This window comes from Mercurialis annua, linkage group LG8 (assembly GCF_937616625.2).
Source record: "Mercurialis annua linkage group LG8, ddMerAnnu1.2, whole genome shotgun sequence".
Lineage (NCBI taxonomy): Eukaryota > Viridiplantae > Streptophyta > Magnoliopsida > Malpighiales > Euphorbiaceae > Mercurialis > Mercurialis annua.
The window spans coordinates 13,880,524-13,952,612 of NC_065577.1; the positions used below are offsets into that span (position 1 = coordinate 13,880,524).

At 36.7% G+C, this 72,089-nt stretch overlaps 3 protein-coding genes, 1 long non-coding RNA gene and 1 other non-coding gene across 6 annotated transcripts; 2 read left to right on the forward strand and 3 right to left on the reverse strand.

Annotated features, from left to right (window-relative positions):
- The first annotated feature begins 20,817 nt into the window (after window positions 1–20,817).
- LOC126659864 (exocyst complex component EXO70B1) lies at window positions 20,818–23,193 on the forward strand. The gene has a single exon (XM_050353187.2). It carries the CDS (start codon window positions 20,962–20,964, stop codon window positions 23,014–23,016), a length of 2,055 nt encoding a protein of 684 aa, XP_050209144.1. The 5' UTR covers window positions 20,818–20,961; the 3' UTR covers window positions 23,017–23,193.
- A 335-nt stretch (window positions 23,194–23,528) lies between these two features.
- On the reverse strand, window positions 23,529–26,846 carry LOC126660062 (uncharacterized). Of its 2 annotated transcripts, XM_050353390.2 has the most exons (6): window positions 26,502–26,846; window positions 26,353–26,406; window positions 25,464–26,211; window positions 24,282–25,372; window positions 23,651–24,203; window positions 23,529–23,563 (listed from the first exon to the last, which is right to left on the reverse strand). In XM_050353390.2, the coding sequence occupies exons 3-5, from the start codon at window positions 26,206–26,208 to the stop codon at window positions 23,652–23,654; spliced, it is 2,388 nt and encodes a 795-aa protein (XP_050209347.1). In that variant the 5' UTR covers window positions 26,209–26,211; window positions 26,353–26,406; window positions 26,502–26,846; the 3' UTR covers window positions 23,529–23,563; window position 23,651. The 2 variants fall into 2 exon arrangements, with proteins under 2 accessions (XP_050209347.1, XP_050209345.1); XM_050353388.2 differs by having other exon boundaries at window positions 26,353–26,846.
- Window positions 26,847–38,579: 11,733 nt separating this feature from the next.
- LOC126662436 (small nucleolar RNA R71) lies at window positions 38,580–38,686 on the reverse strand. Its single transcript, XR_007635809.1, has one exon. It is a non-coding gene; the product is annotated as a small nucleolar RNA R71 (small nucleolar RNA).
- Window positions 38,687–52,884: 14,198 nt separating this feature from the next.
- LOC126661671 (uncharacterized) lies at window positions 52,885–56,528 on the reverse strand. Its single transcript, XM_050355528.1, has 7 exons — window positions 56,484–56,528; window positions 56,026–56,077; window positions 55,762–55,815; window positions 55,074–55,219; window positions 54,032–54,987; window positions 53,405–53,902; window positions 52,885–53,317 (listed from the first exon to the last, which is right to left on the reverse strand). Exons 1-7 carry the CDS (start codon window positions 56,526–56,528, stop codon window positions 52,885–52,887), a joined length of 2,184 nt encoding a protein of 727 aa, XP_050211485.1.
- An 8,605-nt stretch (window positions 56,529–65,133) lies between these two features.
- LOC126661213 (uncharacterized) lies at window positions 65,134–67,978 on the forward strand. The gene is made up of 3 exons (XR_007635553.2): window positions 65,134–65,423; window positions 66,355–66,439; window positions 67,698–67,978. It is a non-coding gene; the product is annotated as an uncharacterized LOC126661213 (long non-coding RNA).
- Window positions 67,979–72,089: the final 4,111 nt, after the last annotated feature.

A 72,089-nucleotide genomic window follows, 5' to 3' on the forward strand; every position in this document is an offset into this window, starting at 1 on the left:
GACTACTTCACCAAGTTATTCGAAGCATAATCTTACACCAACATTGGATCCAAACAGATGGCTCAATTCATTATGGAATTTGTAATATGTAGGTATGGAGTTTCTTGTCACGTGGTAACCGATAACGAGGTCCAATTCCATAAACATACTAGTGAGCTCCTAAAAGAGGACAAGATTGATTATCACAAATCACTCCTCTACAGACCACAGGCTAACGGAGCAGTCGAGGATGAAAATAGGAATATCAAGCTCATGCTGTCGAAGATGATCGAGAATTATAAAGATTGGTCAGAAAGTTACCATATGCATTGTGGGCATATCAGACCACTAATCGACCGTCAACTGGAATGTTGCCTTTCTCTCTAATATACGTATGCAAGGCTGTGATTCCAATTAATATTAGTTATGAAATCACTACGGGTCTTATAAGAATCAAACATTCCAGAAGCTCAATGGTCAAAAGAGAGGTCTGCCCAAATCCTCTTACTTGGGGAAAGACACTGAGGCTCTCTTTCACAACCAGATGTACCAGAAAAGGATATCAAAGGCTTTAAACAAAAAGGTCAAGACAGAGAGATCAAGGCCGGTGATCTCGTTTTAAAATATACATGCTCTCTGAAAACTGATCCCAAAGGAACGTTTAAACCAAATTGGGAAGGCCCATACTTGGTCCAGAAAGTGCTAAGAAAAAGCGCAATCAGAATATCAGACCTGGAGGGAAATGAATTTGCAGAGCCGATCAACAATGAAAAGATAAAGCTCTTCCATGTCAAAAAAGGGATCTCGATGAGTAGAAAATCTGTAAAGGATGGCTTAAGCAAAAAGGTAAGGACATCTTTGATAAGGTTGAAATTAAAAAAGACGACTTATGAATAAAAGGGGGGGAGAGAGAAAAAACAGTCAGTTACGAAAATCCACAAGAACTAATTGATAACAGGGGTACGACCACTTGAAACCGAAAGTAGCTCAATTTTTACAAGCTATTGAATGAATTAGTTGAATGGATCTTTTATCATACATGCATAACATGATTATTGACCATCGCATGTTCCAGAAAGAACAGACAAACAATCATAATTCTTAAAAGCATAACATTTGAGACAAATGAACAAACAATTTTTTTTAAAACTTTGCAATTCAAATATCTGCTAATACATTTTCCAACAGCGCTGTTAATAGTTGACTGAGCATAAACTATTATAAAAACACAATACATGTCCCGTCCAAAACCATAAAGCATAATCTAGAGACTAATACAAGCAGTTAAGAGTCTTTATTGAATCATCCATTAACCTGACCAGAAAACTGAATGCTTCAATGAGGGAGCAATACAGAGTCTAGAATAGAGAAACGATAAAGTCAAAAGAAAAATGGGGCCAATTTTCGCAAATTTTGACGCTGCAAGCAGGCAACATGCCTCGACACTACCAGAATATCCAGAATAGGCAACGTGCCTCCCCTATCTCAAAAACAGAAATCTGATAGTAAGGGACAAACCAGATGATAGGGGACATCAAAGTCCTCACCAGAATCAAATCAGGGGGCATAAGATCTCCGTCATCTAGAAACGAGGGGCATCAGATCTCCATCAATATAAAACAGGAGGCATCAGATCTCTGTCAGCCAGAAATAGGGGGCATTAGATCTCCTTCAATAAGAAGTAGGGGGCATTAGATATCCATCAATCAGAAACAGGGGGCATTGGATCTCCATCAACTAGAAACATAGGGCACATGTCACGACCCAAATTCATGAGCCGCGACTGGCGGTAGGGAATGGGAGTGGTGGCTCCGAAACCCGTAGCAAGCCTGAAAACACGTATAAATTATCCGCTCATTAAAGCGTATTTTATAAGCCTTGGGTGAGCGGCCCCGGAACCCCGCTCCGCTCAAACTCATTAGGCAAGACATTTCATAAATGAGCGACCTTGGAGCTCATCATCGACTCTGAAATTTGAAACAAAACAAATAAACAGATTGTTCGAAATGTTCTTAATGCAGAAAAGAAACTGCAGCTACATAGCATGATAATTTAGGAGAACGGGTCTCCGAGTGGCCCGAACATGGGAGGGGTCACTACTTCAGTGTTATTGGTTACATCATGGATGCTAAGGTTGAAGAGGGTCACGAGACTTGTGAAAAACTAAGCTGACTTTCCTATGACAATCTAGTCTTTCTGCCTCATCTTGGACTTTACTGAATTTTCTTGTTCTCTCGTTTTCAACAGCATTGACTTGTTGTTTTCATTTAGGAAGACCTAAACCTTGTGGCATTCACTGGTAATGTCATGTTCATTAGTCGTGCCATTTCTTTTCTCTGCCAGCAAGCCATAAGCTTTTCTAAGAAGAGTGCGCTAGGTGGTATCTGAGAAAGGAGAGGGGAACTCCATGATTTCTTACTTCCTTCCGTATTTCCGACATAATATGGATGATTCATAGCATGAGTTAGCGTGTAGACCATATGGGGGGACACATTCGGCGCAGATCTTGATAGTGACATTGCTGATCTTCTATCAGGTACATATTCAGCGGATGACTGTTTTATTGATTGCTTCGAACGTAGAGTTCCAATTATTTGGTTTTAGTGTGATGATATGGCAGCTCATCTGATCCTTTGGTAGATATAAGAATGGGTCTTTTGGTGGGTCGATCATCCGTAGCTTCTCTTATAGCAGAATCTGTAGCAGTAGAGGACTTCCCGTATGGCGTCTTGTAGTTTTGAAATTTTCAAGACCGACCAAGGTCTTCCCTAGAATCACAGTATAGGGATTCGCTACTTCTTCCCCTTGTTTCATGATCCCTGAGATCTTGATGTCTGCATGTCCGTTACCTGAGCATAGTAGGAATTACGCGTAGAGGCATATGTTGATTATTCTTATCCGGCTTTCGCTTGTCCGTTCTAGGTTTTAGACTCTAATGATGACATTCAGGAGGTGTAGATAATTCCCTTCTCTCAGTCAGTCCATGTTGTCAGGCAAGAGATTGCACTAGGGACTAATCATCAAATTAATGCCTAGTCTATTGTCAGTTTTCCCCATGTTTGCTTTGAATTCTTCCAAAAGACGGCATATTTCAACGTCTTTCAATCTGAAAACATGGGCCTTTAGATCCAAAAAGTTGGCGCGTGCATGCAAGAATTCTAGATTGATCCTGCTGTGGAAGATAGATCTGACGGCTCTTAGTCGGAACCTGCTTTACTTTGCCCATTCACTATTAGATAAGCTTTTTAGGTATGGAAAGAGGAGTCTTCGACTTTCTTCAATTTCTATGTTCCCATTCTTCTTTTCTACTTGGCGTTGGCATTCGCTGAGCACACAGGTGATCCATTGCTGGTTGTTGGAAGGTCGATTAACAATCACGGTTCTGAGCTGAATATACTCGTTTTGATATTCCTATTGAACCTCAGCTCGTTTTCTAGTAGTGAATACGAGGTCAGTGTTTTGGCTGGTTCTTGGTCCGTTTTAGGAGCTCATGTGTCCTTTGTACCATTGCTTCATTTCATCTGTTCGTCTCTTGATTGAGTCCATGACCTCTTTTTTTTCATCTGGTTAAGTTGAGCTTGAGTCGTAGGAGATGCTTTTTTGGTTGCGTCTAACATTATGACTCTGCAGATTGTTCAAGTGAGTCTATCTGATTAACTTTACTAGAGAGCAGTAGAGCTAGTTCCATTAGTGGCTGCATCCACAAGGGTTAGTATATGGTGCTTCACATTTAAGATACATGATATGCATGATATGAAAATTCATGATATGAAGAGGTTATTTTTTTTTAACAAATAGCAGGTAGCAAGTAGCAAGTAAACAGTTGATATCACGGAGGCAAATTGTTCTTATAAACATTATTTCTCCACAAACGTGTTCCAGGCGAGGTTTGATTCCTAGGTGTTTTGGTATGGACCCTCGCATAGCAATATAAGAGTCGACGTATACCTGCAAGCTCTCTTCTAGCAATTCTAAGGCAGATAGATGACATTTTGTCAATATAACGACTTTTTATCCCTTTATGGAAGGCATTTAAACATGTAGAGTCGACGTGGAAGTCTGTTTTGAAATTCTGGAAATTGATTTAGCGACTTATTATAGTGAAAGGAGTTTTCGCTAGATTTGTTATTAGAGGCTTGATCAAGCAAACAATTTTTGACTTGATCAGATCTAATATTTAGGCATGGCCTAACAGGATGGTTTGAAAAGCTTGTTTTGAAAACTGGAAAATGTTGTTGGGACTGACCTAAGACTGGAATTGAAGTAGTAGTTCTCCAAAATTTGGAATTAGAATCGTTACATTGACATCATGCCTCAAATACAAACAATATGTTGTTTATTTTCTTAGAGGGTAGTGTCTAGGCTGGAATGCATGTGGGCTAAGTCGGTAGGTTTTGATAGTAACCGGATTAAGGCTCCCTCATAATGATATACCTTTCATAGGTCTCCCAATCACGAGTACAAACGCCCGAGATACTATGCTGTCAGTGATACTGCTGTTGGACCTTAATTGATTCAATCTCTTCTATTTTAACCATGACAATTAACACCAAAGGTTCTAACACTCTAATTAAGTGTGTAGGAACCCCCGGAACACTCGGAAAGCAAATCGGACATCTCTAGCGACAATCGATCACCAAGCTGTCTAGAGGAAGTTGGCGGGCGCCAACATTAGTTCGCGGGAGCGAACTTAATCAGACATGAATAGGGGCTGAAGCTCGCGAGTGCCAGATTCAACAAGTGTTGAGAGCGAACTTTAGTTCGCGGGCGCGAAGTGTACCTCGCGGGCGCGAAGTTTAAATCTCAGAAAGTTGAGTTGCAACGGTCATTTATTACACCCAACGAGGTGCTGACACTTCAGCAGAGGACCGTTGAGAACTTTGTCCAAGGTGCCGTTCGCGGGCGCGAAGTGTAGTTGGCGGGCGCTAACCTTGTCTGGCAAGGCATTCTTGAAAAAGTTGATTTGTTACTCTTTTGCTTCACACAAAAGGAGTAACGGGAAGAATTGTTTGAAGGCCTATATATATCATACTATTGTGTATGGAAAAGGGTTGACAAAAAAAGCATTCAAAACTCTCAAGCAATCTTCAAATCTTGTCTGAAAAACCTTTGTAATTTGTTGGTTTAAAAGTGAACCCTAGAAACTCTTGTTGTTGTTTGGTTTGTAGTTTTGCCTAGAAAAACTATAGGTTGTTGTTGTTAGTTGTTGGTTTGGGTTGAGCCTTTGAAAACCTAAGTTGGGAGTGAACTTGTAAAAACTCCAAGTTTAGTGGAAACCTCTAGTTTGAGGGAAGTGGATGTAGGTGAGTGTGTTAATCACCGAACCACTATAAATCTTGTGTGTTCTTCTTTCTCAAACCTCCATCAGGGTAGTTTTAATCAAATCCTTAATTCGCAAAAGTTTTTAGTGGCAACTATTAAACCCCCCCCCCCCCCCCCCCCTTCTAGTTGCTATTGGGTTACAAGTGGTATCAGAGCTTGGTGCTCTAGTTGTGCTTAATTGCAAGAGTTTGAAGATCCAAATGCAATGGAAGGGTTTCTCAACAATTCCATAAGACCATACTTTGATGGTACCGATTATGCGTATTGGAAGCAAAAGATTGAGAAGTATCTTGATAGTGAAAATGTGAATCTATGGCAATGCATAAGGAAGCCATGGGTTTGTCCTACAAATCTTGTTGATGGTGTTGAGGTGAATAAGCCAAGAGATGCTTGGACTCCCCTTGAGGAAATTGCCTACTTGAAAAACAATAAGTGCATGTCCACTCTCTATCATGCACTCTCTAGAGAAGAAGGAGGAAAAATTCTTCATTGTCAAACCGCAAAGGAGATATGGGTTACTCTTGAGAATCATCATGAAGGAACTAGTGAAGTGAAGTTCAAGAAGATTCAACTCCTAACTCAAGAATATGAGATGTTCTTCCACAAGGCCGGAGAGAAGGTGACCGAGATGACCAACCGACTTCTCAAGATTGTTGAGGCATTAAGGAAGTATGGGAAGCACTACTCCAAGGCGAATGTCAATAGCAAAATCTTGAGGTCTTTGCCAAGGAGTCTCTATGAGTCAAAAGTCACCTCCATTGAGGAAGCAAATGATCTCACAAAGCTCAACACCGATGAGCTAATTGGTAAGCTTCTTACTTTTGAAATGTACATTGAAAGGGAAGAGCCTAAAGAAGAAAAGGAAAAGGTGCTAGCTTTGAAGGCCAAGGAGACCAAGGTCAAAGAAACTAAGGCAAAGGAAGCTAAAGAGTCAAGCTACTCTAGTGAATTGGACTCGGATGATGGGAGTGACAAAGAAATGGCTTTGTTCACCAAGAGATACAACAACTACATCAAGAGGAAGCAAGACAAAAGCAAGAGAGAATTTCACAAAAGACCCTTCAAGAAGGAAGATGTGAAATGCTATGAGTGTGGCAAGAAAGGCCATATGAAAAATGAGTGCAACAACAATGAGAAGAATCCACAAAGATCACATAGGAAAGATAAAGAAGTCAAGAAAAGGGCTTACAAAGTGACATGAGATGACTCTAGTGAAGAGGATGAGGACTATGAAAGTGAAAAAGCCAACATTTGTTTCATGGCCAATATAGAGGAAGCCTCTTCCACTAAGGTACACAATGACTCCTCTATTTCCTCTTCTTCTATTGATGATCACTCTACCCATGATCATGAAAGTGATAGTGGGGATGAGAAGGTGGAAATGATGAAAACTATGGCTAAGAAAGTCAATAGCTATAAGAGAAAAATTGTGAAAAACAAAGAAGATTTTTCCTTACTTGAGGCTAAGATTAATGATTTTCAAAAACAAATTGTTAATTTGAATTTACAAAATGAATCCTTAAAAAATTCAATTTCTCTACTTAATACTTCCAATCTCACTTCTCTCAACTCTTTGAAAGAAGAGAATGAGAAATTAAAGAAGGAAGTGATTGAGTACAAAACTTCTTTGACTAAGTTTCAAAAGGGAAAACGATCTTTAGATGAGATGTTGACTTTTCAAAGACCTTCTTCTTCTAAGGAAGGATTGGGTCTTGTGGCTAGTTGCTCATCATCTCCATCCTCTAGAACCACCTTCAAGAGAGCTAGAACGATACAATCTTCTTCCATAGATGTGGAGTTCACAAAGGAGACAACACCCTCTAGTCCTTCTATGACTAAGATGGATGTTGATCCTCCACAAGCTAAGGCCAACACATCTAAGGATGATAAGCTTAAAGTTACCAAGTCAAGCATTCCAACAAATGCTAAGGCTAAGGACACTAGACCAAGCATTCCCAAGAATACTAAGCCTAGAGGTCCCAACCCCAAGGGACAACCACCCAAGGGTAAGAATGCTCACACCAACCCAAGACAACCTCACACATGTTGCTCTTGTGGTAAGGATGCTCCTTCAACTCATTCTAAAACATGGAGACCTAAGCCCAAAAAGGCTAAGTCAACCATTAGATGTTTCTATTGCATGAAGGTTGGGCATACAAATGGAAGGTGCTATGTGAGGAAAATCGACTTGAACTTGATTCACTTGGATGATTCCAAGACTAACCCTCAAGGACCCAAGAACATTTGGGTACCTAAAAGTTCTTAATTTCCTTGTGTGTTTTAGGGCAAAGGAGTAGCCATCAAGGAAAATCGACCTTGGATTGTAGATAGTGGGTGCTCAAGGCACATGACCGGAACTTCAAAGCTATTCACAACCCTTCAATCAAAGGATGGTGGCTATGTAACCTTTGGTGACAATGCAAAAGGAAAAGTGGTTGGTATTGGTAAGATTGGTAAGACTTCAAACTCATCTTCTTGTATTAGAAATGTTCTATTAGTTGATGGTTTGAAGCATAACTTGTTGAGTGTAAGTCAATTATGTGATAGTGGCTTAAGAGTCACTTTTGACTCTAAGGCTTGTTACATTACTCAAGTGAGTGATAACAAGACCATCCTTAGAGGAGAAAGGAGTGAAAATATTTACATAATTGACTTAGACTCAACTTCTAACAAGAATCTCAAGTGTCTTATGTCCACAAAGAACGAGCCTTGGCTTTGGCATAGAAGGCTTGCCCATGCTAACATGGAGTTGATAGACAACTTGAGAAAAGGAGAACTTGTGATTGGACTTCCGGATATTAAATTCGAGAAGGACAAAGTTTGTGCTTCATGTCAAATGGGGAAACAACACAAGTCATCCTTCAAATCTAAAAAGGTGGTAAGTACATCCAAACCTCTTCAATTGATTCATATGGATTTATTTGGACCATCTAGAGTTGCTAGTTTGGGTAGTAAGCACTATGCCTATGTCCTTGTTGATGATTACTCTAGATATACTTGGGTTATTTTCATGGCTCATAAGGATGACACTTTTGATGCTTTTAAAAGTTTTTCAAAACTTGTTCAAAACAAAATGGGATATTATATTATGAGTATAAGAAGTGACAATGGTGGTGAATTTAAAAATCATCTTTTTGAAAGCTATTGTGAAGACCTTGGTATTTCTCATGAGTTCTCGTGTCCTAGAACTCCCCAACAAAATGGGGTAGTGGAAAGGAAGAATAGGTCCCTTATAGAAATGGCGAGGACTATGCTAAATGAATTTAAATTACCAAGCTATTTTTGGCGGAAGCCGTCAATACTTCTTGTTATGTGCAAAATCGTGTTTTGAAAAGATCCATTTTGAATAAAACACCTTATGAGTTATGGATGGGAAGAAAACCCAACATTTCATATCTAAGAGTTTTTGGGTGTAAATGCTTCATATTAAATACAAAGGATAACCTAGATAAATTTGCTTCAAAATCCAATGAAGGCATATTTTTTAGGTTATTCTACATGTAGAAAAGCCTATAGAGTATTCAATAAGTCCACTTTGCTTGTTGAAGAATCTATGCATGTTGTTTTTGATGAAAACAATACACTTGATGGGAAAGGTATGGATTTTGTAGATCATTTTGGATCACTAGACATTGAAGAGGTTGATCCCACATTCAACAAAATGGATGATGAAGATAAACCTCAAGAAAGTGCACCAATGCAAACAACACTTGAGGAAGACTTTCCACAAGAGGAAGATCTGCACCCGGAACTCCCTAAAGCGACAAGAACAACGAAGAACCACCCAAGAGAGCAAGTACTTGATAGATTCCAAAGAGGTATATTCACTAGATCTCAAGCCTCTAACAACCTTGCATTTCTCTCTCAAATTGAGCCAAGAACCATTGAAGAGGCTATCAATGATGAGTGTTGGGTGATTGCAATGCAAGATGAACTCAACCAATTTGAGAGGAGTAATGTTTGGGAATTAGTCCCTAGGCCTAGCTTTGGTTCTATTATATTGGCACAAAATGGGTCTTTAGAAATAAACTTGATGAGGATGGAGTCATTACTAGAAACAAAGCTAGACTTGTTGCCAAAGGATATAGCCAAGAGGAAGGTATCGATTATGATGAGACCTTTGCCCCCGTGGCTAGATTAGAGGCTATTAGAATTTTGCTTGCATTTGCATGTCATATGAATTTTAAACTTTATCAAATGGATGTAAAGAGTGCTTTCCTAAATGGTTTTATTCAAGAAGAAGTTTTTGTCTCTCAACCTCCGGGTTTTGAAAACTCTGAATTTCCTAACCATGTTTTTAAACTTAACAAGGCTCTCTAGGGGTTGAAACAAGCACCTAGAGCTTGGTATGATAGGCTTAGCACATTCCTCATCATAAACGGTTTTACTAAGGGTAAAGTGGATACCACTCTTTTCATCAAAAGAAGTTTTAAAGACATTCTTGTTGTGCAAATTTATGTTGATGACATAATCTTTGGTGCTACTAATGAGTTGCTTTGTGAGGATTTTTCAAAGTGCATGACAAATGAATTTGAAATGAGCTTAATGGGAGAACTTAAGTTCTTCTTGGGGCTTCAAATCAAGCAAAGTAATGAGGGAATATTCATCAATCAAGCCAAATACACTAAAGAATTACTCAAGAGATTTGGCATGGATGGATGTAAGACAAGCAAAACCCCAATGCCCACCAATGTTAAAATTGACAAGGATGAAAGTGGTAAGAACTTTGATGAAAAGAAATATCGAGGTATGATTGGTTCCTTACTCTATCTTACCGCTAGTAGACCGGATATAATGTTTAGTGTTTGCCTTTGTGCTCGTTTTCAATCTTGTCCGAAAGAGTCTCATTATTTTCATGTCAAAAGAATTTTCAAATATCTCATGGGCACACAACACTTAGGTCTTTGGTATCCTAGGAATAACTCCTTTGACCTTGTTTCTTATTCGGACGCGGACTATGCCGCTAGTGTCATAGATAGAAAAAGTACATCGGGAACTTGTCAATTCCTAGGCAATTGCCTTGTTTCTTGGCATAGTAAGAAACAAGTGTCGGTTGCCTTGTCCACGGCCGAAGCCGAATATGTATCCGCGGGAAGTTGTTGTACCCAAGTTCTTTGGATTCGACAACATCTCAAGGACTATGGAATTGTGGTTGATCATATTCCTTTGAAATGTGACAATACTAGTGCGATCAACTTGTCCAAGAACCCGATCCAACACTCTAGATCCATGCACATAGATATTAGACACCATTTTATGCGTGATCATGTCCAATTGGGAGATGTTGTATTAGAATTCATTGATACAAACAATCAATTGGCGGATATTTTCACAAAACCCTTAAATGAGGAAAGGATGTCTTTTATCTTAAGAGAAATTGGTATGATTGATGGGTCTACCTTATTGTGATTTGTTTGCTATGTGATTTAAGCATCCGAATTTATGTTTTCTTTGGTTCTATGGCTGTTATTTTTCATGCTATTTATTGTTCTCTTATTGTGATAACATGATTAAATGATTGGACCTTAGCTAGTTGATTCTACTCATGAATTAAACTGAATAGTCCCTCATTTCACATCAAATGTGTTCCAACTTTTAAAAATCAAGGCTTAATTCCTTTTAATTGAAAATTTCAATTTTGTCAATTTTTTGTGTCCAGACAAACCTCGCGGGCGCTAACTCTTGTTCGCCCCTGCGAAGTTTGATCTTCAAAAAGGAAATTTTCAGCAGTGAGAGTTTGCGGTCGCGAACCCTAGTTCGCGGGCGCGAACTCCTTCGAATTTTCAAAAAAAAAAATAGCCGTTAGGTAACGGTTTTCAATGCATTTAATGGGTCAAACTAGCCGTTAACTAGCCGTTGGAGTCGTTTTTCATGCCTATAAATACTCCCCTTTAGTAGTTCTCTTGTTTACAACTTTCTACAACATTTCTAACACCTTTTGCTACCAAAATCACTCATTTTTCTCATCAAATACTCTTGTTCATCATCATTTTTCACTTGGATCATTGATTCCCCTTCGCTCATTGAGAAGAAAGACACAAGGCAAGAAATCTCAAGGCCCTTCTACTAGCCAAAGAGAAGCAATTCCACCACAAGTGGAAATTCCAACACATGATCAAGAGACCTTGAACTTAAGGATTAGTAAGTTCCATGAGAGGCCCGTTTTGCCTAGTCGCTACATAGATTTTACGGGTTTAGAAGCAAGCAATGTGAAAAGAGATGTTTTGGAACTAATTGACAATCTCGGGTGGAGGAAATTTGTCTACTCTCATCACCATGATGGGTATGAAAATTTGACTCGCGAAGTACTCTCTTCACTCTACATCATTTGCAAGGAAGATGGAGAAGTTGGTTATTTTGGGGTCTCCTTTCGAGTTCAAGGAAGGCTTTACCGGCTATAAAGAGAAGAAGTTGATGATGCGTTTGGCTTTGAATGGGGGCATCCTACATGTCCTTCTCATGTTCGGTTCAACTTTGAAGAATTTTGGGGCGAAATTAGCACCATCACACCATATCGTTCCAATTCCGCAACCGCCAAGACATTGAAGACCCTACCATTATTCATCCTTCATCGCATCATCACTCACTCCATTCATGCAAGAAGTGAGGGCAATGAAAAAATTTCCAAGAAGGATGTGTTTTTCCTCTATCTTGCAACAAAAGGTATTAAATTTTCTTGTGGCTTCTACTTTATGAATTACCTTTTTGATCTTGATAATAGAGGGGGTCACCTAAGGGTTGCCTCCTTTGTGACGTGCCTAGTCAAAAAGGCCAAAGCCCTCACTTCTCAAGTCAAGAATGCTAATCCTCAACCTTTTCATTGGAAATGTGCTCCCTTGGACCAAGAGCATTTTGAGCATTCTTCTAAAGCCATCTTGGTTCGTGACAACTCCATTCAATATTTGTTTGGTGAGAATTCCATTGGTGGTGGAATTGAAAGGCTAGCAAGAAAAAGAAGGATCTCCTCTACTAATATTGAGGAAGATGTTGAGGAAGCCGCAAGGGCAATGAGGCAAGAAGAGCGTGAATCATGGCCACATATGGATCCCCATGCCTCATCAAGTAACCCTCCACCTCCTTTTGCAACCATGTCTCAAGCTCAAATGTTTGAAACTATTTATGGACAAAATTTTCATATGATGTCAAGGATGACAATGCTTGAGGGGGAGGTCAATACTATCAAGGAAGGGATGACATATCTCAAGAACAAATTTGACTCTCATTGGTCATTTTCGCCCTCCACTTCACCTCCTCACAATGAAGACCCCGATGATGATGAAGATTGAACCTACCAATTGCATACTTTCACTTGCATGTCATGTTTTCTTTTCATAGTCTTTTTGTGTTGCTTGTTTTTTTAAGTGTGGTTGGAACACACATGTGTTTTCTTATGTTTATCATAATGTCATTGTGATTTTCATGTCGTATTCAAACTTGTGCAATTTATGCTTACGTCGTGTCTATTTTTGCTTTTTGATTTTGCCAAAGGGGGAGATATCTCAACTTGACTTAACTTTTCTCTTTTTGTATTATATGCATCAATTGAGGGGGAGACAAAGTTTAGTCTAAGTTTAGTCTTCAAGTTATTTTTTTTGTGTTAATTGTCAAAGTCAAAAAGGGGGAGAATGTTGGACCTTAATTGATTCAATCTCTTCTATTTTGACCATGACAATTAACAACAAAGGTTATAACACTCTAATTAAGTGTGTAGGAACCCCTCGGAACACTCGGAAAGCAAATCGGACATCTCTAGCGACAATCGAATTTTTCGATCACCAAGCTGTCCAGAGGAAGTTGGCGGGCGCCAACATTAGTTCGCGGGAGCGAACTTAATCAGACATGAATAGGGGCTGAAGCTCGCGAGTGCCAGATTCAACAAGTGTTAAGAGCGAACTTTAGTTCGCGGGCGCGAAGTTTAAATCTCAAAAAGTTGAGTTGCGACGGTCATTTATTACACCCAACGAGGTGCTGACACTTCAGCTGAGGACCGTTGAGAACTTTGTCCAAGAAGCCGTTCGCGGGCGCGAAGTGTAGTTGGCGGGCGCGAACCTTGTCTGGCAAGGCATTCTTGGAAAAGTTGATTTGTTACTCTTTTGCTTCACACAAAAGGAGTAACGGGAAGAATTGTTTGGAGGCCTATATATATCATACTATTGTGTATGGAAAAGGGTTGACAACAAAAGCATTCAAACCTCTCAAGCAATCTTCAAATCTTGTGTGAAAAACCTTTGTAATTTGTTGGTTTAAGAGTGAACCCTAGAAACTCTTGTTGTTGTTTGGTTTGTAGTTTTGCCTAGAAAAAGTATAGGTTGTTGTTGTTAGTTGTTGGTTTGGGTTGAGCCTTTGAAAACCTAAGTTGGGAGTGAACTTGTAAAAACTCCAAGTTTAGTGGAAACCTCTAGTTTGAGGGAAGTGGATGTAGGTGAGTGTGTTAATCACCGAACCACTATAAATCTTGTGTGTTCTTCTTTCTCAAACCTCCATTAGGTTAGTTTTAATCAAATCCTTAATCCGCAAAAGTTTTTAGTGGCAACTATTCAACCCCCCCCTTCTAGTTGCTATTGGGTTACAACTGCTCCGCATAAGACGTTATGGACGTTGGAGTGCAACGCCTAAGTGTGAGAGTGGTTATGAGTATCGGGGCTGGATAGGGACTCCTAGAGAGTGGGTGAGAAGAGAAAGTTCTAATGCAATGCAACTGGTGCGAATATGTCTAGTAAATAAAGCTGGTGATCGATAAGGCACAAGCCGTGTGGTTTAGGTCCATGATAACCGTTTCTGAAAACAATTTTGAAAACGTCTTTAGGTTTTATGTTTTAAAAACAGTTAATTTTAATCCCTAGTGGAGTCGCCACTGTGAGTGAAGCGGGGTTCGGGGGCTGCTTGCCCAGGCTTATTGCTGAAGTTTTGATCTAGAAATGGTTTAAAAAATGGAGCCGCCACATAGTTAAATTACAAAATGCCTTTTCTACCGACTAGATAACCTTACTCGCCTCCGGGAAGATTATTGTACATCCAACCAAAAGACCAGGTTCGTGGATCTCCCCGAGACTCGTGTACTTTACTTATTAGTACCTGTTTTATTTACTAGAGATATTCATTTTATTCTCATCTTGACATTTGATAGCAGTACATAGGATATATTGCTGGAAATAAACAAGTTTTGAAAGTAGTAAACACGTTAGATGCTCATATGACTCGATCTGGATTGGACATGAAAAGCAAGTAGCTGGTACTCCTAAGCATACATCTAAACCTGGCGTTTTCTAGCAAATAGCATAAGTCATGATGGTATGGATTGATTGCATGCATAAAGCATAAACTGGGAGTCTAAGTTTGATTGATTTTATTATGTGATGTTGAATGTCCTATACAACCATTACTACTTTTTCGTGGTATACCTACGATGTCCAAATTACAGGCTAGAATTGATTTGATTTTCCAATTTTAATATGGTTAGTCCTTTATCCTGTTAATATTGTTTTGAGATGCTTTTTGGAAAGAGATAAACAATTTTAACATGCTCATGAACAAATAGTATGCATATAAGGTTAAAGATACTTTTGAATCTCGTTGACTTTTGAGTGACTTCCACTCGCGTGGGTTTGACCGTCGGTGTGGTCAGAACTGGCTATCGGTTTGAACGCGGTTGATTCCGAGTTCTGGTAAACCCATAATCTGCTATTAAAGTTTCTAGGTTTACGGGACTCAATCTCACGGGCCCGGTTTATACATTATGTTACATTTCTTGGCTCATGGGCCCAATTTAAAGTAGTTCAAACCCACTTTAATGTATAAAATTAAACTACATTATATTCTCTATGTATGGGTTCAAGCACGACCTTATTCCGAGCCCGAACGAGCCAGAAAACGCGTTTGGAAGTCTTGATAGGAGTTTAGAACATATGGGAAGCGATTCTAGGAAGTAAGGAACGACATACATGGCGCCGGTGTGACTGCCAGCACCGGCAGTGTGGGGTGGCGGCGCCGCCACTTTGTTCTGGTGGTGCTGCCGGTCTGATTGGCGGCGACAGAGGCACTACGGGCAGCATAAGTAGTTTTTAATAGTAATTTTTTTAGCATTTTCAGCTCGTTTTATGTCAGTTTTTCATGCAAATTAGTTAAAAACGCATAAAAAAGAACAACGAATACAAATACAGCGAGTAATAAGTATTTGGAGGTGATTAACAATATCAAAATTAGCAAATTACAGCAGTTTATAGCTTAAGCAAACTTTGCCAAATAAGATAAAATCAGCTAAACATTCGTCCTAAAAATGTAATTGTCAGGGTTTCTAGAATTAAGCATTACAATATATTAATCTAGCCATTAACATGCTTTTTCATCGATTTTCATTTCAATTTGTTAAAATATTAAAATTGACTAATATGTTAATTTTATGGCAAAATTAGCAAGTAATCTAAACATACAATCTAAGCATTCAAATTCAACAAACATGAATAGGACATTATAAAAGTGATAAAAAGGGTCCTAAGAAGTACCGTTCTGAGTCTTTGGCTCGCTTTCTAGCAAAGTGGATGCATAATCTAGATTCGAGTCTGTGCAAGCTGTGTTCTTAGAGAATCGAATCGTAGATAGGTGTTTTGGGGACTGGAATCTAATGCGATTTGGTATGTGTGTGGAATACTCGGCTAGGATAAGGTTTTTATGGGGGGTGGGGGTTCGAATTCTGGCTTTAGGATTTAAGTGTTTCTGGTCCAACATTTAGCTAAGCTCACTACAAAAATTATAAATTTTGGCAATAATAATTTTGCAGCTAATTTTTGTTTGCTGCTAAAAAACATTTGACAACAATAATATTAAAATTTGCTTCCATTAGTTAGTTATAAGCAGCATTTTACAGCAAATGTTATTGCCAATTACTTATGACAATATTTTATTAGCAGCAAGATGCCACAATTTGTTTTGCTATTTATTAATAGCAACAATTTTAGCATCATGAGCAGCAAAAATATTTGCTGCTAATTCTAGTATTTCTAATAGTGACTGGCTAGTAGGTGTATTTAAAGGGGTTAAGACTAACCTAGGGTTTTTTTAGAGATTAACATAGTACTAAATTAATATTTACCTAGTTAGAGTTTGTTTTAAAGGTTAAGAAGTTTTAAGTGATATATTATTAGAATTAGGATTAGGTTTATATTATTTAATTTAGGTTTTATAACGAGATTCTGATTTACACTTGGTGGCTAAGTGAAAAGGTGTTAAAAGTCAATTTTGTTACTTAAAAGTGTCAAAAAAGGCTACTAAAACCCTACAGGTTTAGGTATGGTTAATTTTGGTCTGTGAAACTTACAAATTGGCCCATAAACTTCAAATATATTGCAATTAGTCCAATTTCTAAACTTAAACTACAATTGCTTTGGATTTATATACTATTTGCGGCTAATTACGTTTTAATCCTTCAAAGTTGCAGCTATGCTCGGATTACGTCTGATTAGATTCCAACAAGCAAATCGATAGCTCGTCACGCAGACAGATTTCTCTGGAAATCATCATTGGACACTTTAGCCTTTTATCACTTTTTACTTGTCCAAAAAATATGTGTCCACAATAGAGTTTTTCTAGGTTTACGTGCTTGATTTTTATATTTTTGGTCCAACCTTTAGTTAGCCTGTCTAGAGGTTCTATCTATAAGGGTCAAATTAGTGTTAGTCTTCCTATAGTCTAAGTTAGATCAGAATTCTATTAGCTAGAGTTTTAGATATACAACAATAGGGAAAGAGTGTGAAGTGATGAGATGGGTTATGTTAAAATTGAGCTAAATCTCCATTTTATTAATTAATTTCGTATTAAAGCTTGATGGCTAAGTAAAGTGTGTTTAAAAACTGTTTTTAGTGCCCGAAAGTGTTAACAAATGCTTCTAGGACCCTAGGGGTTTGAGTATGGTTCATTTTCACTGTCAAACTTGCAAATTGACACATAAAGTTTTAAGATATCGCAATTAGTCCTGATGGAATAAGCCCACAAAATACCAAGGTCAGCACAAAACCCATATCGATTAAGGCAAACAAGGAAACTAGTGCGTCTATAAATAGATCAACCCCACACCAATACAAGGGGCGGACATACAGACACCTATTCACATGTATGAGCTAAACAAACACTACTAAGATATAATTCTGTAAACTATAACATCACAACAACTATCATTTGGCGCTGTCTATGGGAACCTGTTCTCAAAACAAATTTAATGATAGGGGCGGGGAGCGATAAGAGCAACACATGACCCATGACACAATTAACATTAACATGCTCAATAATCAAATTAAGATGGACGTGTCTAAAAGAAACCTACCTACCAAAAGAGAAAGGGCTAAGGGGGATGAAAATCATGAGCAGAGCTACAAGCGAAGGAGAAAAATCCTACCGGAAGTTAAATGCCACACCAGTCTGACCCCCACGGAAGATGAACAAGATAGAGAGGTCGTGCTAACGGCGAAGATCGGAGGGCGAGAGGTCTGGAGAGCATCGATATACCCGGGAGTAGCTGTCAATGTCATCTCCAAGAAGGCCTATTGGGTGACTGGAGGACGCCAGATCCGGTTGAAACAATTACCCAAAAATGTTTGAGGAGCGGGAGTTGGAAGACTCCGTACGATAAGAGCAACAAATATCCGAGTAAGTCTTGGTGGTATAGAATGATAGGAAAGGATAGTAACCTCCCCTTTCCAAATCGTAAACAGAAACCTCCCACACGACCTCATATTGGGGCGATTGTTCCTCTACGAATCAGGAATGGTGATTGACACGAGGAACGGGAGGGTGATGATTCCTACTGAGGAATGAACGATAGCGACCGCACAGCCAGGACCAAGCTACTCCACATAGACGAGATACTGGAGCTACCATTTAAGAAATCAACGGCCGAACCAGTAGGGAAAATGAATCCTTGGGAAGTTCATACCGGAAAAAGCGTGAAAATAGGCATTGGCATGAAAGAATCAACAAAAACGGAAATCCAAAAAGTACTTAAAGAGTTTGAAGGAACAATCGCCACAAAGGCCGCAAACATCAAAGGTGTAGATCCGACGATAGCATGTCACGAGCTAAATGTCGGCACAACCATGAATTCAATCCAACAGAAGAAACGACGACAGAGAATAATAGCGGAAGAGGTAGAGAAACTACTTAGAGCAAGATTCATCAGCGAAGTATCCAGACTGGTTGAGCAACGTAGTCCTGGTGAAGAAGGCAAATGGAAAGAACCGCATGTTCGTCTACTTCATAGACCTAAACAAAGCATGCCCAAAGGATTGTGTCCCCCTGCCTAACATTGATCAGTTAGTCGATTCCACCGTGGGATACGTGATGTACAGCCTGGCATATACTACACAAGAATACAACCAAATCCCGATGAAAGAGGAAGACCAAACAAAAACAAGCTTTGTTAAGGACGAAGGAACTTATGGCTACACAATGATGCTATTCGGACTAAAAAATACAGGGGCAACATACCAGTGACTAATGAAGCACATGTTCAAGGAGCAAATCGGCAAAACAATGGAGGTGTACGTCGACGATGTAATCGTAAAAAGCAAAAACGAAGAAGAGCATCCTAAAGACATATGCACGACGATGAAGATACTCGACAAGTTTAAATATGAAGATAAACCCTGAAAAGTGCACATTCGGGGTAGAAGGAGGAAAATTCTTGGGATACATGGTATCAAAGAGAGGACTGGAAGCAAACCCAGAGAAAATCAAGGCCATCTTGGAAATGACCCCACCAAAAAACCAAAGAGAAGTACAGATCCTCAACGGAAGAGTAACGGCTCTGCGCCGGTTCAACTCGTCATCAGCAAAAAGATGTCTCCCGTTCTATAATACGGTGAAGACAAAGATATTCAAATGGGGAGAAGAATGCGATCAAGCCTTCGACAACCTGAAAAGTTCCTGACAAAGCAACCATTACTAAGTCGACCTAAAGAGGAAGAAACCCTATATCTTTACATTTTTATATGCAAGGAAGTAACTGCAACGGTCCTAGTAAGAAAAGAAACGGGTCAACAACTACCGGTGTACTACGTAAGACGAACCTTGAAAGACGAGTAGCTCAGGTACCCAGAAATTAAGAAAATGGAACTAGCATTGACAACAATGGCAAAGAAACTGAGGCCATACTTCCAAGCACACCCGATAGACGTGCGAACCGATCAACCCCTACGACAAGAACTTCAGAGGCCGGAACTTTTCGGAAGAATGGTCAAGTTGTCAATACAGCTGGGAGAGCACGACATCAGTTATCAACCAAGACAAGCATTGAATAAGCCCACAAAGTACCAAGGTCAGCACAAAACCCACATCTACTAAGGAAAACAGGGAAACCGGTGCGGCTATAAATAGATCAATCCTACACAAATACAAGGGGCGGACATACAAACACCTGTTCACATGTATAAGTCAAACAAACACTACTATGACATAATTCTGCAAACTCTAACATCACATAGAAAATAGGTTTCTTTTAAACACTTCCTCTTCCGAAATAGTAAGACATCATTCTCTAGAGTTAGACTACAATTTCATTTGATGTTTATACGCTATTTATGGCTAATTACGTTTCAATCCCTCAGGTTCGCAACTACGCATTGATCACGTCTGTTTGAATTCAAACAAACGAATCGATAGCTCGTCACTTGGACGAATTTCTCTGAAAATCATCATTGCACGTTTCAGTCCCTTGCCATTTTTTACATGTTCAGAAAATAGGTGTCTACAAATATTATATTAATATTTTCTTTAATTTCAACTTTATATAAAATATGTTATTCTCAATAATTTTTATTAAAGATGTAACCAAAAATTTAAAATAGATAGATTGAAATTGGTTTAACCTATTTTATGGTCTCTATACTTTTAATTTTTTCTTTACTTCGTCCTTAAATGTATATTTATTTAATTACCGGTTTAATTTCATCCATTGTCCCCAATTTTTGAGATTTTTATTACCATAATTCCTAAATTTTATTGTCGGTCTATAAAACCCCTGAATTTTAATTTCACGGCTTGTAAATTTCCTTTGAAACATGACTAAAATATATACTGCTAAAACGTGTAATTAAAAAAAAGCAATTAACCATATTCAATCCAAATAAAATTAAACCTAAAACCATCTAGCCAAATTTAATATGACCACCCACTCATCCTCCGTCACACACCGGCCGGAAACCACCTCCGGTACCACCGATTTGATCAATATTTTTTTCCAACTCAAGGCTCCTCCTCCTCGGAGATTATATTGTTCTTAATTTAATAAATATGGAGTAGGGTTATGAATTGTGGACTGGAAAAATACCCTACATAATATTATTATACTTTTTACTTAAAATAGAAAGCACCCACAACTCTTACAAAAACTCGGTCAAAGTTTAACTAATCAAAACTATTTAAATCTAACACCAACGTTTATGTCCTTGCATTCCCTTCAAACTCTCTAGCACAACGACCATTTCAATACTCTAAAAATAATAAAAATAATAGAAACAAACAAAAAAACTAAGAAATTACAAAAAACATTCCCTTCTCTTCGCGGTTTTCTGACCATCATCTCCCTTTCTTCAATCCCCGCCTTCTCTTTCCTTCCTAAAAATCATAACTTTTCGTTTTTGTTTGTCTGGTTCTTCTTGTTACGCCATAACAATGGATCCTAACATCTCTGAAAACAATCCCCAAGATAAACATTTTTCAAGAAAATGTTCCAACTCTTACACCCATGAAACTAACATAATTGCAACAAATTCTGATTCTAATCATGATCTTGATTCTCTTCTTGAAACCGGTACTCCGAAACATGATGATGGATTGAAAGAATCATCCGTAGAGGTTGAAGGAGTTCATCAAGAGATTGATAATATCGGAACGAATAACGAGTCGCTGCCTCCTGAAACCATTTTCGGGGACGTTGATCAGTTTCTTTCAACTCTGTCTGAACAAGAGAATCCATCTGAAGGGAATGACGCGGGCCTAGAAAAAGCCGAAAAGGAAGAGATTCCTATATTCATTGAAAACTTTTTGGATCTTGTTTCTGAAAAGATTGATACACATGAATCTAGTGATGGGAAAGTTAAATGGTGTAATGAACCGGAGGGTGACTCGTCTTTTCTTGAAGCTGTAAATCGTATTTCGAAGCTAACTAATTCTTTTTCTAAATTGAAATCGGATCCAACTCATTGCGCGCTGGTTAACCGCATTGGTGTAATTCAGCAAAGAGCAATGTCTTATTTGGAAGATGAATTCAGGTTGCTTCTTGAAGACTATAAAACCAACGTTGGTAGCGCGCAAGATCACAACAGAGATGGCGAAAGTAGTGAAATGCCCGTAACGGAATCTGAGGAATCAGTCGATGACGAGGAGGACAGCTTTTTAGGATATTCGGATGAGGTAATTGCTATTCTGAATAAGATTTCTAAGGAAATGATAGAGGGAGGATTCGAATCGGAGTGTTGTCAAGTTTATATGATCACAAGGAGGCATGCTTTCGACGAGTGCTTGAACAAGGTGGGATTTAAGAAGATGAGCATTGATGAGGTGCAGAAAATGCAATGGGAAGCATTGGAAAGGGAGATCCCTGCATGGATTAACACTTTCAAGGAATGTTCTAATAGATACTTCCCGAAAGAACATAAGCTGGCGGAGGCGGTTTTCGCGGATAACCCATCAATTTCTTCCTTTCTTTTCAGCAATCTCATTCGCGGTGTTATGATTCAGCTCCTCAACTTTACCGAAGGGATCGCTATGACAAGTTGCTCGGCGGAAAAGCTATTCAAATTCTTAGATATGTATGAGATATTGCGCGATAGTATTCCAGCCATGGATGGTTTATTTACCGAACAATGTGAAAATGAGCTTAAACCGGAAATGATTACAGCAAAGTGCAGGATTGGGGAGGCTGCAATTAGTATATTTTGTGATCTGGAGAATTCGATCAGGTCCGATTCTGGAAAAACCACAGTTCCTGGTGGTGCAGTTCATCCTCTAACTAGATACATGGTGAATTACTTGAAATTATCAGGTGAATACATAGCAACACTTGAACAAGTCTTCAACGAACATTCAAAAATAGAAAGCGAATCTCAAGATAGCCACAGCAATAATGGTACCGAGTCGGAAAATGATCATTCTCTATTCTCGGTTCAATTAGTGAGACTTATGGATCTGTTAGACTCAAATTTGGAAGCGAAGTCGAAGCATTATAAGGATATAGGATTGGGTAACATTTTCATGATGAACAACGTACACTACATCTACGACAAGATCAAATCTTCGTCGGAGATCCACCAGGTCTTAGGGAACACTTGGAGTCGCAAGAAATCATCAGACATCAGAAATTACCATAAGAATTACCAAAGAGAGGCATGGAGTAAGTTACTGAGTTGCTTAGCACAAGATGGGTTACAGGTGAATGGAAAAGTACAGAAACCGGTGCTGAAAGAAAGGTGCAAGAACTTCTATATGATGTTTGATGAAATCCACAGGACACAAAGCTCATGGGTGGTTAAGGATGGCCAGCTTCAATCCGAACTTAGGGTTTCGGTATCCGCAATAGTGATTCCGGCATATCGAGCATTCTTGGGGAGGTTTTCGCAGTATCTAGACCCCGGAAGACAGTATGAGAAATACATTAAGTACCAGCCTGAAGATATTGAGAATTGCATTGATCAGCTATTTGAAGGGAAGCCCATAACCAGCAGATGATAATTTTATAAACAAGCAAAACTCTGATCATCATGTATTGATACAAACTTCGCTGTAATTGTTTTTCTTTTCCATATTTGTCTTGGGGACTGGAAATCATTAGCATGGCCCATATTTATTCTATGTTAATTGATAGTGCACTGTTTTAAAAAGTATGTTTGTTTTTTGTTATTTCAACTAGGTGCCAATTACTATTATTTCTGCAAATTTATATCAAAAATGACTGTATTATACTCAATAAATCCATTTTAAAACTCATTCATAGTAATATAAGATTTTAATTAATCAAGTATATATATGTGAAGATGATTAATTACTAATTATAATTAACCATATCGAATGTGACAATAAAGTCTCAATTTTTCTCCTAGCCCAATAAGACAACCTAAACCCTACATATCAAACAACCAAAAACCATCATTCTTACCGCGTCCCATGAACCGGTTCTTTGCTTTAAGCATTTTCCGTATGCATGGTTACTTATATTTACAAAAAGCTTTTAGCAGATATGATCAGTGGCGGAACCAGAAATTGTTTTCAGCCCGGGCTAAATAACATGCAATAAATAATATATAAATTTTTGCATAAAATTAATATTAATAATAATAAAAAAACTATTATAATAAATTCTTACATTAGTCTCGACCGCGGGGAGGCAATTGTATTCTTCGCGTCTGCATACTCTGAAAGCGTTGCAAAATGGGCTCGTCGTCAATCTTCACAAAAATTTGTTTCTCAATAAAACATGATAAGCTGTCGCTTAGAAATTCATCCCCCATTTTGTTACGCAAATCGGTCTTGATGATATTCATTGCTGAAAATGCTCTTTCAACTGAAGCAGTTGAAACTGGCAAAACCAATGCCAATTCAATCAATCGATAAATAAGAGGGTAAACAGTGTACTTCTCTGTTTCAATCAGCTTCTTTGCAAGTTCCCCGAGTCCCACAAGTTCAACAAAATCAGCATTTTGCCTCACATCATGTATGTATATCTCCAATTGATCACTCAACAAAATCAAATCAAATGTAGAAAAATCATCTGGATAAAGCTCGGCAAGACGATGCAATTTCAAGGCATCAAATCTAGAAAACGATTGTCTTGGATCAAGACAGGTTAAGCAAGAAAGCAACTCGAGATTTCCTTCAGAGAAACGGTCATTCATCTCTTGCACAATCACATCAATAACCTAATATAAGGAAAAAAAACTAGGAGAATTATGAAGTGTAATAATAAAAAAAAATAGCATATTTAAAAAATTACTAACCTCAGAAAATATTTCCACACGGAAACGATGAGAATATGTTATAGTTTGACCTTCACGTTTTGACCGCCAACGATTCGATAAACTATCTTCCAAATTCGGTACATCAATAGAATTCTTGACACAAAACTTGCGAATCTCATCAAAAAGATCATTCCATCCATCCTCCCTAAATGATTGGAACTTGACCTTTACAGCACGTACCATGTCCAAAGCATTGACAATATTTTGATTTTTCTCTTGTAAAACTTGTGATAATCCATTTGTAATTGCCAATACTTTTTTCATCAAATGCAAGGTGAATACGAATTCAAAATTTTCCATTCTGTCAAGTAAACCCAAAGCTGCACCTTTTTCCTTTGAACCAGTCGCATCATCATGAACATTCCCAAGCACTTCCATTACTGAAGACCACATTAATAATATACGAAGTATCGTTTGATAATGAGAACCCCATCTTGTGTCTCCAGGTCTTACAAGACTTGTCTCTTGATGCAACCCTCTTCCTGAAGAGATTTCACCATTTTCCAATCGTGTGACCATAAGATCATGTTGGCTTTGTCTGAGTGCATCTTTTCTTTTACATGAAGCTCCAACAGTGTTCACAAGCAGGGATAAATAACTAAATGAATTCTCAATAATTGGTAATGTTTTTGCAACAGCAACAACCGCCAATTGAAGCTGGTGAGCAAAACAATGAACATACCTAGCATAAGGATTCTCATTAAGTATGAGCGATTTTAAACCGTTGAATTCTCCACGCATGTTTGAAGCCCCATCATATGCTTGCCCTCGCAGTCTAGATATTGAAAGTCCGTACTTTGCAAAAAAATTATCAATAGTTTGCTTTAAAGTGTGTGATGAAGTATCTGCTACATGCTCAACTGAAAGAAACCTCTCGAGAATCTCTCCATGACCATCAACGTATCTCACCATAATTGCCATTTGTTCTTTCACTGAGTTATCACGAGATTCGTCAACCATGAGTGAGAAAACGCGATCTCCAATGTCATTAATAATGATAGTTCTCACTTCTTCAGCACAAGCATTCACCAATTCTTTTTGAATTTTTCCATAAGTCATTTGATTGTTTCCTAGTACATTGAAAAATGAGTTTAATCATTTAACATAATCAAATTATATTACTAATAAATGTAAATTAATTAAATCATGTTAGTAAATTACCTGGAGCATTAATATTTAGCACCTTTGCAATCTCTTCATTATGGTCACAATCCCTTTGAAGCAACTCAATGAAATTTCCTCTACTCAATGAATCACTCGACTCATCATGCCCACGAAAAGCTAATCCTTGCTTGAGTAAGAACCTGATTGCATCTAAAACCGCCGTCAATCGAGTACGATAAGCAACCTCCATGTCAGAAGAGTGTTTAGCAAATATGTGCTCCACACTTTGTCGTTGATTTTTGTATGCTTGATATTTTCTCGCTGCATAATTGTGGTCACTATCAACATTTCCAATATGTTCTCCCAAGCTAACTTTCGCATTCTTCCAATTAATGAATCCCGTTTTTGTGAACACTTCTCGACCACCTTGAGACTTAGGCTTTGGTGGTTTAAACAAATAACACCAAAAACAAAATCCCGCATCTTTTGATACACTATACTCCAACCACAAATAGTCAATAAACCAAGTCTTTTGAAAACTTCTATTTTGTTTTCCAAATTTTTTCTGAGGAAACATATGACTTTTTGGTTGACAGGGACCTTTAAGCACATATGCACGTCTCACTTCATCTCTAATATTGATTTCGTAATCATCAATCGAAATCTGATTTGCAGGATCCGCAATTAAACTTGTAGAATCAAACTCAACACGTGCTCTCTTTTCTCCCGAAATAGTACCCAAATTATCTTCTCTATCACAAGAGTTGATATTTTTTGACGTTCTAATAACAAATTTGTCCATAACCTAAAATGTATTATTTTAAATTTTTGATTAGTTTTCATTAAATTATTCTCTAAATTATTCACAAAAAACATCTAAAAAAATAAAATTGATCAATTATTTTCAACAAAATAAAATAAAATGACAAGAATTAAAAATACTTACTTGTTGTAGTTTAATCACTTCTTTGATTTTCCAACGAATAAATCAAGTTAAAACCTACAAAAATTAGGTTAATAAAATTATTCCACAATATTAAAAATATATAAATTAAATTATTTGTACAAATAAAATTGCAAAAGAAAAAGACTTACCTAAAATTGGAGATTGGTTAATTTTAGGGGAAAACTATATAATTTAGGAAATTAGGGTATAGAATTGAATTGAAAAATTGATGGGGTTTGGAAATTTGATGGTTTACTAATTAAGGGTTTGGTGGAGAAAAGGATTAAATGAAAGTGGGTGATGTATAAAGTGGAGTTAATGAGAATTATTCTCCATTAATGATTAAAGTATGCTGAAACGGGACAAAAAATGTTTGTCCCGTGTCAGTTGCTGTTTCAATTATATATTGAAACAGCAAAGGGGCCAAACGATGCTTCCAAACGGCATCGTTTGGCCCCTATATTTTTTGAATTTCTTAAGGCCAAAACGACAAGTCGTTTTGGCCTTAAAAAAATTGAAAAAAAAGAGGCCAAACGACATGTCGTTTGGCCCCTTTTTAAAACCTAAAAAAAAAAAGAAGACATCTGCGTCTTCTTCCTTAGCTGCTTACAGCAGCCACCACACAGCCATGGCTGAATAATTTTTTCCTTCTCCGGCTTCACCAAAACTAGTCCCGGTCCTTCAGCTTTCCGCCGTCAGCCCTGGCTCGAGCCTACCCGAGCCTAAGGGTAGTTCCGCCCCTGGATATGGTATTCGAGGCAGGTTGTTCTCACGACCCAATTTCACTAATTGTGACTGGCGTTAGGGAGTGAGAGTTGTATCTCTAAAACCCATAACAATCCGATATTACACCAAAAATGGCTTTTACGGGAGGTTTGGTACGTAGGTCGGCTATATGAAACGCCCCTATGATTTGCGATTAAAAATAAATCCTTTTACAGGGACAATTTTAAAAATTAAAAGACTACAATAACTTAAAAGACAAGATTTTGCTTCTACTGTTCACCAATTCTTGGGTAATTGATTTTGGAGGTCACTGCTTGTAATAACCCGTAAAATTTTATTTATTTTATCGTCGGATTCCGGTAATTTTCGGGTCGTTTTCGGTTTGGTGGTTCAATTTATGGTTTGGTTCGTGGTTTGGTTAGATTTTATTCGGTCATTGGTTCCCTTGGTTTGTGCTTCAACCAATTGGTTGAACCACGTGTGAAAATCTCAGGTCTCAAAAGAGACCTGAAATTCCACGACTTGTCTCGTTCGAGACCAGGCGGTCTCGAACGAAACTTCTTCATTTGTAACTGGTCTCGTTCGAGACCAGCAAGGTCTCGAACGAGACCTCTTAAATTTTAGCTGGTCTCGAACTTCGAACGAGACCTCAGCTGAAATTGCTGGTCTCGTTCGAGACCAGCGTTGTGAGACCAGGGCTCACTTTGGCTCATTATTTTCCTTCTTTTTTCAATACGATTCTACCCTATATTCACATCTATTTAAATCGTTTTCTAAACCCCAACATATTCTCTACACTTCCACCAACCCTAGCCGTCACTTTCCTCTAGTTTTTCCTTGAAAGAAATCGCTGCAATCCCCTCTCAAACCTTGCGGAAAATGGGTAAGTTAGATCGAATTCAGTTCTTTCATCATTCATCAAATTATTAATAACATAAAATCAAGAACAAGACTTACCTAAATGAGTTATTAACAGAAAAACAAAACTCAAGCTTTCACCATTCATCAAATTATTAATAACTGAATTAGTATAATACAGTCATTTGTTAGGGTTCAATCGCCGTCGTCTCGCCATTTTTCATGAAGTTATTGTTTGGTTTCTTTTGATTCGTTACTGCCGTTCTTATTAATCTTTTTGCGTATGAGTTTTGGGGTTTTAAGATGACAATTCCTTGGGTTTTATCTGTTATTTCCATAGCCTCTTGAGTTGTGTCTTGCCTCACGAGTTCGTTGATTATTTGTTTTGGTTGCTTCGGTTTCTTGGTATTAACTCTGCCTTGTTGTTATTCATCAAAGGAATGAACTCTTGTTAATCTTGGATTACAGTATCCTTTTTATTGTTTATCCTTGATTCGTTTTTCATGATTCATGATGTTGTTATTAATAATTTGATGAATGGTGAAAGCTTGAGTTTCGTTTTTCTGTTACTGTTAATTAATGTTTAATGTTTGATGTTGAGTTTGGTTTTTGAATGAAGAAGATGATGAGGTGTCAGGGTTTAGTTGGCTTGTGTTAATTCTTTTTGGTTAAAGGGCTATTTTAGTTACTGAATTGTTTTGTTTAAAACCTAATAATTCCTTAGGCTATATTATTAATTGTTTTATAATTGATTTCGATTTTACTCTACGGAATTAGTTCCGACTTTTTAATTTGCAATTTAATTAGTAATTATGATTTTATATTACTTGGGCATCGTTATTTTAAATTTAGAAATTTTATTAATTTTATTATATTTAAATGATTTTGATTTAAGTTGCCTACTATTATTATAAATTGGAATTGGATAATTATTTTTAATAATTATTTTGATATTTGGTTTAGCGTAACAGTTGGGCTAAATTTATAATTTAGTCTTTTAAATTGTTTATTAAACTATTTTAGAGAAGTATTTGTCTGTGATATTCGATTACTTGAGTTTCGGGCTATTGAGTTCCATAATATTTTTATCAAATTATAATTTTAACTATAGTTTATAATTATGGATTAATGGTTGGGTCGGGTTAGACTTTGGTCGCCCGACATGTGGGTCTAGCTTGGTAGTTTTAGAAAATCGGCTAACCCACTATTTGAATATTATTTTAATAATATTTTCGGATAGGATTTTAAGTGTGAACTCAATAGTCTTAAATTATTTACGGCATTATAATTTAATTAAAAATTGTGTTTCTCTGTGATTTTATCTGACTTATAAATTGTGCTAGTCCTACGTGGTGTCTAATATTCTTAGAGTTAGGGGTTGGAGTGATTTTAACTTATGATTTATTTATTAGACTCTTTGACTATTCGCGCTCTGTAGTCGAACCAGGGTTAGTTGCTTGTCAAAATTTCACGTGGATAAGCAAGCAGTGAGTTTATAGTGCTATTTACTGCTTTATTAAGTACCACATCTTATTTTAGTATTATAAATGTTTTTGAACTGTTTTAAGCGATTATGGATCTGGATTGAAACGAGCTGCTCGATAGGCTTGTATCGAGACTTTGTGCACCGGTAAGCACTCTGGGATCGGCAGAATAATGTCTTGCTTACGCTGGTATATGACGAGGATTTGTTCCCGTCCATTCTGGATTTATCAGTATGTTATGTCATACTTACGATGGGAATGCATTTCAATACTGTTATTTTATAATCATATTATATTAGTATAAAAGGTTTTGATTTAAGGATTTTAAACTTAATAATGTAAATAGTATTGCGAACTCATATCAGTATATCCGACCCCGTTGTTTTCCCAATTTTTCCAAGTTTATGATTTGAAAGCTTGGTCATCTCCAATTCTTGATTCTTGGAGGTCTTTATGTCAATAAAACTAGTCTATTGTTTTAAACTCTTAGGCCGCAGTAGAACTAGTATTTATTTGAGTATCGTACTTTGGATTGTCAGATTGTTCCGATTGTTTTACTATTACCTTTGTCATGTATACTCTGGATTTATCTCGTTATATATAAGGCATGCTGTTGCGACTCGGTTCAGCTGAGCATTTCAGATATTTAAGTTGTTTATATTGAAACTGTGATATAAATTGCTAGACTTAGGTTGGAGTCTCAGTTGCCCCCCGAGCAGTGTTTTTCTAGAGGATTCTATGTTTGATTATTTTCCGCGAGGCTTGCTACGGGTTTTGGTACGACCATACCCATACCCTAGCACCGGTCGCGATCCATGAAATTGGGTTGTGACACTACTTTTCAAAAATTGCAAAACGGTGATCGAACATCAATACGTAACATTTTAATAACTATACTATTTGGTTATGTAAAGATAGAAGGATTTTTGGTCACTGAAGAAAAATACTCCGAGTTGTTTTTTGTTGATTGTGTGTACATATATAAAATATAAGATATTATTTGTCATAAATAATCAAATTTTAATTACTACATGTGTATTATTTGACAGTAAAACACTTAGTAACCTCCTAAAATCACATATTTAAAAGTTTAGTAACGATTTTGCGACGTTTTAAAGTTCGGTCACTATTTGGCAATTCTTGACAGTGACCCCTAAAATCAATTACCCCCAATTCTTTGATTTCTGGAATTCGTTATCATTCAGGAGATATCGTTTTTTATGGCAATCTATTTGGTTCTTCTGCATTTGTGAATTATGGAAAGTAAGGAATAAGAGGGTTTTCAGACAAGAATTGGTGGTGAGGATTCTCTAGTTTATATGGGTATCTGCAAAGCGGTTATTTTTCACAAGGATCTCAATCCGTAATTTTTTTATTCTGCTAATGATGTATTTGAAAGATTAGTGTTTTTTGTTTTTCTTTGGAACTCTAGCTCTTAATAGCATTTTGCCATCCATCTCTTTCTAGATGTGGTAATAACGAGAAATATTTGTGTGAACCTAGTTCGCCACATAGGATTATAAACCATCCATTAAATGCATGACACGTGGCGTAATTAAATGTCATAACCAATCAATAAATAGCATTTAATTCTAATTAAAAGAACACTAATTAATGTTGTATTTATTGATTGGTTATGGCATTTAATTACGCCACGTGTCATGCATTTAATGGATGGTCCATAATCCTATGTGGCGAACTAGGTTTACACAAGAATTTCTCGCTAATAACCCATCATTTATTAAAAAAAAAATACTTCTCTCAAAATATGATTTTGAATTATGGCCCTCGATGACAATTTAACCTTCTTCATAACGCGATTTATGTTGCTCTTTACAATTTTACTTTCACCAAATCAATGGGATTTTATATTGTTCTCTATTTCCCACGTTCTTTTAAAATTAATTCTTAATTTCTGTCTTAATATTTTTTCCACGGAATTATATCAATATGCAAGCGGAAGTCTAGATAGATGCTCTCTTTTATTAGAAACTAATTTTTAATTTTATCCTAGATCGTTGCTCTCTATACTATACTATAGAATTTTCTTTATCACTTTATATACGTTATTTTAAGATTTATCATTGAGTAAAGGTTTATTACGGCTCAAATTTTTATGACTTTTAGCACCTTTTTAATTGGCTAGTAAGGCAAAAGCCGAATAAACATGTTCACACTCAAGGAGGTTGAGTGAGTCGAACAAGTGAACGCTAGATGACTTATACGTGATATTTCATCAAAGTCAATTTAATATCATTTAGTTCATAATTTTATATATATTCTTTGACTTGCAGTTTCACTGTAAACACCTATTTTCTGGACAGGTAAAAAGTGATAAGGAACTGAAGCGTCCAATGTTGATTTCCAGAAAAATCTGTTCACGTGACGAGCAACACTTTTGTTTGCTGGATTCCAAGTAGGCGTAATATGTGCACAACTGCAAACTTGCAGGATTAAAACACAATTAGTCGTAATAGCCCATAAACGTCCAAAGAGATTGTAGTCTAAGTCAATAAATTGGACTAATTATAGTGTTTTAGAAGTTTATGTGCCAATTTTCAAGTTGTACGGATTGAAATTGACCATAAAAAAACCAATAAGGTCTTAGTAGCATTTTTGACACTTTTAGACACCAAAATTGACTTTTAGCATCTTTTTAATTGGCTAGCAAGAAAAAATCTGAATTTAATTAAAATAATAGTAATTTAAACCTAATCCTAACACCTCTAGGCATATCACTTAACACTTCTTTAAACCTAATCCAAACTTTAGAGGACAAGCCCATAAATACACTTAAACAAACCCTAATCAGACCCCTATAAATACAACCTTATGTCAACCTGGCTAGAGGTGGCACACAAACCCCACCTCATAGATTATAGAGACAGAAAATTTGATCCCCCCTAGACTAGCCATATCCGAATTTTTCAACACATACCCACACAAAATAACATCAATTTTCAGTTCTAAAAATGCTAATACGTATTAATTCTCCAAAAATACAAGCACCATATTCGAAGCTGGATTCTGCATCAACTTTTCCAGCAAACGAGCCAAGGACTCAGACCGGTACCTCTGAGGACTCAGTACATCTCTTTATCGCTTTTTATCTTCTGTAATTTAAAATTGTTGCATGGACACGTTAGACTGCATGCTAGGTTATTCTATTGCAAAATTGCTAAAAACTTTGTTTTTGATATAAAATTGCCTTTACCATGATTGTTGTGTTTCTAGCTATTTTTCCATGATTCCCATGAAACTGACTAGGAAACATGTTAATAGTTGAATTATATGTTTTATATATTTAAATCCAGAAATCCAGACACTAAAATGGCTCAGAATGCATGTTTAGATTATTACAAGCATATTTGCTATAACTTGTTCAGTTTAATAACAGTTGCAATTTGATGATTGTGATGTTGTAAATCACCTCCAAACACTATTACCTGTCATATTTAGATCCTTTGATTCTTTTTTACGACTGTGACCTATTTTGTATGAAAAAAGTACTCAAAAACAAGCTGAAACATACTGAAAACGTTCCAAAACCATTGTTGTAAATTGCTGAAAACTTCTGTCCTATGCTGCCTGCCCCCAGACCAACGACTTACGCCGCCGCCACTACCAGCAACGCCGCCAGTTATAACTTCCGGCGCCGGAAATAGAACTGGCGCCTAGTTCTTCGTCCCTGCTTCCAGAAACCTGCTTCCCAGATCCTTCGTGACTCGATCCAAACGCTCAAATGTGTTTCCAGGCTCGTTTGGGCTCGAAATTACGCCCATTTTAGACCCAAAATTAGGGATTTTTAAGTACTTTAATTATCCGCACTGTAACGGCCAGACCCGATGTAAAACACGCTAGTGATATGCACTAAGTCAATCATACTTAACCATGTATTGCCTTTATCTTTTTTTATTTATTAGTTGGCACTTTTATTATCATTATATGTTATGATTAAATGCTTGAATGGTTAATTATTCTTAAGGTCGTCAAGTATGTGACTTGATAGTAAAACCCTTAGGATTAATAAAGAATTATATTCAAACTATCCCCAATCTTAATAGTATATTAATACTAGTATAATGTTGAATGGTGATTATGTTTTACTAATCATGTATATGAGTATTAAGTCAAATCATAGGTGTCATTTAAGAAATAAAGCACTGGATGACCCATCATGAATACTACATAGATCATTGTCATAAGTATCTCTCATCATAGTAATATTAAAACAATACTTTAACCTTGAATTTACCATGGATTTCTACATAGTTATTTTATATTTTGATACAATCTTACATTAACTTTAATAGGATAATGGAATAGATTGTCGTTTGATATGCAAGTAACTATGTGAGAAATGCGAGTGACAGAGAAGAAATTTGTCCTTCAATTATTTGAGTAAGATATCTATGGGCCTCTTGAAATGTATGGCCTTTCTTAATGAATTGATAAAGAATTATCAATTTCAGTCTACTTGAAATCTGAAGAAATGATTGATTATTATAAGGATTACATTGCTATACCTTATATTAAATCTGGATATCGCGTGATAAAGGGATTAAAATATTACATATATAAAGGTTAAATCAGATAATAGATATTCATATGGCTTGGGTAGTTACAATATCTTGCTAGAGGCCACTTATGACTTGTGGGTCAAAATAGAGATTTTGAGCCCACGACCAACCTTATATGAACCTACAGGGTTGCACACTAAGAACAGGCAAAAACCATTTATGGGTTGTACAAGACCAATGGAATAAAGTGATTGATAAATTATTATATCTATAATTCATAATTTATATAATAATAAATATACATATTAATTGAAATTGAAAAATTTAGGATAAGTGTTTTCTTTAAGATATTATCTTTTGAAGATAATATATATATATATATATATATATATATATATATATATATATATATATATATATATATATATATATATATATATATATATATGTGTGTGTGTGTGTGTGTGTGTGTGTGTGTGTGTGTGTGTGTGTGTGTGTGTGTGTTTAATTTTCAAAAATGAGTTTTTGATAGACATAAACTCAAAAGAGTTATAAAAAACGTAGTGTTTGAATATGATTGCAAAACACGTTTTTTAGTAAACCTTAATTGTCATATTTTCCTATAAATAGACTATTAAGTCTAAGGTTTTAAATATGTGTTTTTCAAAATAAACACAAGACATAGAATCACTAAACAATTCAAAATTGCTTTGTGGAGCAATAGTACTAGCACACAAGCACTCATTTTGGAAAACGTATGTTCGTGTGGATACTTGTAGAGAATGCATTCTTTTCGAGGTGTTTCTGATCTGAGGCAAGGTATCATCAAAGTGAACCACCTCCTTCATTCCTACATTGTTTTTTTAATTCGACATACAAGTAAGTTTTAGTTATGCAATTAGTCTATCTATTCAAATTACATTGATCTTGTTTTGGGTCTTTGATAAATTTTTGAAATTCTGTTGCGCTATGAACCTAGAAAACCCAATAGTGGTATCAGAGCCGCTTGTAATTTGATTGATGAGATTCTGAATATATATCAGTGATGATCAAGCAACATAGGCAATGAGGAGCGATGAATCCGGAAGGAAATGCAGAGCAGACTATCACAGGCTTAGAAGGGAAAGAGGCAACTGAAACTTGTTTAATAATACAATGTACGAAGAGCAGCTGAAAGTAGAGGCTGAGAGTGAAAACCCCAAAAATCAAAAATCAAGAATCAGTACAATACGAGTCTTATCAGGACCTGGTAAAGAAGATAGAACAGCTCCAGGCCACCATCAATGGCAACCAGCTCGTCAACTTGGGTGTGTATTCCTTAGCAGAGGAAGAGAAGTTACCGGCAAAGGTTAAGATGCCATATCTCAACTACTTCAACTGAAGGGGTAATCCCCGCATACACCTGAACGAGTTTATCTCTGTGATGACTACCACCATCCTGACAAACAAACATATTTTCAGGGCTTTTCCAAGGTCATTAGCATGGAATGCAGCCTGACGGTACTACGACCTCTCAATGAAAACAATGGGGGATTGGAACGAACTATCTACCACCTTCATGCATCAATACGGTTGCGGTTCTAAACTGGAAGTCAGTCCAAGAGATCCATAAATGATAAAGAAAAAACCCAAAGAAGCATTCTCCGAATTCCTTGCCAGATTGCTAGACAAAGTTGCACTATTGAAAGAGAAGCCGCCCGAGAAAGATCGGGTCAGAATTGTGGTCAGGAATGTCTTCCCACATTGGGTTGAAAGGTTGCAAAACATGAACCCCAAAACCTTTTAGGACTTACTTGACGACGGGATGCAAGTAAAAGACCTAGAGTCCGAAAAAAAGCGCAACGCACCGACAAGAGATTATCAGTCAAACTACCAGTCAGCTAACAAGAGCACCAAAGGTTCTCAAAATTCCCTATTCCTCTCACAAAGGTCTACGATATATTGATGGAGCAAGCCGAATTACAACCCTAACGCCCATTGCAAGTTTCATCAAACTCAAGTCTAGAGGATTAGAATCGCCCTAGAGAATCAGTGTAATCCAGAGGATCAGATTGCCCAATGGATCAGTGAAATCCAGAGGATCAGAACCAGCCCAGAGAATCAGAAAGTTGCCCAGAAGACGGGATTCAAACTACCAACAAGACATAGCAGAGAAAGACTCCACATATGGCTTAAAAACGCTAAGGAACGGTTAGAGACACCGGAATACGATTAAAAGACACCAAAGATTGGTTGAAAGACACCGAAGTTAGCAGAAAGAGGATAAAGCCTGGTAGAAAGATACAAACCAAGGGTAGAAAGACACCGCAAATTAGTAGAAAGACACCGAAGATGGCAGAAAGACGCCAAAGCCTAGTAAAAAGACACCAAGGAACAATAGAAAGACATCGAAGATCGGTAGAAAGATACCGAAGATCGGTAAAAAGACACCGAAGATGGCAGAAAGACGCCAAAGCCTGGTAAAAAGATACATGCATCCGTTAATTGTAGAATAATTAACGGAATCCAGGAACCTATTTAATAGGATGGCCATTGGAACAGCCAAGGGTATGTTGTCTCTTCAACAAACCTAAGATGGTCCGGACATGATCATTACCAGGGTCAGAGTCATCGGATCACTCTCGCGACAGCTGAGACTTCATAGTTCCATTCCACGGGGCATACAATCAGGCAACCTAGGCTTAATGGAAACTGAGAAGACCTACTCCCGGCCAGATATGGAGTAGACCAGAACCAGGGGACCTCAATCTAGGGCATTACCATACAACCGGCGAGTGATATGTGTAACAATTAGACTTGTCATATGATGTAATTTTATTCCTTTTATGTCCTTGAACTGTAAAAGGATCCCTTCATTCCAATTTTAGGGTTAGCACTCACTTTGAGGAATATTGTAACCTCCATTACTTTATTTCCAAATTTTTATTCCTTTTCCTCTTAGTTACATTCAAAGCTTTTATTATGGATTCAAGTTATTATTAATAGGAGATTAATATTCCTTTCATCAATTATTGTTCTTTTTTATCTCTTCAATGCTCTAGGTCTCCATTTATTATTATTGCAAGGTAACAATTCTCTACACTATGTTTGCTATTTATTCTTGCTTAGCTATTGATACAATGTTAGTTATGAGTAGCTAAACCCCTCTTTTAGAGGTTGCTAATGAATACTTCTTGTTGAGTGATTAGTTGATTAGGGTTAGTATATTTGTTCGGGTTAGTTGTGATTGTTGTGTTTAATGCCTAGGTTGACCTGATCTCTTAACCTTGGGTTGGTAGTTTAGTTGATTAAGTGAGATCTAGTTGACTAGACGGATAGTGGAAATCACGAACCTAGGACCTAATCATGCTCAGGCGGTTTATGGAATAGGTGGTCTTTCAGTTTGCTCGTTAATTGCGTTTGATTGATTTAGGCGAAATACGCGAGAGCGATTTAGATTTTGACTTATTAATCAAAGTGAAATTTTCTCAACTCTAGACTCAAAAGAGCGGATGTTGAGGCTTTAGGATAGCTTGACCCGAACCAAGTTCAATACAAAATCCCGGTTACCTAGAATTCTTTCGGTACTTGTTAGTGACTTCTAAGCGCTTTTAATATTTGTTGGAAACCCTTTTAATAGTTGATTGCTCTAGTTTGATAATTGTTGTTTGTATTTAAATCATTTATTTGCTAGTTCGTGATCCGTAATTGTTTAATTGACTTCGAATGATTGCTTAATAAACGAATTGCATTACAAAAATGATTTTCATTCTCATCAAATCCTTCTCATCTTTGTGGGTTCGATACCAGACTTTAGTCTAGTCTATTATGCGTTTTCATATCTTACACTTGCAGTAAATGACCAAGAAGTTTTTGGCGCCGTTACCGGGAATGAGATTGTGTTTCATTGATTGAAAGTATTTTGAAATTCGGTCGAGTTAGCTTTATTTTCTGCTTTTAATTTTATTTGTTCCATCTTTGTGTTTTCTTGGTTTACGCTCGGTTCGCTTGTTCTTGGGTTTGCAGGGTTGAATCCAGTGTATACATAATACACGACGTGCCAATATCCCTCTTGAACTATTCTAAGAGAACCATGGTGGCTTCGAAAGGAGCGTACGAAGAGAGAATTGTAGACCCGCAATCATGGAAAATGTGGAAGATGACTATGAGGAAGAGAGGTACCATCCTCAAGTTGAGGGAGGGAGACAACAACACCCACCTCCTCTTCCGCTTGAAGATGGGAACCGACAAGAGTATCAAGGGCAAGACCGCCCCCAAGTACTAGGCCAACAACCGCCGAGGCAAACTTTGGGAGACTTTTTCTTGCCGGACGTGGATAATGCCACTTATGGGTGCTTTGCTCAACCGGTCAAAGAGTCCACCTTTGTGATAAAGCCTAGCACAATCAAATTCTTGGAGAATCGATGTGCCTTTTATGGTTTCACGAGTGAAGATCCCAACGCCCACATTGCTATGTTCTTGGGGGTGTTAGACACATTCAAGCTTCACAATATCACCGCCGATCAAATCAAGCTTAGAATGTTCCCCTTTTCCTTGAGAGAGAAAGCTAGTTTGTGGCTTCACTCACTACCCAACGCGTCGATTCATAATTCTAGTTCAAGCGTTTCTGCAAAAGTATTTTCCCATTGGCAAGACCGCAAAGTTGACCAAAGACATAATCGACTTCAATAAATGTGATGGGGAGTCTCTTTATGAAGCTTGGGAGAGGTTTAAGGATCTCCAAAGACATGTCCCTCACCATCGCCTCAAGAGAGAACATGTGGTGCAAATTTTCTATGATGGCTTGTGTGAGACCACAAGGGCTACAATTGATGCGGTATCAGGGGGGGGGGGGTCATTGATGAAAATGACATATGATGAAGCCAACGAGTTGATTGAGAAGTTGGCCGTGGTTAGTAGTAATTGGTCCTCGGAGAGGAGAAGACCACCGACCCAAAAGTCGATGATGACACTTGATCAAGTACAAGAATTTGAGGCCATGAAAGCCAAGAATGCATCTCTACAAAGCAAAGTGGATGCCTATAAGAAGCAATTGAATCTGAAGAATTCTCTGGTTGCATATGTGCAAGCGGGATGTGAGTATTATGGAGATTACAACCATACTAGTGGGGAATGTTTTGCCACGGGCCAAGAATGGAGTGAGCAAGTGAATCATGTTGGTGGACAACGCTAAGTGTGACCCCTATTCGAATACCTACAACCCGGGTTGGAGATAGACCATCCTAATATTGGGTGGAGAAATAATGTTTGGCAAGGAAATGTTCAAGCTTCTCACCAAGCGGGACCATAGTGTTATCCTTCGGTTTCATGATTCATCGTTCTTGTTGTCCCGGTTTTAGAGTTTCTGTAATTAGTGCCCTTGATTTCGGATTCCCCATTTGTTGGCATGACTATCATGATTTTGATTGAGGGTAATGTTTGTTTAGATTTGGTTTGATTAATAGTTTATTAGGTTGTTAGTTAAGATCCTAATAATCAAAGGTTTGAATGTTATGTAAAGAGTAGGCGGGTTTAACCTTCTGTAAATAATGAATTGGAATTGTGTCTTTGGGTGATAAATTGTAGAAGATGATGATGTGTCATGGGTTGGTTGGTTTATTTTAAATATGTTGTGGCTAAGAGTTGGTTTCAATCATTGAATTTTTTTGAGTAAATAGAATAAGACCGTATGGTTTATTATTAACTAGTTATGCTTCATTTTATTACATTGTTTTGATTTTAAATTACGAAATTGATTTCGACTTATTTATTTAGCGGTTTAAATAATATTTTTTTAAAAATATTAAAATTACTTTGGCATTAATATATTAATATTATTATAGTTTATTTATAATTTTATAAATTGACTACATTAAATAGGAATTGGAGATCTCATTTAATTTGGAAGTTTGTTAAATTAATTATATTATTTTTAAGACCTAAAAATAATATTTGAGTTATTTAAAAATTATATTAATAATTATCATTAATTATTATTTAATTGATAATTTGATATTTTTGGCTTAGAATGTCTTTGCAATTAAATTTATATTTTTGCTTTATTTTGTTATTTAATTATTTGAGATATTTGCCGGTAATATTTAATTACTTGGGTTTCAAGCTATCGAGTTCTATTTTGATATTGATTAATATTTTTATTAAATATTAAATTATAAACTATGGTTTATAACTCTGGTTTTATGGTTGGGTCGGGTTAGACTTGGGTCCCCCGATATGTGGGATTAGCTTGGTAGTTTGAGAAACTCGGCTACCCCACTATTTGAGGAAAGAATTTTATTTATTAATTAAATATTATTTAATTAATATTTTCGGATGAATTTTAAATATGAACTCAAGAAGCTTGATTTATTTACGGCATTATAATTTAAGTGAGATTGTGTTTCTCTGTGATTCTATCTGCCTTATTAATTGTGCTAGTCCTACGTGGTGTCTAGTATTCTTAGAGTTAGGATTGGAGCGATTTTAACATATGATTTATTTTTAGACTCTTCGACTACTTGCGCTCCGGAGTCGAACCAGGGTTAGCTGTTTGCCGAAGTTTCACGTGGATAAGCAAGCAGTGAGTTTGTACTGCTATTTACCGCTTTATTAAGTACCGCAATTTATTTTAGTATTATAAATGTTTTTGAACTGTTTTAAGCGATTATGGATCTGGATTGGAAGGAGCTACTCGATAGGCTTGTATCGAGACTGTGTGCACCGGTAAGTACTCTTGAAATTTGCAGACTGAAGTCTTTCTTATGCTGGTATATATATGACGAGTATTTGTTCCCGTCCACTCTGGATTTATCAGTATGCTATGTCATACTTACGCTGGGATCATTTCAATACTGTTTTCCATAATCATATTATATTAGTATAAAATATTTTGATTTAATGGTTTTAAACTTAATAAATGAAAATAGTATTGCAAACTCATCTCAGTATATCTGACCCCGTTGTTTTCCCAAATTTTCCAGGTTTATGATTTGAAAGCTGGTCTACTCCAATTCTTTTGATTCTTCAGAAGTTTTTATGTTATTTAAACTTGTAATAACCTAAATTTTTGAGGTATTACGTGTAGTGCCACGAGGCATAATCGTAAAGATTAAGAACGAGAATATCGGATTAGGATTGGAAAATAAGGACTTAGACCGAAGTAGATCTATTGGAATTATCGTAGAATAATAATTTAAATGGAAAATTATTATGCAATAAATTGGATTTAATCGAGACAAAAAGGGAATAAAATAAAATAAGTTGGAAAGCGAGAGCTTATAATATTCACGCCAAGGTCTGTGAAATATTATTAATAAATGATCGTCAAAGTTTCGTAAGTATACAAAATCGTATTAGAAGAAAGTTTGACGATTAGTTAAGAATAAGGGTTAAAGTGCAAATTAGCCACTTTAAGGGTTAAAGTGTACTTTTAACCACAAACTTCCAGAGGAAGTTGTATTTTACTCTATTTTTTCAAGATAATAAAATAATATCGATAAAGTGGTTATCTATAGTCATTAATATGAAAATTGGACGAAAAAATGAGAAAAAGTGCAAGTTAGCTCATAATGGAAATTTGAGCGTTTTTAGCCAAAATTGCCAAAATAAATTATTGGAAAGTAAAGCTATAAGATATGGAATTAAAATTATTTATTTGGGAATAAATAATACAAAATTTATCGAGAATCGAATGATTAAGCGATTAGTGGACTAAATTGGACGAAAGAAAAGTTAGAAGTTAGAGGTTGAGGAGGTGGCAAACTCAAGGACTAAAGGAGACTTTTGTCTCATTTATTTAAGCCACTTGCATATGAGTTTAAACTCATCAAGCTTATCATTTTCAGCTCCCAAATTTCGTCCTCCGCCCTTTCTCCATGGAAGAACATAAATCAAACTTCAAAGGAGCATAACTCATTCGTTTTTGATCCGATTTTGACGATTCTCGCGGCAACGGAAAGAGGAGATCAATATCTACTGATATATCCCAATAATATAAGATAAAATGATCAGTTTGGTATTAGGGTTTCTGAACTATGATTTCGGTTTTGTGAGTTAACTTGGGATTTTTGTTTGATTTTTGTGTAAAGTGAATTGTAAGCTAATTGAAGGATTTTGGATGGTGAATTTTGATGATTAAGCTTTGGCTAAGAGACAATCATCAAGGGATGGATTTTCTGAAATTGTTTAAGTATTGATTTATGAAGTTTGATGGTGGTTTGGTCTATGTTTCGGCATAATGATGGAGTTGATAGTGTTTGATGATTGTTGTTTGTAAGTTATAGTTGTTGTTGTATAATTGATTAAATTGAGAATGAAATAGAGTCAAGTATTCGGCCATTATGAAGGTTGTTTGTGTAGGGTTTAAATGATAAATATTAGGGTTAATTCCATAAAAAGTCACGACCTTTACACGAATTTTCATTTTAATCACGACTTTTTAAAGTTGCCATATAAAAGCACGACCTTTCATTTTTTTTTAAATCTATCACCAAATCAATTTCTAGTGTATTTTTGATGACGTGGCCACCATAATCCGGCAGATTTGAAAAAAAATAAAGAGTAAAATTCACCGGAAAAATAGTCGGTGATAGATTTGAAAAAAAATCAAAGGTCATGGTTTTATATGGCAATTTTTAAAAGTCGTGATCAAAATAAAAATTCGTGTAAAGGTCGTAATTTTTTATGGAATTAACCCTAAATGTTAAGCATGATTTGGAGGTATAAAGGGCTGATTACAACTTGGAATTGGTTGATAGATGTTTGATGGAAACTTGATTGAAAAATGGTAATGATACTCGGCCAAATTGTGTAGTTCATGCTTAGGTGTTTTAAATGGTGTTTGAGACTCGAATTATCATGTTTATAAGGAAGTATAGGGGCTGGATTATGATTGATTTCATGCTTGTTATGAGTGTCTAAGGACTGAATATGAGTTACGTGAACTAAATTGACGTTTTGCAGAAAATGTCTTGCGAAACAACGATATTGAAAAGGCAATATCTCGGGCTGTATAAATCCAAATCATGTTCCGTTTATTGATACGGAAACTTTAGGATGTTAACTATAATTGTCTAAGTTTGAGTTTCTGTTAAACCGGATTCTAAGATGTTCATTTTGGAAAGAAAATTTTGTCGTGCAATCTGCCCTGCACTTGTAAACAGCTCCAAAGAAATAACTTTCGAGCTGATTTTCGACACCTTCGGGTGCGTTTCATGGTCCGAGACCTAAACGAAGTTGTAGGCGACGTTCTAAAATTTAAGAATGTAGTTGTTTTTTAGGAGTTGGACTACTTTAAGTGAGCATTTTTAATAGCCGAAGTTGGCTAGAAAACCAACTTTTTAGTTAATTGGATATAGCTTGAAATTTATTAATTCTTGATATTATTATGTTTGCGTAGACCCGACGAGACGATTATCGACAAGGCATGGAATTTGAAAGATCGTGATATCGCTTAGCCGTTTTAAAGATTATGGATAACAAGTGGCGAGTACACTTTAAATTACTCGTCAATATTCATAAAGCCGCGTATTTTCATACGAGAGGCTATATGAATATTTATATATTTGAAATGTATGTTTTAAAATGTATTATGTATGCATGTTTTGAAAACGATTGCTTATGAATTATGTTGTTTTAAATAATAACATAAATAAATGAAAAGAATATATATGCTTAAACACCGGAGAAGGGTATAAAGTGATGTTATATGAATAGAATATCGAATAAAATACAAGTATTGAACCAAATACAAATAAGCAAAGTATAGTACATTCCTATTTGTACTATTATTCGAATATTTATAAAAGAACATAGTACGTTCCTATACGTACTATTAAACATAATCAATACCCTATTGTGCATGTGTTATAAATGTATGCTCTTAGATTGTATTGTGCATGTCATGGTCCATAAAGGATCAAGAAAACCCAACATAAATCATCGAAATGATAAATACATGAGATAAGAAAAGTGTACTCAGACATATTCAATAATAGGAACTGAGATACAAGATGGAACTCGGTAGAATTATCCCGGGACCTGTATCTCATCCATTCTCGATGATAGTCCTCGAGACTCATACGAAATAAAAAGTAAGTGCGATACATCGAGAATCAATACGAAACAAGATCGAGACACAATGTGAACAAACATTCCTATTAAATGTCAATAGGAATTATATGAATCGACAATTAAGTTCAAAAGACTTGCAGGGTGCAGAGTCCGAATGCAGACACGAGGTTGAACTCGGTCGAACTATCTCGGGACCTGTGTCTAGTGAGTAACTCGGTTGAACTATCTCGGGACTTGTTGACAAAAAGCCAACTCGTAGTACTCGACAAGTCGAGGTCGAACCCACAAGGACTATAGGTTTAAAGTGAACGAAATTGATTGTGAAATTAAATTCGGAAAGCAATAGAAAGATTGGTTTTGGTTTCAATTAAAAGGAACACACAAACAAACTATTAATTAAACATGCTACTTGATTAGAACAATTAACTAACAATCAACTAATTAACACAAGATTTAAATTAATAAGAGTAAAAGCTTAGAGGTTGCTAGTCATGCCAAAGTAATAACTAGGTGGTTCGGGACAAGGTAATTGGATTCTAGGTCGGGTCAAGCTATTCTCTGGAACCAATTCCGCTCTCTCGAGCCGGAAGTGAACGAGTCAAATCTTGATTAATAATACCAAAATCTAATCCACTCTCGTGCTCATAGATTTCAATAGAACTAGTCAAGTCAACTAATCAAGCAAACTTCACAACCGAGATAATCCTAAATCACGCTAGTGCATCTAGGATTAAACCTTGTACTCCCTTAGGTATAATCTAATTAGTTAGCTCTCGCCCTCCTAATTAAATCACAAATCATAGATTAAGAGATCACTTTAATCTAAGCATTAGGTCCAAGGAGCACAAATACCAACTCAATCCAAAACCCTAACCCTAATCACCTATCAAAGCAACATGGCAATCATAACAACCCCTAAACAAAGGGTTTAGCCACTAACCATCATCATAACACAATTAATTAAACAATAACAAAGATTAAGCATAGAGCAATGATTTAGTACCTTGCAATAATAAATGAACCTTAAAAGCATGAACTAGATAATGAAGCTTCAATAATTAAACTAATACTTGTATTGAATAGCTTTCCAAAAGTAGCAAAATCTGAAAATAACTTTAAGAACACAAAGAACTATGATGATCTATTACTAAAAATAGTAAGAACAATAAGAACAATACTAATAATTTGAGAGAAAAGTTGTTGCTACAATAATGAAGGTGACAATGATTCTCTATCAAAATCAGTCTTAACCTAAAAAGGAGATAAAATGGTTTATATAGTGTTTACAAATGAGGAAATAGGAGACAACCCTTAAAAGTGTGCTTCGCCAAATGAGGAAACCATGTGTGAGTGTTGAGCAAAAACTGAGATTCCTTTCTTAGGCATGTCTCGAATCGAGACATAAGGCTTAGTGAAGTGTCTCGATTCGAGACGACTTCCTTCATTCCATTCTGCTTCGTTTCCTTCAGTGTCTCGAATCGAGACACTCTCTTAAGTGGGATGTCTCGATTCGAGACATCCTTTAAAGGGGGAGATCGAACTTCGCTTGCTTCCGACTTTCGCACTCGACTTTCCCTTTTGATGATTCTTCACTCTTTTGGCCTCAAAACGCTCCGTAATGCTCTTGATTCCCTGAAACATATACACCCGCTATAAGGTATACATTTTCGTAGAAAAGCGAGGTGAAAACATACAAAAGCATACGAAATAGCACTCTAATTATACGAGTATTTCACTCCTATCAAACCTCCTCACACTAAACTCTTGCTTGTCCTCAAGTAAGAACAAAACTCACTTAATGACTAGGAATCGAAAACTTAGCAAAACCGACTACTTGTCAACAAAAGTACTCCCAATCGATGAAGGTGCAAATGCAATTGTCTAGTGTCAACAACTCATGGTTCATGCAAATAAATGAGAAATGCAATAGATAAGACGTATTTAGCCGCCATCAAGACAAGCCGCACATTAATAAACATTTCAAACGGCAATCACGAGAGTACTATCACTTAAGGGACATGCGAGCATTTGGTCAATCTTAGAACATGAACACAATGGCAATCACTCATAAGCATTAAACACAAGCAAGAATTTCTCACAAGATTTCGCTCTCACACACAAGTGTTTAAGTCAAAGAAGTAAAGCACACAAAATACGGAATTCCCATATGTTTGCTCATAGTCCTAAACTCCACTACTTAGCTCGGTGATCGATAATTATCATATGGACTTTTCCGGGTTGCAACATGGCCAAGGGTTGGGGTAGGTCGAAGTTGATATTTAGGCTAAAACTTGACTTGGAACTAGATAATACATTAACATCAACATGTTGGGTTAGCTTGGAATTTTAGCACAATTGAATTCTTTTTGAACTCTTATTACATTCTAATGCTTTTTTTTTCTTTTTCTTGCTTTTTGTATTTTTTATTCTCTTCTCTTTATTTTATTCTTTTTCTTTTTCTTTGACTTTCTAGGCATAGAATTTCTCTTTTAAATTCAAGTTCAAACTCTCTTTTTCATCAAGCTACTACCTCCTCCTCCTCACACTAGTTCTCAAGTCAAGTTTGGGTGTTTAAAGTGGAAATGGAAGAACGGGATTAGTGCGTGAATACGGTCATATCAACAAGGATCTAGGCCCAAACTTGTGTTTCTAGAGGTAAAAGGGTAAGCTTTTAAAGTGGTCTCTAGAAATAGTTATACCTAATGCCATACTCATCTAATCATCAACCACTCAACAATGCAATCTCGAATGGACGCCGAGCAAATTCTAGGAATTCCGGGCAAAACGACACTCACAATAATCAATTAGGCTCCAAATGCTCACATAAAAAGCGGTGTCATGCTCAAATGCTTAAATCCTATGAATTCATGCCAAAATATGCTCATATTCAAAGTGACACAAAAATTTTCAATTTAAAGAACATATCATGAATCCGAATCAAGTACCTCGATCATGTCCAAAAATCACACAATTAGCACACTTGCCCTAATGCCAACTAAACATGTCCAATTCCATTGCATTTCATTAATCAAGCATCAACCAAAAATTGCTTAAACTAGATAAAAGCATTTAGACATTCATAAACCGGGAGATGCTAATTGTTGACAAATTTTCGAAAATTGCAAAAATTCTCATTTTCATAAACATGATTTCAAGACAAGAGATTAGTGCTAGGCAACACTACAACCTAAACACTTATCAAAATAACAAAGCTTGCAAGAAAGTAAACTAAACAATCCTAACACAAGAAAGCAATAAAGATAACACAAATAAAACTCTAACACATTCACTTGTCAACCCTCCTCACACTATTTCAATGCCATGTCCACATTGCAATGAACTAAAACAGAAAATTGCATGAGTTAGAGTTGAAGAAAGCAAATCTTAGAGTTCAATCGAACTCGGGTGACTCGGGTGAAGGAGTTGGAGACGGAAACCGCGGGCCGCCTTGAGCATTATAGAATTCTTGCACTTTTTGCTCATGCCTTTTCAAGCGATGTTGCATCCTATCTTGCTTATACTCCATTCTTTTCCACATCCTCCGTTGCTCCGCCATAAAAGCCCTTTGGTCCTCTTGAAAGTCATAGGGTGCCGGTTGCTCCCATTGCACTCCTTCTGGAACTTCCGCTCCCTCGGTACTAGTACCGGCCACATGCTTATCTCTTCTTCTAGGTGGTTCTTTTTGCCTTCTCGGAGCCAGTTCCTCTCTTGGCTCATTTGCTTCGGCGAATGGATGCTCCTCACCGGGATGTCTTCTTTCCCACTCTTCTTGTATGTATTTTCCCGCTATTCGGCCTTTTTTCACAAAGCCCCCGTTGTTAGGTGATCCGAATTAATCAATTTCGGAGCTACAATCCGGAATTTGCTCTCATCAAACTCCGGGTCTTTCCGTGCCAATTGTAGAATAAACCATTCATAACCCAACTTCTTTGTTTTCCGAGGCACCTCTTGCACCATCTTCAAAAACCGGTAAGCCACATTGATATCCATGCTATCATTGGTGAGGTTTTGCATGGACCTAAGGATGAGTAAATCGCTCCGTGCCAACTTGTTGTATTTGTGACGCCCACAATAACAATGACCATACCACTTAAGGAAGACCACCGTCACCATATCCCGTATCTCATTCAACTTGGACGTGTGTGTATCGAACACCGGTTTTCCTGAAGCCAAATTCCAAACCTTATTGTCATAAAAATTGTCGTAGGAAGGCATGTATTTGATTCCTTCATTTAGCATCTCATAATCGGCACACAAATCATTCAAGGTATACACCAATTCCTTCCCCCCTAACCGATAAGCAAGACTTGCATCTTCACCAGGCACTTCTTTAAGCGTTGTGAAAAATTCGTAAATAAGTGCCTCGCAAAAGTCATGTGGTGATGCCGCCATCTTGGCTAAAGTAAACCAACCCAACGAATGCTCAAGCGGTTCTCGGAGGTGCAATTTCTCCATGGACTCCCAATGAATGGCGAATTGGTCGGCTATTCTGCGCTTCTCAAGCTTCTTATAGCGCTCCCCTTCTTCCTCCGAACGAATTTCAAATGGCACCCCATACCGCCTAGTTAGAGCACCCGGAGTGTTTACTCCAACAATTCTTGCCCCAGAGGCAGTGGTTTTTCGTGAAGAACGGAAGGCCCGCAATGGTTGCTCATCGTGTTCTTCGCCTTGAGGGGGGTTGGATGTTTTTGCCTTTGATCTTGTGGTGCGAGACATGATTAAGTAGGGAAAAGGGTAGCCGGAAATGAATTCGGAAATTGATTTGGGTGGCTTGAGTGGTGGCTATAGCTTGTTGAAGATTCACCTTGATGAAAGAGAAAGAAGCTTTTAGCTATGGAGGTTTTCCAAATTTGGAAAAGAGTGATGGAGAAGGTGAAGTGATGGGGTCCTTTTTATGGCTAAATTCATAGGGAAAGATTTAATGGCCAAGATGTGTTGAAAGTTGGTGATCCATGTCTAAATTTTGAATTTTGAAAGGCTAGGATCGCGCCACGTCATCAATCCAAGTGAAACAATGAAGAACCAATGAGAAAAAAAAACCCCTCTTTTTAATAAGCATGTCTCGAATCGAGACACCCTTGTAAGTGAGGTGTCTCGATTCGAGACACCCTAATCTGAGGAACAGATTAGTTTCCTCACTCTGTCTCGAATCGAGACAGCTTCCTAAGAGGCTTGTCTCGATTCGAGACAAGAGGAAACTGAAAAATCTGTTCCTCTTGTCTTGAGGGACCTTGGTTTTTCCAGAGAATTACTTCGCCCAAACTCCTACACATCCAAAAACCGAGCACACCACGCATTATTTCGAACAAAAACATAAAAAGGTAAAGGTCATCAAATGCTAAAAAAAAATTATAAAATGAAAAGTAATGAACGAAAAGCAATAATATCGAACCTCTTGGGAATGCCTCCCAAGTGCGCTTGTTTAAGGTCGGAAGCTTGACCGTATCATGACGAACTCAAGTAGCGGGGTTGAGATAACATTGCTCCTAGATTTGATCCGTTAAAGGCCCCAAGTAAGGCTTGCAACGGTGTCTGTTGACCTTAAACGTTTCCCCTCCTCGAGTTTCCAACTCAACGGCCCCATGATTCGCCACACTCCGAATCTTATACGGCCCACTCCACCGGGATTTAAGCTTCCCGGAAATAGTCTCAACCGTGAATTGTACACCAACACGAAAGCGCCTACCTCGAAAGTTTTGGGGGAAATATGGGCGTCATGCCAACGCTTGGTACTTTCCTTATAGAGCTTCGCATTTTCGTATGCCGAGAACCGGAATTCCTTCAATTCATTCAATTGTAACAAGCGTTTTTCCCCCGCCGCCTTAAGGTCAAAGTTCAACTTTTTAATCTCCCAATAGGCCCGGTGCTCCAATTCAAAGGGTAAATGGCAAGCTTTCCCATACACAATGCGATAAGGGGTCATACCTAATGGCGTTTTGAATGTCGTGCGATATGCCCACAACACGTCGTCAAGCTTTAAACTCCAATCCTTCCGAGTGCCACTCACCGTTTTTTCAAGAATCCGCTTCAACTCCCGGTTAGAGACCTCCACTTGCCCGCTAGTTTGTGGATGATATGGTGTAGCAACCCGGTGATAAACATTATACTTCTTCATCAATGCATCGAATTGTCGGTTGCAAAAATGAGAACCACCATCACTAATAATAATCCTTGGGGTGCCGAACCTATTCATCAACCGTTTAAGGAACTTCAAAACCACTTTTGCGTCATTTGTAGGCAAGGCCTCCGCCTCTACCCATTTCGAAACATAACACACGCCAACTAGAATATAAAGATTCCCATGTGACATCGGAAATGGCCCCATGAAGTCTATCCCCCACACATCGAAGATCTCTACCTCTTTCACGGAAGTCAATGGCATCTCATCACGCTTAGAGATGTTGCCAACCCTTTGGCATTTATCATAATGGCTTACGAAGTCCTTAGCGTCACGGAACAAGGTAGGCCAAAAGAAACCGCTCTCCAACACCTTAGCGGCGGTCCTCGCCACTCCGTAATGACCGGCATAATCGGATGTATGACAAGCTTCCAAGATGGGCATCATTTCCTTCAAAGCAACACATCGCCTCAACATGCCATCTCCACATTCCTTAAACAAATAAGGCTCATCCCAAAGAAACCTTTTAGCATCGGAAAGGAACTTCTTCCTTTGATGGTGTGTCAAATCCGGAGGCATTACCTTAGATGAGAGGAAATTAGCAATATCGGCATACCATGGAGTTTCCATTTCCTGGATCACCATAAGTGTTTCGTCCGGAAACCACTCGTTGATTTCCATACCGATAGGAATTGGCTCCGGATTCTCAAATCTTGACAAATGGTCCGCTACCACATTTTCTGTGCCCTTCTTATCCCGAATCTCAATATCGAATTCTCGCATTAGGAGGATCCATCGAATGTGTCTTGACTTGGCATCTTGCTTGGAGAAAAGGTATTTCAAAGCGGCATGGTCGGTGTAGATGATACACTTGGATCCAAGCAAGTATTGTCAAAATTTATCCAAGGCAAAGACTACCGCCAACATCTCCTTTTCGGTGGTAGTGTAATTGAGTTGCGCTCCCGCCATTGTCCGGCTTGCATAATAGATCACATGCACCCGCTTGTCCTTCCGTTTTCCCAACACACATCCCAAAGCTTGGTCGCTTGCATCACACATGAGCTCGAAAGGAAGATTCCAATCCGGAGATGTAATAAGAGGAGCGGTCACAAGCGCCTCCTTTAGTTTCTCAAAAGCAACGTGACACTCCTTTGTGAACTCAAACGGCGCAGCCTTCACTAGCAAACTTGTCAATGGTCGTGCAATAGACGAGAAGTCCTTGATGAACCGGCGATAGAAACCCGCATGGCCCAAGAATGCCCGGACTTCCTTAACCGTGACCGGAGCAACTAATTTCTCAATAACCTCCGTCTTCGCTCTATCGACCTGAATGCCCGCTTCCGAGATCATATGCCCAAGTACAATTCCCTCTTCCACCATAAAATGGCATTTCTCCCAATTAAGCACCAAGTTGGTCTCCTCAAATCTTGCCAACACACGCTCAAGGTTGGCCAAACAATCATCAAACGAATCACCAAAAACAGAAAAATCATCCATAAATACCTCCATTATGTCTTCTAACATATCGTTGAAGATCGAGGTCATACATCGTTGGAAGGTCGCGGGAGCATTGCACAATCCAAAGGGCATCCGTCTATAAGCAAAAGTACCGTAGGGGCAAGTCAATGTCGTTTTCTCTTGGTCGTCCGGAAAGATCAAAATTTGGTTGTAGCCGGAGTATCCATCGAGAAAACAATAATACTTGTGACCCGCTACTCTTTCGAGCATTTGATCAATGAACGGTAGGGTATAGTGGTCCTTGTGAGTCTCCGCATTCAATCTCCGGTAGTCGATACAAACTCTCCATCCGGTGACCGTTCTTGTAGAGATTTGTTCCCCCTTTTCGTTTTCCACAACCGTCATTCCTCCCTTCTTAGGTACGCATTGAACCGGACTAACCCAACCACTATTTGAAATCGGATATATAATCCCGGCGTCTAGAAGCTTCACTATTTCCTTGTGCACAACCTCCTTCATGTTCGGTTCAACCTCCTTTGCCTTTGTGTACATTTCTTAGATTCGTCTTCCAAGTGGATTTTATGCATTACCATTTGAGGACTTATCCCTCGGCTGTCGGAAATTTGCCACCCCATGGCTAGCACACGACTCTTCAGCACTTATGCTACTTGTTTCTCTTGAGCCGCCGATAGTTTGTTGGAAATGATGATCAGAAGGGTGTTGTTTTCTCTCACAAAGGTGTACCGGAGATGTGTCGGCAAGGGCTTCATTTCCACAATAGGAGGCACAACGAAGGAAGGAGGAGTAACTCCCTCATTCTTGCTCAAATTCTCTTGTTCGGGCTCGTCTTCTTCGGATAACTCATCACCAAACTCTTCGGAATGGAACGTGACCTTTGAAATTTCAGAAAAAGGTGATTCCCCCTCTTTTGGTCTTGTCTCGATTCGAGACAATCTATTTATGGGATTGTCTCGATTCGAGACAAGTCCTTCAGAAGCTACTGTTTGCTTCTTTGTAGTGTCTCGAATCGAGACACCATCATAAGTAGGGTGTCTCGAATCGAGACACTCATCTAGGGAACTCAGAAGCTGAAATTTTCTTGTTTCGTCTTGATCGAACACCTCCATACTCGCTTCAAGTTGATCCCTCACAAGTTCATCAACCAAATCAACCCTTATGCAATCCTCCTCCTCGATGGTACTCCTCGTGACCTTCTTCATATCAAACTCAACCGTTTCTTCGTCGATTCGCAAAGTCAATTTTCCACCATGCACATCAATCAAAGCTCTCCCGGTGTTCATAAAGGGCCGCCCTAAGATTATTGGCACTCCTTATCAACCGCATAGTCCAATATAACAAAATCAACCGGGAATATGAACTTATCCACTTTCACAAGCACATCCTCAACAATCCCATACGGCCTCTTCAATGAATGATCCGCTAGTTGGAGTACCATAGAGGTGCTCTTCACGGTTTGATCGCCACATAAAGTCCTGAAAAGAGTTAGAGGCATAAGATTAATGCTAGCACCAAGATAACATAAGCATTTTATTGAACTCATATTTCCTATAGTACAAGGTATAGAAAAACTCCCTGGATCCTTCAACTTAGCCGGTAGGTCATTCAAAATAATGGAGCTACACACTTCCCGAATGGGAATCGTTGCGCCACTATCCCAACTTCGTTTGTTGGTAATGATGTCCTTCAAGAACTTGGCATATTGTGGCATCTCTCGAAGCGCATCCGCCAAGCTAAGGTTGATTTGCAATTTCTTGAAGATCTCAAGGAACTTATGAAACTTTTCGTTCCCTTGAGCTTTCCTCAACCGGCTTGGGAACGGAACCGGTGGTACAAATGATGGAGGAGGCGGTGGTCTCACATATGGCTCTTCAACCTCAATAGTCACCTCCTCACAAGCACTAGGTGGGTCTTGACTTGAGCTTGCTATGTCAACAACCGCTTGAGGTTCATCCTCCTCAACAACATGCTTTTTACCATTGGATTTTTCCAAGTTTCTCCCACTTCTAAGCTCTACCGCTTTAAGGTGCTCTCTTGGGTTGTTCTCCGTAGTAGAGGGCAATCCCCCTTGAGGTCTACCTTGAAGTGAGATAGCCATTTGAGAAATTTGAGTTTCCAAACGATGAATGGTGGAAGCTTGGTTCTTCTCCCTTTGCTCTATTTTTTCCAATTTCACAAGTACCTTGGCAAGCACATTTCCCTCATCCGTGTTCCGTGGTTGTTGAAAACCGGGAGGGTGTTGCAGTCTACCACCATAATTGTTCTCATGGTTTGGATTTCCTTGGTAATGACCTTGTTGTTGTGGAGGTCTATTGTGACTTTGAAAGTTTGAACCCGCTTCATTAGATCCTTGAGCATTGCCTTGCCCCTCTTGATTTCTCCACCCGAAATTTGGATGATTCCTCCATCCGGGGTTATAAGTGTTGGAATAAGGATCATTGGCTTGCCTTTGACCCCCTATATAGTTCACTTGCTCACTCATATTTTGCCCCGTAACTAGGCATTCGCCCCCCGAGTGGTTGAAATCCCCACAAAACTCGCATCCTACTTGGACATAGGCCACCGGAGCATTTCTTGGTGCAACTTGTTTATTCAAAGCATCCACTTGCGCTTGGAGTGAAGCATTTTTTTCCTTGATAGCCTCCATCTCCCTAACTTGGTCAAGCGTCATTACCGACTTTTGACTAGCCGGTGCCCTTCTATCCATGGGCCCCCATGTGCTACTAACCATGGTCAACTTTTCTACCAACTCAAGAGCCTCTTCATACGTCTTTTGCATTAAAGACCCCCCCGAAGCCGCATCAATAGTAGGTCTAGTGGTGACATTTGTTGCATCATAGAAAATTTGAATCACATGCTCCTTGTTAAGCTTATGATGGGGGACGCTTCTTTGTAAATCCTTAAAACGCTCCCAAGCTTCATAGAACGACTCCCCGTCGAATTGCACGAACTCGAGAATGTCTTTGGTTAGCTTCGTTGTCTTTCCATGTGGAAAGTACTTGTTAAGAAAAGCTTGAGCTAACTCCCGCCAAGTATGAATTGATTCATTGGGTAGAGATTGGAGCCACAAACTAGCCTTATCCCTCAAAGAGAAGGGGAACATCCGGAGCTTGATTTGGTCTGCGGTTATCCCATGAAGCTTGAACGTGTTAAGAACCCCCAAGAACTTGGCTATATGTGCATTTGGATCCTCATGCGTCAACCCATAAAAAGCACAACGGTTCTCCAAGAGTTGGATAGTACTAGGCTTGATCTCAAAAGTCGCCGCTTGAACCGGCATAGCGAAACATCCGAACGTGGCGTTATCCACATCCGGCAAGAAAAATCGCCCAAGGTTTTCCTCGATTGGTTTTGCACTTGCGGGTGCACTCGAGGGTGAGCATCCCTTGGTCGCTCTTGTTGCCTTTGTTGATTCACATTCTCAAGTGGAAGAGGGGGCGGATATTGTTGTTCCCCTTCATCCACTAGAGGATTGAATCCTTCTTCTACCTCATAATTATGCCTGTCACCCTCCATAACTAAAGGAATCCGGGCTCTTCTTCTCATGACTCTTTCGTAATTACCGAGATCCTCTTGGAAAGGTTCTAGTGGGAGATTGGCACGTCGTGTATTATGCATACACAAAGGTTGAATTCCTACACAAACAAAGACAAGAGAACCGAGCGTAAATCACGAAAACACGCAAGATGAACAACAAAAAGTAAAAACAGAAAATAACACTAACTCGACCGAATTTCAAAATACTTTCAATCAATTAAACACAACCTAGTCCCCGGCAACAGCGCCAAAAACTTGTTGACAAAAAGCCAACTCGTAGTACTCGACAAGTCGAGGTCGAACCCACAAGGACTAGAGGTTTAAAGTGAACGAAATTGATTGTGAAATTCAATTCGGAAAGCAATAGAAAGATTGGTTTTGGTTTCAATTAAAAGGAACACACAAACAAACTATTAATTAAACACGCTACTTGATTAGAACAATTAACTAACAATCAACTAATTAACACAAGATTTAAATTAATAAGATTAAAAGCTTAGAGGTTTCTAGTCATGCCAAAGTAATAACTAGGTTGTTCGGGTCAAGGTAATTGGATTCTAGGTCAGGTCAAGCTATTCTACGGAACCAATTCCGCTCTCTCAAGCCGGAAGTGAACGAGTCGAATCTTGATTAACAATACCGAAATCTAATCCACTCTCGTGCTCATAGATTTCAATAGAACTAATCAAGTCAACTAATCAAGCAAATTTCACAACCGAGATAATCCTAAATCACGCTAGTGCATCTAGGATTAAACCTTGTACTCCCTTAGGTATAATCTAATTAGTTAGCTCTCGCCCTCCTAATTAAATCAAAAATCATAATTTAAGAGATCACTTTAATCTAAGCACTAGGTCCAAGGAGCACAACTACCAACTCAATCCAAAACCCTATCCCTAATCACCTATCAAAGCAACATGGAAATCATAACAACCCTTAAACAAAGGGTTAAGCCACTAACCATCATCATAACACAATTAATTAAACAATAACAAAGATTTAGCATAGAGTAAAGATTTAGTACCTTGGAATAATAAATGAACCTTAAAAGCATGAACTAGATAATGAAACTTCAATAATTAAACTAATACTTGTATTGAATAACTTTCCCAAATTAGCAAAATCTGGAAATAACTTTAAGAACACAAAGAACTATGATGATCTATTACTAAAAATAGTAAGAACAATAAGAACAATACTAATAATTTGAGAGAAAAGTTATTGCTACAATAATGAAGGTGACAATGATTCTCTATCAAAATCACTCTTAACCTAAAAAGGAGATAAAATGGTTTATATAGTGTTTACTAATGAGGAAATAGGAGACAACCCTTAAAAGTGTGCTTCGCCAAATGAGGAAACCATGTGTGAGTGTTGAGCAAAAACTGAGATTCCTTTCTTAGGCATGTCTCGAATCGAGACATAAGGCTTAGTGAAGTGTCTCGATTCGAGACGACTTCCTTCATTCCATTCTGCTTCGTTTCCTTCAGTGTCTCGAATCAAGACACTCTCTTAAGTGGGATGTCTCGATTCGAGACATCCTTTAAAGGGTGAGATCAAACTTCGCTTGCTTCCGACTTTCGCACTCGACTTCCCCTTTTGATGATTCTTCACTCTTTTGGCCTCAAAACGCTCCGTAATGCTCTTGATTCCCTAAAACATACATACCCGCTATAAGGTATACATTTTCATAGAAAAGGGAGGTGAAAACATACAAAAGCATACGAAATAGCACTCTAATTACAGGAGTATTTCACTCCTATCAGGACTCACAACTTGGGATTAAGTAGTGGCATGAGTAACTCGGTCAGACTATCTCGGGACTGTGCCACATGGTTGAAGGTAACTCGGTTGAACTATCTCGGGACCCAATCATAAGGATCAAGTCACAAGAGACTTGCCAATGATTTAATTCGATTTAGAATCATGATGATATAAACTAAGATTTAAGATTCGGTCGAAAACTAATGCAACAAAACGAGAAAGAAAAAATATCAACACCATAATAAGAAATCAAAGATGTCAAATATGTATAATTTATAAGTTTATGAAATAAACAAAGAGTTATGAAGGAAAGTAAAGAAGGTACGCAATATGATTTCAAAAGATTATTTTCTATATATAAAATGGTTTTTCGACGGTTTTAACCCTTTATGTGATATTGCATTTAATTTGGTGAACTCACTCAGTTTTATACTGATCTCGTTGCTCCTCCCATTTTTCAGGGATAACATAATATGATTTGGAAAGTCAATCTTCCGAAGTTCTAATTCTCGGAAGTGATTTGTACAAGAGAAAAACAAAGGTTTTCATTCTAGCGGTCCGCAATAGTCTAGATGTTTTTGTATATGTATTTGTATATCACATTCTAATTCTGATGTTTTTGTAAAATGGGGTCACATGTATTTTGATATATGAAATATGATTTGATTTGCGAAAAATTTACACAGGATTTTAGGCTTGCTACGGGTTTCGGAGCTACCACTCCCATTCCCTAGCGCCGGTTGCGACTCATAAATTTGGGTCGTAACAAAACTAGTTACTGTTTTCGAACTCTTAGACCACCGTAGAACTAGTTTATATATTACATTTGATATTACACTTTGGGATTGTCGATATATTCGATTATTTATTATTGGCATGATTACTCTGGATTACATTGTTGTTATATATAAGGCATGATGTTGAGTATTTTAGATATTTAAGTTATTTATATTAGAACGGTAATATAAATTGCTAGACTTAGGTTGGATAAATGTTTATTTGATTTCCGCGAGGCTTGCTACGGGTTTTGGTACGACCATACCTATACCCTAGCGCCGGTCACGATTCATGAAATTGGATCGTGACAAAGTTGGTATCAGAGCTTTAGTTTCGAACTAAGGCCAAATCTTTGCATGTTATGTGTTTATCGCTTTAAGGCATGTTAAGTGTTACTGGTGTGTCATAGGATCTACTGCGGAATTAGGATTCAAGTCTTGTCTGTTGAAACGTCATCATTTGTTTTTAAAACTTTCTCCCTTCACCTTTAGGAATGTTTGAGTCGGTCTTATGTGTTACTAATATTTTACTTTGTGAAGTTTATGCTTTACTTGGAATATTATCGTTATTACTTTGGTGAATTGTTAGGATTCAAGTGTGGCCATGTGAGCAATGTTGAGATTTATTTGTTTCATTCTTAGGAATGAATACTCGTAGGCGTGCTGCAGCTCAGGCTGAGGCTGAAACTGATGAAGCTATGTCAATGGAGGTTGATCAGCATGAACCGGAGGTTCAAGCTGGTAGAGGACGTGCAGGCGGAATTTAGGCTGGCAGAGGCCGAGCTGGCAGAGGACGGGGTGGCAGAGGTAGGGGACGTGGTGGTGCAGGCGTTCAGGCACCAGGTGTACCACAAGCTCCTATTGATCCATTTGATTTCACTACATTTCTGGCTGGGATCACTGCACTCCAAAATAATCAAGTGCAACTGCAGGCAGGACATATCGCCATGCGGAACCAGTATGCTATGCTGAGACAGATTGTACAGTAGCAGGTACCACAGGCTGGTGGTGTTGCAGTTGGTGGTGGCGGAACCACTGACAAAGATTTGGTGTTGGCTTATGCAAGGCTAAACTCGACTGAGTTTTCGGGCAACGGCGATGCCCTAGACTTTTTGGAGGAAGTTGAGCGGAATGCTCAGAGATTGCAGACTACTGAGAGGCAGACTATTATGTTAGTGGAAATGTCCTTGAAGGGTCCTCCAAGTGATTGGTTTCGCAGTGCCATTCGTGCTGAAATGGCTACTATTACTTGGGCGGATTTTGTGACTCGATTCAAGCATTTTTACTTACATTTTTCAGTGACAGAGGGTCACAGAGACAAATTGTTGTTTTTGAAGAGAGGAGACAGGTCGGTAAACGAGTACACTACTGAGTTTGTGAGGGTGAGTTGTTTTGCCTCAGATCTGCAGACTGAGCAGTAGAGGGTGAACGACAGGTATGTGAAGGGTTTAGGCGCTGATTTTATCAGTCTTCTGACTGAGACGCACAAGGAATTTCCTATTGTAGTGGACAGTGCCCGTCGAATGGAGACAAATTTACTGCACTTTGGGAAAATGACTGAGACAAAGAAGGCGAGCGGTGTTGTTAAGAGTAGTGGGCAGCAGAGTGGTAGCAGCAGCTATCAGTTCAAGCCTTCCCAGTACAAGAGTCAGAAAGGGGGTGTTCGAAAAGGGTATCAGCCGTATTCTCACAGTTCTGGTTACAGTGGGAGTAGCCGTGTATCTTGTCGCGGTTACAGTGGTACTTCTAGTGTTCCGTTTTGTCAGAACTGAAGGCGCAGACATTCGGGACAGTGCCAAGTGGCACCAGGTAGTTGCTATGCTTGTGGCCAACAGGGTCATTTTGCTAGGGAGTGACCGGCGTCTGGGCAGTAGATGTCATCGGCTAGTGTTGCTCAGCCGTTCATTCAGCAGCAGAGACATGTTTTCACTCCTTCGACAGGGTATTCTCAACCTGCCGCTTCGTTTGGTGGCCAGCGGGGCCGTGGTTCAGGAGGGCGTGGTTTTGGTGGCTGTGGAAATGGTGGTAGAGGCTCCAGTAGTTACAGTTCTGCTCAGGCACTGCAGCAGGGACAGGGTCAGGCTAGAGTATTTTCTCTGACTCCTCAGGATGCTCGTGCATCAAACGCCATGGTGCAAGGTACTAATCCCATTTCATTTGTAGATGCCTTAGTTTTATTTGATGCGGGTGCAACCCACTCTTTTGTTTCTTCGAGTTATGCTGCTAAGTTGGGTGTGATACCATCTAGGTTGTTAGAGCCTTTATCTGTATCTATGCCTTTGTCTAACTGTGTTATGGTGGACGTGGTCTATCCGTCTTATTCTGTGGTTATACACGGTAGGGATCTTAGTGCTGATTTATGCTTGACGTGTTGTCTTTTGGTGTTATCTTGGGGATGGATTGGCTTTCACGCCATTTTGCTTCTATCGACTGTCGAGGGAAGTCGATTGTGTTTGGGATTCTTGGCGATATGCCTTTTTCCTTCCAAAGGGAGAAGACAGAAGCATCTAAGAATCTAATTTCGGCGATCAAGGCCAAGCATATGATGGGCAAGGGTTGCCAGGCTTTCTAAGCGGTGGTTCGTGATTTAGAGGGTGACAGTGGCGATGTGCATAGTGTTCCAATAGTGAATGAGTTCGCTGATGTGTTTCCAGAGGAGTTGCCTGGATTACCACCTGATCGTGACATTGAGTTTTGTATTGATGTTGCTCCTGGAACAGCTCATATTTCGATACCGCCGTATCGGATGGCTCCTGCAGAACTGAAAAAGTTGAAGGAACAGTTACAGGAATTGCTGGATAATGGTTTTATCAGACCGAGTACTTCTCCGTGGGGTGCTCCTGTGTTGTTTGTCAAGAAGAAGGATGGGTCATTTCGGCTGTGTATTGACTACAGACAGCTGGACAAGGTTACTACCAAGAACCGGTATTCTCTTCCTCGCATTGATGATTTTTTCGACCAGTTGGAGGGTGCTAAGTGGTTTTCGAAGATTGACTTGAGATCCGGGTATCATCAACTTCAGATTCGAGACGTCGATGTGCCTAAGACTGCTTTCAGAACGCGATATGGGCATTTCGAGTTTTTGGTCATGTCATTTGGGTTAACTAACGCACCAGCAGCGTTTATGGATATGATGAACAGGGTATTCAAGCCATTTCTGGATCAGTTCGTTATTGTGTTTATTGATGACATACTGATTTACTCTCGGAGTGAGGAGGAGCATGCTTTCCACTTGAGGACGATACTGCAGACTTTGCGTGAGCATCCGCTGTATGCTATGTTCTCGAAGTGCGAATTCTAGTTGGATCAAGTTACTTTCTTAGGACACGTGGTGTCAAAGGATGGGATCAAGGTTGATCCGACGAAGATTGATGCAGTTATAAATTGGCAGAGGCCGAGGTCAGTTACCGAGATCAGAAGTTTTCTAGGGTTAGCTGGCTACTATCGTCGGTTCGTGCAGGATTTCTCCAGAATATCTGCACCGATGACTAAACTGACACAGAAGGGTATTAAGTTTGCGTGGACAGACAAGTGCGACGCGAACTTTGAGAAGCTCAAAGAGATTTTGACTATAGCTCTTGTGTTGGCCTTGCCATCTAGCATTGAGGGGTTCACTGTTTATTGGTTTGGGTTTTGTTATGATGCAACATGGTAAGGCGATTGCCTATGCTTCTCGCCAGCTGAAGAAGCATGAGGTGAATTATCCTTCCAATGATCTGGAGTTAGCAGTTGTGGTTTTTGCTCTTAAGATTTGGAGGCACTATTTGTACGGTGCGACTTGCGAGATCTTTACTGATCATAAGAGTCTGAAGTACATCTTTGATCAGCGCGATTTGAATCTGAGGCAGCGAAGATGGTTGGAGTTATTGAAAGACTACGATTGTACTATTAAGTACCATCCGGGAAAGGCTAATGTGGTAGCCGATGCGTTGAGTCGCAAGTCTTCGGGCAGTTTGGCCAATATTTCTGAGCTTGAGCGGAGACCCATGGTTCGTGAGTGGCATAGTTTGTTAGCTTCGGGATACGGATTCCAGGTTTCACAGAGAGGTTGTTTGTTGGCACAGTTGCAAGTGCAACCGGTTTTGATTGATAGGATCAAAGCTTCATAAGCTGAGGATCCACAATTGAAACGAATTATGGATGAGATCCATCTGGATGGAAATTCTATGTTTGTTCTGGCGGATGGAGTTCTCAGGTACGGTTCTCGACTGTGTGATCCGGATTGGGATGGTTTGAAAGACCAGATTCTGGAGGAAGCGCACAAGTCAGCTTACAGTGCTCATCCGGGTTCTACCAAGATGTATCACGATCTCAAAGGTACGTACTGGTGGAGCGGAATGAAAAAGGATATTGCAGAGTTTGTGTCTAAGTGTTTGACTTGCCAGCAGGTAAAGTTGGAACATTAGAGACCGTTTGGATATCTGCAACCGCTACCTATTCCAGAGTGGAAATGGGAGCGAATCGCTATGGATTTTGTGGTTGGTTTTCCACGTACCCGATAGGGGTATGATTCAATTTGGGTGATAGTTGACCGTTTGACCAAGTCAGCTCACTTCTTACCGATCGAGGTTACTTATCAGGCTTCGAAGTTGGCACAGTTGTACATCGATCGGATTGTGAGTCTCCATGGTGTACCAGTGTCGATAGTTTCGGACACAGTTTCAATTTTCACCTCTCGGTTTTGGAAGGCGTTGCAGGAATCGTTGGGTTCGAGATTGGATTTCAGTACTGCTTTTCAATCTCAGACTGACGGTCAGAAATTATTTAGAATTATGTTCGCCCTTCTCGTCAATTATGTTCTCAATGTCCAAAAGGTGCACTACTTATGCTACACATCGAACAATGAAAAGTGGAATAATCACTTTGTAATATTTAAAAATAACACATAATAAAAACATTTTAATTTCTATTATTTGTTATGGAATACATAGGATAATATCAATTACTTTGTATTATAGCACTATGAAATTCAATGTTTTTTATCAAAATTTTTATACAAAAATCGAAAAAATGATGCTCACATTTTACAAGCAGGAATATTAGAAGACAAATACGTAATTTAATTATTTTTTAAATATAAAATATATGTCTATGTGTATATAATGGACGTATATTTAAAAATATACAATTCATTGCACAATTAAATTGTGAATAAGTAAAATAAATAAGGTATTAGTCATGTTATTAAAGCAACAACTAGTATAGTCGACTTATGTTTTATTAAATTAAAAAAAGAAGTACGAATTTTTTTAAATTTTTGCTATCCATAAATCTCAAAATTTATAGTTTAAATAATCTTTATACGGTATACCAGTAGTAAAATCTCTGCGTTGTAATGGCATAAGTAATATAATTACATACTAAATTTTGTGGAATTAGGTTAAATATCTAATTTTCTATTTTATATACCAAGAGAATTATATAATTTCTTTGAATTCGAACATATCTATTTGCCGATATTATATTTTTAAATTTCTTTAACTTTTTGAATTATTTCGTGCGGTGTTGAGAAATTAAAAGCATTTAAGTCATTTTTTATTTCATTTAAATTCTTTTACTCTAAACCATATGTAAATTTTACATTATCTGAATTTAAAATATTTATTAATACATAATCTATATGCATTAAATTTGCATGTTAAAATATTTAATTCTTTGAGAAGGACGAACAGAATTCTAAATAATTTCTGAGTAAATAATAAAGATGTTAATTTTAATCAATTTTAGGAAACAATAGTGGTAGATTCCTTATCCGAAATTTGATATTAAGATATTGTTTTAGATTTTTGTACTTACCTCAAGCCTTACACTTACATAATACAAAAGAATTATTGTTTTGTACAAACACTAGAATTAATTCTAAGACATTTTCTAATTTTATATAAGTGTTATCTATTAAAGATTAGAAAATTTAATTTTTAGTATAATGTTATAGTCCTACATTCACGTGTTCTAATATGTATATGATAGAAACATATTTTAGTAGACTTACATTCACAATTTGCACATTTATAATTCTTTTAATTTTTTTTATTAAACAGTTGTAGTGGACTTGTATATTTATAATATTTGGACTATTATTGCTCTGTACAACCCAAAACGAGTTCTAAATCTTAAGATTAACTCACTAAATGATGTCATTAAACCCTCATTAAAGGTTATCAATCCATGTAATATATATTGAGTACACATCCAATTGCGTCTTATTCATAATTGTATACCCTATTTATTTTATAAACATATATATTCATTTAAACCTATTATTAAAGAATTGAGTTGATAAGTATATAAGGCTCATTGCTGCTACAGTTTTAAATGGAAAACTTTAATATAAATGTTAAATAAGTAAGTTTTGTAGCTATTTAAAATATAAGTAACGTAATGAATTAGCACAAATATTTTAATTTTATCCTATAGAAGTGTTTGTTTTTAGAAACACATTACGAAATTGTAATTACTAACGAAACTGCACATATTTAATTATATATTTTATAGGAGTTACAAATACATGTATGTAATAACCCAAATTATTAAGGTATTATGTAATGTGTCACGAGGTCTAATCGTACAGACTAAGAACGAGAATATCAGATTAAGACTTAATAAGAAGGACTTAGACCGAAGCGGGTCTATTGGAATTATCGTAAAATAAGAATTTACCTGGAAAATTATTATGCGATAAATTGAGTTTAATCGGGACTAAAACGGAATAAAATAAAATGAGTTGGAAAGTTAGAACTAATAATATTCACGTCAAGGTCCGTGAAATATTATTAGTAAATGATCGTCAAAGTTTTGTAAGTATACGAAATCGTTTTAGAAGAAAGTTGGACGATTAGTTAAGAATAAGGGTTAAAGTGCAAATTAGCCACTTTAAGGACTAATGTGGACTTTTAACCACAAACTTCCGGCGAAAGTTGTGTTTTACTCTATCTTCTCAAGATAAGAAAATAATATCGATAAAGTCGTTACCGATAGTCATTAAAATGAAAATTGGATGAAAAAGTGAGAAAAAGTGCAAGTTAGCTCAAAATGGAAATTTGAGCGTTTTTGGCCAAAATTGCCAAAATAAATTATTGAGAAGTGATATTATAAGATATGAGACTAATGTTATTTATTTGAGAAATAAATAATACGGAATTTATCGAGAATCGAATGATTAAAGGATTAATGAACTAAATCGGACGAAAGGAAAGTTAGAAAGTAAAGGTTAAGGAGGTGGAAACTTCAAGGACCTAAGTGGACTTTTACCTCACTTATTATCATCATTTATGAATGAATATTCATTCATTTCAAGCCAAAATTTGCAGCAAGAAAGGATGAAACCCGTAGCCCTTCTTCTCAAATTTTCTCCAAAATTCAAATGATCATAACTTCTTCGTTTCTTAACGGAATTGGACGATTCTTGCGGCCACGGAACGAGAAGAAGGAGAGCTACTGATCTAGCCCTATTGTTCAAGGTAATAATCACATCTTAAGGTTAGGGTTAGGGCTGTAACTTTCGGGTTTTTAAATGGTGATGATGATTCCAATGGTGGAAATGATGTGTATGATGAGTAAATTGATGATTTAAGTTAAGTCTAATGGTTGTATTGATGTAGGATGAAAGTTTTGAATTATGTGTGATGTATATGTTAAGGGTTTTGAGGATTGATTTGGGGATTTTTATGTGTTGATGGTCATCGGTGTTCTTGAGTTGAATTGAATCAAAGTTGATAGTAAATTTGAGCTTGAAGTGTTTGGCCATGATCAACAATCCAAGGTGAAGTTGAATTCTGAAATTATCTATGTTTTTTATTGATATGTTGGATGAGTTTGATGGTTTAGAATTTACTTTTGCTATGATAATGATGATGGTTAATAAATTGGTGTTTTGACCATTGAAATTGTGTTGTGATTGAATGCAATTTGACTTGAAAATGGACAAGGGTTTCGGCCCCTAAACTTGATGGATGAAGTGATGATCAAATGTTGGATTCATGCTTTAATGTGAGTTAATTAGAGCTGAAACAAGTTGAGTTTAATTGATAAAGGTGATGGTGAAGTTTGATGATAAAAATGATGATAGTATTGGACATTAATGAATGATTTAGGTTGTGTTAGTTTGATGAAACTTAGATATGAATTATGATTGATAATTGAAGTATTTAGAGGCTGGATTGAATTGGTGTTAGAGGTCTGAAATTGTTAGGTTTAGTTTCAACACGAAATAGTTACGAAACGAGTCGGCGAAAATTAGTTTGACGATTGGCAGAATTTTGTACCGCAGAATAGAGGTATTGTGAGAGCAATATCTCAAGTTTTATAACTCGGAATCAAGTTCCGTTTGTTGATACGGAAACTTTGGGATGTTAACTATAATTGTCTAAGTTTAAGTTTCTGTTGAATCGGACTCTAGGTTGGTCATTTGAGGCAGAACATTTTTATTGTGCAGTCTGAACTGCATTTTCTGGACAGCACAAAGTATTAACTTCGAAGCTTGTTTTCGACACCTTCGGGTGCGTTTCATAGTCCGAGACCTAAACGAAAGCTATACGCGACGTTCTAAACTTTAAGAATGTTGATTTCTTTCAGGGGTCAACCTATTTTAGATAAGCGTTTTTAATGACCGAAGTAGGTTGATCGAACTAGTTTTAGATGCGTAATCGTAATTAGATTTGTTATTAATTCGTAGCGTTATCGAATTTGCGTAGACTCGAAAAAGCGACTATCGATAAGGCTCGAGGGGAACGGATCGAGATGTCTTCGTGTTTATTTGAAGAATTTGGATAGCAAGTGGTGAGTACACTTTAAATTACTCGTCAATATTCATAAAGCCGCGTATTTTCATACGAAAGGCTATATGAATATTTATATATTTGAAATGTATGATTTAAAATATATTATGTATGTATGTTTTGAAAACGATTGCTTAAGAATTATGTCGTTTTAAATAATAACATGGTTATATGAAAAGATCACAAATGTTAAAGTACCGGGGAATGGTAAAACAACATAATACAAAGTCAAATATCAAATAATATACGAGAAAAGTATTGTACATTCCTATATGTACTATTATTCATATACTTATAAAGAAACATAGTACGTTCCTATACGTACTTTTAATTATAATGAATACTCATACGTGCGTGTGTTATAGATGTATGCTTGTAGATTGTAATGTGCATGTCATGGTCCATAAAGGATCAATATAACAGGAGATAAAATATAGAATCAATTAATAAACGTAAGACGAGAAGTATACTACGGTACACCCGATAATAAGAACTGAGATACGAGGTTGAACTCGGTAGAACTATCCCGGGACCTGTATCTCATCCATTCTCGATGATAGTCCTCGGAACTCATACAAAATAAAAAGTAAGTACGATACATCGAGAATCAATATGAAACAAGATCGAGACACAATGTGAACAAACACTCCTATTAAATGTCAATAGGAATTACATGAATCGACAGTTAAGTTCAAAAGACTTGCAGGGTGCAGAGTCCAAATGTAGACACGAAGGTAACTCGGTTGAACTATCTCGGGACCTATGTCTGGTGAGTAACTCTGTTGAAATATCTTGGGACTCACAACTTGGGATTAAGTAGTGACATGAGTAACTCGGTCGAACTATCTCGGGACTGTGCCACATGGTTGAAGGTAACTCGGTTGAACTATCTCGGGACCCAACCATAAGGATCAAGTCACAAGAGACTTGCCAATGATTTAATTCGATTCAGAATCATGATGATATAACCTAAGATTTAAGATTCGATCGAAAACTATTGCAACAAAACGAGAAAGAAAAATATCAATACCATAATAAGAAATCAAAGATGTCAAATACGTATAAACTATAAGTTTATGAAATAAACAAAGAGTTATGAAGGAAAGTAAACAAGGTATACAATATGATTTCAAAAGAGTATTTTCTATATATATATATAATGGGTTTTCAACGGTTTTAACCCTTTATGTGATATTGCGTGTAATTTGGTGAACTCACTTAGTTTTATACTGACCCCATTGCTCCTCCCATTTTTTCAGGGATAGTATGATATGATTTGAAGAGTTAAGCTTCCAAAGTTTTAATTCTCGGAAGTCATTTGCACAAGAAGTAAAAGAAGGTTTTCATTCTAGCGGTCCGCAGTAGTCTAGATGTTTTTATCTATGTATTTGTATAACGCATTTTCACTCTGATGTTTTTGTAAAATGGGGTCACATGTATTTTGATATATGAAATATGATTTGATTTGCGAAAAAAATTTACACAGGTTTTTAGGCTTGCTACGGGTTTCGGAGCTACCACTCCCATTCCCTAGTGCCGGTCGCGACTCATAAATTTGGGTCGTGACAATGTATATATAAATAGTTTGATGTGCAACACTAGAATTACTCCATAAAAGATATCTTCATTCCATACTTGAGTAAATATTATTTTATCAAAAACAAATGGCGGGAGTTAACAACCTTCTTATAGCAGTTGCTATTTAGCATGTCACTGTTTACTTGTGCGCTAGATTTAGGAGCACCAATATCTGCGCAAGAGCCACGCCCATGATTATTCAACTTCTAAGATGTATGCGCCAGTCATGCAACAAAAAAGTGTGGAAATGAGATATTTAAATCGGTGTTCTTGAATGGAACACTTTCTCATGAATGTTGTGTTGAACTCGTTTCTACACTAGGGAAATTTTGTCATGATGAAATGCTGAGTTATATCGCTCATGGACCGAACTTTGAAGCACGTCTGCAATACTATTTGGCTAAATCACAAGAAGTATACATTGGTTGTTTTCCAATTCCAAAGGCAATTGCAAACTGATAAAAATCTAGCACCTGTAATCTCGTCAAATATGTTCTCAATGTCCAAACGATGCACTACTTATGCTACGCATCGAATAATGAAAAGTGGAATAATCACTTTGTAATATTTAAAAATAACACATAATAAAAACATCTTAATTTCTATTATTTGTTATGGAATACATAGGATAATATCAATTACTTTGTATTATAGCACTATGAAATTCCATTTTTTTAATCGAACTATTTATACAAAAATCAAAAAAATGATGCTCACATTTTACAAGCAGGAATATTAGAAGACAAATTGTTTTTTAAATATAAAATATATATCAATGTGTATATAATGAACGTATATTTAAAAATATAAAATTCATTGCACAATTAAATTGTGAATAAGTAAAATAAATAAGGTATTAGTCATGTTATTAAAGCAACAACTAGCATAGTTGACTTATGTTTTATTAAATTAAAAAAAGAAGTACGAATTTTTTTTAATTTTTGCTATCCATAAATCTCAAAATTTATAATTTAAATAATGTTTATACGGTATACCAGTAATAAAATCTCTGTGTTGTAATCGCATAAGTAATTATTTATAATTACATACTAAATTTGTGGAATTAGGTTAAATATCTAATTTTCTATTTTATATACTAAGAGAATTATATAATTTCTTTAAATTCGAACATATCTATTTGCCGATATTATAATTTTAAATTTCTTTAACTTTTTGAATTATTTCGTACGGCGTTGAGAAATTAAAAGCATTTAAGTCATTTTTTATTTCATTTAAAGTCTTTTACTCTAAACCATATGTAAATTTTACATTATCTGAATTAAAAATATTTATTAATACATAATCTATATGCATTAAATTTGCATGTTAAAATATTTAATTCTTTGAGAAGGGCGAACAGCATTCTAAATAAATTCTGAGTAAATAATAAAGGTGTGAATTTTAATCAATTTTAGGAAACAATAGCGGTAGATTCCTTATCCGAAATTTGATTTTAAGATATTGTTTTATATTTCTTTTACTTACCTCAAGCCTTACACTTACGTAATATAAAAGAATTATTGTTTTGTACAAACACTAGAATTAATTCTAAGACATTTTCTAATTTTATATAAGTGTTATCCATTAAAGATTAGAAAATTTAATTTTTAGTATAATGTTATAGTCGTACATTCACGTGTTCTAATATGTATATGATAGAAACATATTTTAGTAGACTTACATTCACAATTTTCACATTTATAATTCTTTTAATTTTTTTTATTAAACAGTTGTAGTGGACTTGTATATTTATAATATTTGGACTAGCATTGTTCTGTACCACCCAAGACGAGTTCTAAATCTTAAGATTAACCCACTAAATGATGTCATTAAACCTTCATTAAAGATTATCATTCCATGTAATATATGTTGATTACACATCCGATTGCGTCATATTCATAATTGTATACCCTATTTATTTTATAAACATATATATTCATTTAAAACTATTATTAAAGAATTGAGTTGATAAATATATTAGGCTCATTACTGCTACAGATTTAAATGGCAAACTTTATTATAAACTAGCTTTAGTCCCGTGCGTTGTACGATTTTTTTAATTATTAATGTATTAAAATATTATAATTAGTAGAGCTTTGTTTATATTTTTTATTTGGATACTCCCTTTTTTTAATCAAAATTTGGATAATTTTTTGATTATTTATAAGCTAACAGATATTGTATACATTTGTTTAATTTTAATAGGTCGTTATGTTTTATTTTGACAAATTAATGTTCATTTTAATTATTTTGAAAGATATATGAAATATTATTTAAATTAAAAGTTTCAAGTTTTATATTAATAATTTTAATGCCGTATTTTTAAAGATTAAATTTTTGTAACTCATAACCAATACAGAAGTCAAATCTTATTCATATTTATTAACCAATCAAGCCGAATTGTTTTTATCAAAAAACTACAATCCATTTTAACTTAATTCCCATCTTGACATTTAATTAATATAATATAATTGATCATATTAGTAAAATCAAATAAGGTAGTATGACAATTCAAAATATATACTATTAAATTAGAAAGTGCCAATTAATTGCAAAACTGATTTATTCTATTTAACATATCATTTGTATTAGTTAGATTGTTATTTTTTATCAAAATAAAAACATTTATTTTGTAGCAAATTTTTCTTTCCAATTCTATCACTCAATCAATATTGTTTAATTATATTAGCAAAATTAAAATAATATTAGTAATTGATTTATTGTAATTAAGAAAAAAATATTGTTAACGAATTTGATTAAAAATCAATTAATGGATTAAATTTGCAAATCACAACATGTAAGCTAAAAAATTTTATTCAAATTTAAACATAAAAAGGTAATCAAATTAGTACTATCTTTACCATACCAATTAAAAATAAATACTATTGACTTACTGTAATTAAAAAAACGTTGTTATCAAATTTAATTAACAATCAGTTAATATAAGCTAAACAAAAGTTATTCAAATTTAAAACTAAAAAGGTAACCATATTACTTTTTTTACCATACCAATTAAAAATAAATATTATTATAAATTAAAAAAATTGTTACCAAATTTGATAGCAATGAATTAATGAATTAAATTTGCATATCTTTACATATAAGCTAAAAGAAATATTATTCGGATTTAAAGCTGCAAAGATAACCAAATAAAAAATTTAAAAAACAAATTACATATTATCATGTCAATCAAAAAATAATATAAAAATTTAAAATAAATGAATATGAGTGTGGTTATGATTATAACTGTGAAAGTTAATGACTGTAATTTTCTTTAATTTTGTTAATTGGTTGATGCCTTTTGTAATTTTTTTCTACTTTTAAATTTTAATCATATTTCCTTTAACATATATACAAAAAACATTATTGTGTAATATAATTGGTTAATTTAATATAATAATATAATAATATTTATTATTAATTTTGTAACTAAACCATTTAGTATTAATTAGAGAAACTATTAAAGAGCTTTAAATTATTATTTATTACCAAATTTAAAATATTTATTTTGTTATTAATTCTACATTTCCAATCTTACCTATTAATTAATATAATAATAATAATAATATTAATAAAACAAAAAAATAAATAAAATAATGTTAGTAATTTTACCAATTAGATTAACAAACCAAGGACTTTATTATGAATTGACCAATGCAACAATTTTAAGATAAAAATGTTACCAAATTAAATCAAAAAACTAATTAAAACTACAATTCATTAATTTACCATACTAATTAAAATTATTGTAGCAATCTTGAAGGAAAAATTATAACCAAATTTGATTAACAAAGCAACAAATACATTGAATTCATTAACTTTGCCATTTAAATTAAAAAAATGGTGTAGGCTTATAGCTATTTAAAAAAAAATGTTTCAAAAGTTGATTAAAAAATCAATTAAATTTTATCATATTGATTAAAAAAATATAAAAAATATAAAAATGATTGTGAGAGTATCAAGTATCAAGTATCAACCAAAGAAAAAGAGATTAACAACCATTCAAATCTTATAATATTAATTTTAAAAATATTAAATCAAATATGAGAATAATTGTTATAGTGTCAGATGTG

Bases quoted from the DNA above. Each gene is read 5' to 3' on its own strand.
- LOC126659864 (XM_050353187.2), top strand. From the start codon at position 20,962: ATGGATCCTAACATCTCTGAAAACAATCCCCAAGATAAACATTTTTCA.
- LOC126660062 (XM_050353390.2), bottom strand. From the start codon at position 26,208: ATGGACAAATTTGTTATTAGAACGTCAAAAAATATCAACTCTTGTGAT. The intron at 25,373-25,463 runs GTAATTTACTAA...TCAATGTACTAG, and splicing joins GCTAAATATTAATGCTCCAG to GAAACAATCAAATGACTTAT. The intron at 24,204-24,281 runs GTTAGTAATTTT...TCCTTATATTAG, and splicing joins GTGTGGAAATATTTTCTGAG to GTTATTGATGTGATTGTGCA.
- LOC126661671 (XM_050355528.1), bottom strand. From the start codon at position 56,528: ATGCCTAAGAAAGGAATCTCAGTTTTTGCTCAACACTCACACATG. The intron at 55,220-55,761 runs GTATTGTTAATC...TTGTTTGTGTAG, and splicing joins CGAGAGTGGATTAGATTTCG to GAATTCAACCTTTGTGTATG. The intron at 53,318-53,404 runs GTTCCCAAGCCG...AATCAACCTTAG, and splicing joins TCATTTGTACCACCGGTTCC to CTTGGCGGATGCGCTTCGAG.